Here is a 71,485-nt window from a genome sequence, read left to right on the forward strand (position 1 = left end):
CCGATGGTCAGCAACGACGACGGCTATTATTCCGGTAAGCAACAGTAGTGGCGGAGATGATGATATGGAGAAGAAAAGATGAAAGGTAGGCTAAATCAAACTAAATTAATAATATAGGATCTATTTGTAAGGAGGGTTATTTTGTCAAAATAGTTGAATTCCATTGGAATTCAAACATTCCATCAATATATTGAAGGAATCTCAAATTCTGTGTTCTAAGGAATTTGGTGGAAAATTTTGAATTCCAATTCCATCATTTATCTCAACCAAACGTGATTAGAAATGGAATTCAGATTCCAATTCCTACGAATTCCAGGGAATTCTGTGAACCAAACACCCCTTAAGGGTGTGTTTAGTTCAAGAAAACTTTCCTGTTTTTCATTTTCATTTTCCAAGAAAACATGAAAAACAAGAAACACGTTCAAATTATATTTTTGTAGAATAGAAAATGAAAATTCCCTTTTCCAACTTTTGCACTAAAATTAGAAAACTGTTTTTTTCAGTTTTTGTTTTCACTTTTCTATTTTCCAAACCTTTTATAAACCTAAAATTAAAAAACAGGTTAATTTGAACATGTTTTCTAGTTTTCTAAAAAAGAAAAATGAAAACTCCATCTTTTATTTTGAACGCGTTTTTAAAATTTTCAAGGATTTTTTAGAAATGAAAAACCTTTTCATTTTCTAGAAAACTAGAAATGAAAAACTTGAAAACATTTTCTCAAGCTAACGTGCTATAAATAAATTCCAATATTTGTAAACGTAAATTCAATTACTCCTTTTAATTTGCCACTTCAATTGAGTAGTTTCCCCCTTTGAACCTAATTCATTGATGCTTGTTGTGAAGTGAAAAGGCATTAGAAGTTTACGATCGTCAGATCATTTGATACAGGGGAGTGATATTTATATAACAAAATTTAGCCATCTACAATAAAAACACAAACTGTATTACGCAGTGTATAATTGTATATTTGTTATAGATAGCTAAAATTTATAGTAGCAATATCACTTCCCTGAATGTAACTTACGTCTAGCTGACTTGGAATACACTAATGAATACCATACGATGGTTATGCTTTCTCCAAGTGTTTTTTCTTTTTTTCCCCTTGTTTATAACATTGAAAGATATCCATCTTTGTTTGTTTATATGATGTTTGTCCATATTTAAAGACGTATTTCTAAACATTGTTTAAGACTTTCAGTAATGATGAGTCAGAATGTAGAAAATGTAAGGATATGTAAATATGTTTATATGATTTGAGACTAAAAATTAAAGGATTTTTAATTATATGATGTGAAAACCGACTAGTAACGTCTAAGAGTCGTCTTATGGTTCCAACATTAAACATGTTGAGTAATGTATTCATTGGAACGTAGCACAAAATAACTTCATACCAGTTCAATGATCTTGCGTTCTTAAATGTTTGCTCAATTTTGGTTTTAAAACACTTTCACTTTATCGCCACTAACAAAATGTCGATAACAAACACTACGTTCTACCAACGTTGTCAACATCCACTAATTAATTTACTGTTATCATTTTCAAAACTATTCAACCGATCCGTTCCGTTTTTCAGATCCATGATACAGTATTATTATATTTTTCGATAAAACTAAATTCTCATTAGACAAAACAAATTGGTTTTCTTTTATTCATTCACTTTGATGGGCCATTCATTCCAACCGTCCAAGCGCTATTTTGGTCTTTCATTTTAGAGCCCATCTTTTATGGATCAAGTATGAATGTTCAACTTTTATTTGTGGTCCACTATTTAACTTGGTTCACGTACTACCCATAGAGGTTCAAGAAACGGTTAACCAATTTCGTTTATTAATTTTAATAACCGATTTTGATTATTTTTTAAAACAGTTGTAACCGGTTACGATTAACTTGTACCGGTTAATAACCGATTTCTAGGTTTTAAAACTGAAACCTATCTAACCGATTTCGATTTATAATAACCGGTTAACCGATACCGGTTAACCTATTCGGTTTTCTTTAACCGCCCATTATAATATTGAGAAAGTGGTGAACAATGGGGAAAACAATCATTTTCGACAAGTCTAAGCGAAGAAGCTATATTCCAAAAAAAACTCATTCCAAATAATCATCATTTTCTAAACACAAAACAAAATTCATCATCCCAAATCTCAAAAATAACTAAAATTAATGTTGGATCTGATGAAAGAAACATTAATCTAAACATAGTATATATATATATATTGAAAGCTTACGAAACCATCTGATGGTGCGATTTTTCCGGTTATATATCATTGTATGTATATAATATGATTGATATATATATATATATATATAATATGTGATTAACCGGTTAAAAATCGATTTTGGTTTTGAAAATAGTAATTGGTTAGTAACCGACGGTTTCTGATAATCTATAATCGGTTTTAACTATTCCGGTTACTAACTGGTTTCGATTACCGGTTACAAATCGGATCTGTTCGATTAATCGACTTTTTCTTGCACCTAATATCTATCCAAAACTTTTAACATATTCCCAAATGTACACAAATTATCTCTCTCCTTATTCACTAAGTTAAATATTTGGTTACCGCCATAGCCGCCACCACCAACACTATCTGTTACCACCGCGCCCCACCACCACCACTGCATTGCGTGTGTACTTCTCTAGTCGTAGTGAAAAATATTTCAGACCATGTCGCATTCTAAACAATTGTGTCTAACGAGCCTGGAACTAATAATATGTTGATTCTCAAACACTGACTTGTAGTTAACCCAGTAGAAAAATCGAACCAGGTCATTCAATTAATTATAGATATATGGTTCAATTTCATTTAGATGCAATGATGATTGTTCAGTTACATGAATAATAAAAATTCGATTAAATCAATGACAACTCGATAATTAGAAAATATATGAATAAAGACATTTTGAGGCATCATCACACATATTACATGATAGCTTAATGGTGAAAACAGTTTGGAAAGAGAGACCACGAAATACATACCTCATAAAGTTCTAAAAGATATTTATCTATCTTACAAGCAAAAATGCAGTATTTTTTCCTCTCCCTTGATTCCATGTTAGGAACAAATTCAAATTTTTTACAACTATATGTTTATAAGAAGTTGTTCACATGAGGAACTAACTGAAAAATGGTTGTCACAAGGAAAAAATTTCAGTCGCAAATATCACGTCTATTTGACATGTCATCAAGTATTAGACATGACATCACATAATAAATTCGACTTACATTGTAACTTTTACATCTTATCATAGAAAATGAAAATCAATAAATTGGGATCGAAGGAGTACACTCGTTCATGAAAGGTTCAATAACAATTCATTCCTTAAAGTAAACAAATAGCTCCAATTTTCATCCAAACTAACAATACGTTGATTCTAAAAAACCGGTTTGTATACTTGTAGTTACGACGATAAAAAATTCAAACCGGGTCGTTCAAAATAGATGCTTCATTTTCGATTATGGATAACAAAAATTCGAATAAATAATATGACAACTCGATTGATAATGAGATAATAATACGAATAAAATTAAACCGCTGGTGATTGTTTATCAGTTTTTTGTTCCTCGACAGCTTGGACCTCAACGACTTCGCATTCCTTTTCGCTTTCCTTAGATGCAACGGCTTTTGCCTCTTCACCCTTTGGTCCGGTCTCCTCCTCGACTGTCTTTTTCTGTAAAACCCATTGTTTTAAAACAGTTTAATTAATTGTACTCTATAAATATATATCTAACAAATGTTTTCATTTAAAAAATAAATGAATTGTACGTACAATCATTTTAACTAATGAATAGAGACATTATAATAAACCAATGAACAACGTTAATTTTGAGACCCAATTGGACAGAGTGGGACAGAGCCTAAAGTTGACCAGGATAGTTGAAATTTGATATCTTTTTAACAAGATTTCTCATTGATTAATTATATGTGTTGAAAAAAATAAACCCACATATATATATAGAAGGTTAGGGATGGAGTCAGAATTTTTTTTATGAGGGGGCAAATTTAAAAGTCTCTTATTATATTTATTAGAGTTATCTTTGAGGGGAAAAAAACTTTTAAACAAAAATTAACTCTCAACGGAGAATTTAAAAAAAATGGACCCTTAAAATAATTTCGTCTGGATGCCAGTTATGAGAACATATATTTTTAACTTGAACATTGTTCTTTGCAATTTTAGAGCATATGATAAATTTTGATACAATTACCAAACAAATAAAACACTTTCTTCAACTTCTATTTTTCAATTTTATTAAAAATCAAAATAACTGAAGATTTTTACTTTACCAATAGAAGATTTTATCTCAAAACTAATGCTCCCAACATAAGTAACATACTTCCAAAGAAGAAGCTTTTGACTACGATGGTGACATTTGTATGTATAATGTATTTTCTGTTTATTATTACGAGTATTATTTAGGAATAAAACTATAAATATACCTCTAAAAAATTACATTGTACCAGAATTGGAATGAGGGCAGTTGCCCACACTGCCCCATTGTGGAGCCGTCCGTATATTAATCCAGTGATATATATTGTCTAATTGTAATTTACCTCAACATATGACTTGTGTTTACATAAATAAGAAAATATCTTTCAAAAAAATAATATGACATCTTATAATTCAATAAAATGTACTAAAAATGGAAGGTGTAATATTTTGTACACAGCATGAATAGAGTGATAAATGGGAACAAAATTACTTACAAAAATAGACATTGAACATATTATTGTTTTCTTCGCCCCAAATGTAAATTGGTATTCAGATTTGAATTTGGGACTCTCATTTCCACATTGGACGACCAATACAAGAGCTTATTGGCGAACTTAATAAGTAATGTTTAATTAGTGTTGAATGTCATGTATATTGCAATGATATATTAAGATAAGCGACAAATAATTGCCGGCAACTTATTAAAAATGTATAAAATTATAGAAGATTGTATATATTATAAAAATAAGATTTTGATTGTAAACTGTTGTTTATGAAAAAAAGTGTATTATATATATTGCATAATAAAACGTATAAAAATATTTCTTCCTATTTTCTGAAATGCAACAAGAATAACGATTACTAAATATTGATAAATTGTAATAAAATAAGCCAACAAATTAAAAAAATCATTTTCATACCTCAATAGTAACCTTAGATTCATCCTTAATCTCCTCTTCATCCTTTTCCTCCTTTGTTTCTTTCACATCACAACTTTCATCATTCTTCATGGGTGCTTCCACTTTCACATTGGTCATTGTCACCTTGGAAACATTCTCATCCTCATCCTCAGGCACCACAATCTCATTAGTGATCACCTCCTCCTTCGTAACATCCTCTTTTTTAGGCAATGGCACAACCTCATCAGAGGTAGTCGTCTCCTCGTTAGGAAGCAATGTGACCTCCTCTGGGGTGGTCTCCTCTTTAGACGAGGCGACCACCTCATCCGAGGCGGTTTCTTCTTTAGGAGAAGACGACACCTCACAAGTGACGTCTTCTTCCTTGAGCAACGTCTCAAAGTTAGACATTTTTGTCACTTCGGGAGTCGTTGTTTCCTCCTTGACCATTTCTGGTTCGGGGACCAGACCGCTCTCCTTTTTCGTACCCTTGGTAGCACTATAGCAACCACCCATGTTTTCTCTTGTCGCGAGTTTGAACAAAAATGAAGATGAATTTAAGTGAAAAGTTATTGATTTATGATGTATAGATCAAAACTTGCACTCTTCCTATATAATTGCAAAATATGTGAATATATATATCATGAAGTATGAACCAAAAGAACAAAGAAAATGGGCATGAAAGAAAAGATTGCCGGCTTGTATATTGAAAATGAAGGTCCTAATGATGTGTTTTATAGTAAGTTTTTAGTCTTGGGTGGGAGGGAATATCTAGGGCACATAGATATCTAAGGAAAATGAATGTGTTAAATATACATGGTGATTGTCATTTTAAAACATTAACAACGTAGTATATTGATTACTATTATTATAAATAAATATTATAATTATAACTATTATTTCTTAAATAAAGAAAATATTTCTATTCTTCATGAAAACTGACAGTGGATAGTCCCTTTTTTTTGTAAGATCATATGTAGATTATGACATATTCTAAAAACTTTTTTGGGGTACAATGATCTATGTGCTAATTATAATTAATTGTTATCATTACAATTAAATGCTAAGTATATGTTGTTAAATTTGTGTTGTATAGAAATATGTTACATGTGTTTTAAGAAATGCTGATGCCAAATGTGAATTTTTATACATTAGTTTTGATTGATAATTGTTAATATTACAAAAAAAATTTAATTAAGTTATCTTCATAATTTAAATATATTTATTGTCTAAAAAAGTTAATAGAAAAATATATATATATAAAAAAAAAACATTTGTGAATCCTAGAATATACAATAGCTGCTTTATTTTTTTTAATTACGAGTTAACTTATTTGATACAGGCTTTTAATTATTTGAAATAAAATCCAAACTAAAAGCATGTGTGTCCATTACGTGGTTTCCTCGTAAAGGATCTTAGGTTCGAATCTCGACACATGCAAATGTGGTGAAAGACTCTTCAACAACGTTATATCTATTTAACACGTGGAGAGCAACCTCTTTTGGCCGTTGTCAGAATTCGAATCAGCATGGACGTACCCACGTGGGAAATGTTAGTCATTTATTCGTTGATACATTTAATAAAAGAGGACTGATATCCCCATAATATCCTTTATCTATACACAATAATACATGCTTCATACACTTAAATATGTATAATTATTGTATATGGCTAAAAATTGTTGGTGGAGATATCAAAAGTTTAAGAAAACCGTTTACAATGATTACAATGAAAATGTTCTCCTATTTTATCAAAAGACAACCATCCTTGTTTCCATAACTTATGAAGATTTTCTTGACAGCTATAATAAATCCTAATTAACTTCGGAAAGTAGACTTTTTCAATATATATATAGTTTTTATTTTTCTATCTTCAAATTGATTTTCCAAAACCAAATTATATGGCTGGTAACAGGCTGTTAAAGAGTATTTAGTATTATTTCTATTCCTAATATCTTTTTATTATGAGTTTATCTTTATCTATATTATGTCTGTACATGGTATTATTATTAATCACTAGCTTATTTTTAGTATCACAGGCTGTATATTATAACGTGTATACAACCAAATCATCATTACAAACATGATGGATGTGCTCACCATGAATGCATGTTACGATGCTAATACTAAGAGGAGTGGGAGTTTTGGGAGGGAGGGACGTCTTGTGTCATGTGGCATGTCAGGTAAGAAAAGTTGCTCCTTAAAAAAGATGAAAATGGGTGAGTTGAACGACTTGCACCATGTGATCCTTCCAATGATTAATTTTAATTTTTTTTTCCCTTTTTCTTTTCCTTTTTTATATTTAAAACAAAATCATACTATCAAACAAAAAAAAAAATAACTGCTCAGTGTCGCCTTCTGCGGGTTTTAAGCCCCAATACCTCGACGGTGTATAGGGGAGGTTAAGATGCAGGCAGACCTTATCTCTACCTAAGTAGAGAGACTGCTTCCAGTTTCTATCTAAATGATAAAAAAGGTCCTCCAATCTTTACATGAGAAATAAACTAAAAAGCACATTTCATCAATAAAAATCATTTTGTAAAATACGTGAGGGGTGTAAAATGAAAAAGTTATACAATAATAAATTTAAAACTCACCAAAAACCAAAACACTTCTTCTTCAATTGACCAACTGCCGAAATGTTTTTCCTTCACCTGTACATACACACTGACACACACTTATACGGGGCACATACTGACACTGTTTTAGTTTGAGTGGAAAAAAAATGATTTTTAATTATGAAAACTATCACTGGTTTTGAATTTATAAAATGTTGGTACAAATAAATACCTCAAACTAAACATACAATTACGAGCAGAGAACCCGGTCAAGAGTAGTATAGTAAGTGATAAGTACAGGATCGTTCGCAAGGACGCTTGCACTACCTAGTCTAATATAATGTGTAATTCTAGTGGTTCTGGGTTGTCACGATTTCATATTTAAACTACTACAAATAATTGAAAGCAAAAAAGAAGCCGCAACCGCTTAGTCTAGCGAGAAGCTTCTTTTAGCCTAGTACTAAAATTGTAAAGCAGAAAACAATAATTAGAAAACAAATTCTTGTTTGGCAACTCTGATCACATGCATCCCATTTACTGCTAGTCTGTACGAAAACTTATTCACGGTTCATGTTCTCTTTATATTCACTTTACCTATGTAAGTAGTGTTGTCGTTAGACGCACAATACTCTTTAAACAAATTCTCGTTAGATTCATTATTTAAGCTTTATTATCTAAGTTTGTGATACTGATTCATCTATAACTATACTCAGCTCTTAAGCCATGACCAGATATTAATTCCCTCCGATGACCATAATGCACGTTTCCGTGTCACTAGATCGCGTCTCACATTGTTAAGCTTCATGTTCAACTTGTTCTAGTTACTATGGTTCTTGATCTGTTTGTTAAAACTAAATCACCTTTTACATCTAATTATAAACCGATAAGTGTTTTCCATCTTAGCATATTAGTCCTGGTGTATGATCATAGACAACCATAAGAATTAAACTAATATATTCAAATATAGAGCCTATAATAATATAAAGAACTTATTAACCATGGATCTATGACTAACAGGAATCACAATCCTAACAAATCTAACTAATAAAATAAAAAATCTACATGATCACATCAATCCAATAAGTAATCAGCCTACTCGCCTGATATTATTAAAGGAATAACAAAGTCTGAAAAGATGAAAGACATTGTTTACCAACTAGAAAGTAAAAAGAGTAATAGATCTAGGTTGAAAATGAAGATCAAAAGGTGTTAGAAGCTCCAAATCCTCCTGGAAATATGCAATTTTCGACCTAGGGTTTATGTGTGTCGACTTGGTGGCTGAAGTTTGCTCTCTCTTCGGGTTTAAGTGTTGCTTGTTCTATTTATAAGCAATAAGTCGAATCTGCGCCTGGGCCGCCCAGTGGCGCTGGGGTCTTTAGTAGAGGTGCCAACGGTGCTGGCTAGCTTGCCAACGACGCTGGCATCTCCTGCGTCTTCTCAATTTGCTTCGTTCGACTCCTGTTTTGCCTCCTTGTGCCTCGTAACCCTTCATCAGGCTTCATGTTGAGTTGATAGATGTCATTCATCCTTTCCCGCATCATCCGTGAAATTGCATTTATATTGAATCCATTAAGTACCAACAGTTCACGAATATTAACTCATTTAAACATTAAAACTTGGCCTAATGATAAGGGAATTTATCACAAAATAAATGCTCATCACATACACATACACTCACACACACACACACATATGGGAGAGGGTTATATAAGGTTATTAAGTATCTAAGCTTAAGTGTTAAATACTCACATATTTGTTTCTTAAATTATAAAATTCACGGGGGGCATCCATTTATTCATTAAACAAAAAAACATATTAAAAAATTAGCATGTGAGGAGTTTCACATCTAAACTTAAGTGTCGGATAACCTTATATTCACTTTTCTCTACATATATATACACACAATGCATATAACAGATCTTAAAAAAAGCTCGTTTTCTCCCCTTACCAATGTCACTTTTGCCTGGAAGAGGGGCGAACCGGTGCCACCTCATCCGGGTCGCCCTCTCTTTTACACCACTTTGTTTAGTCTAAATATTATTTCTATACTCCTATATAAAAGAGGAACTCACTCCCCAAATCTCAAGTTACAACTCCAAACTACCAAAAATATCTTTCTTCTTTATTCATTAATTTGAACATCCTCACTTATTATATCTATCATACCTTTAATGAAATAGCTTACAACATAAACCCCCCAATCTTTAAAATAATTACACTACCTCTTTAACATCAATTACTTTTACATTTTACCATAATTGTCGCCGCCCCACTTATCACTGCCACAACCATTCGCCACTGTCGCCGCCACCATCACCTCGCGTCACTACCACCATCATCGCCGTATTGCATTTGCATATGACTCATATAATAAAAGGGGAACAGGTGATCAATTGTGAAATGTAATACTTATATCTATATAAATATATACATATACAAATTGGAAAATGTGGAAACCATAACCAAAAAAAAATTCAAAAGCTTTGTTGCATGCATAAAAGTATGAAATATGATAATAATTACCCTAAGTGTTATCAATAACAACTTATTACGTATATAAAATATATTTATACAATAAAGACAACCCTTCCAATTTTCGTATAACTATATACAAATTATAATCCACTCAGTTAGTTTATATTGACACAGACCCAAAACCCTTTGAATTTTCGTATAACCAGATACAAATTATAATTCACTCAATTAGTTTATATTGACACAGACTCAAAGAGTATGAGTTATCATTAACGATATGTATAAATAGTTGGTTTATTAATCCAATCACTATTGTCCAAATAGCTAAGTTCTTTTAAATGAAATTAGTCTTAATATTTATGAATGATATGCAATTTTATTTATCTATACTATCTTATAAAAAGCACAACACGACATGAAAATTACATAGAGCAACAACAATATGAATCAATGGTTTCAAGTGAACCAAAAAACAAACGTTAAAACAACCAACAAATTGTCATACAAAGTGTACCACACGCAACTAATACAATCGTTAAACAACAATTGTTCATCCCAAATGGGAGTATTCGGATCAGTGACCAATCTAGAATAAGTCCAACAAGAAAGTGTTACAAAATGTGCATATTTCTTATATATCTAACGAAAGATTTGTAACTTCCTTGATCCAATCCATAGCTAGCCTCCAATCAACCATAGTTCCTTGCATGTTCTAGCATTCACTTGGTTACCTCAAAAGTGTACTAAATCAAGTCAAAACATAGTTTATGAGTTTAAGCATCAAGAATCAAGAGTCAAGTATCAACATGTGCCGATAACAAAGTCGTACAATAACAATTGAGCTATTAGAATCACTTACAGTAAGCTCATAATGTATGGCACATAGAATCGCAAGTATAGCTTCACCAAGATCACAAAACACGTAAACACGTTAAGTCATCAAGTTCACAACCAATAACCAAAGTTAACCAAATGCTTACCAGGCTTACAAATCCCCAAGGGACACACGATTGGCGAAATGTATACATAATCAAGCTCACAAGTCCCGAAGAGACACTAATCTTGTGGAAGAATCAAGCAACACAACGGGAACCCGTCCCTAACCATCAAGCATCTCAATAGTTTCCAATAGTAAGACTTTTACCTAAGCATATCAACTAGATCAAGTAATATTGCACTACACAAATCTATCGACACTAGTTTTTATGAAAACGAGAACATTTTCCACTCCAAAGTTCAACGAAAGTATGGTCTACAAAACTCACATGCGGCGAACTTATATAACCTTATTCACAGGTAACTCAGCGCAATACCAAAGCTCAACGATCACAAACTACTACAACGTACATCAGTTCATTACTAAATATTTCAAACGATAAGGTCTAACTTGAAAATAAAGACTTGGTTGAGCTCGAGTCAAGTTTTGAGCTTCGCGTTTTAAAATCGAGTTGAGCTTGAGGCTGACAGTGTACAGCTCGATTCGACTCGATTATATCCCCAACTTGCATTTTTGTTTAAAAAAAGGGTTGTGTTAAGTTATATGTTTATGGGTGTGTAAATGTGTGTTGCATACTTCTAGATCTATAGTGAGGAAGAAGACAACATTTCAAGTATACATATTTACTCTGAGTTTAGCCATTCGCGTTTTGATTCATCTTTAATTATATATAATCAAATTTACATTTTAGCCACCGAAGATTTAAGGTTTATATAAATAAGTTATAAAGTATTTATGATTTTATTAATTCTATTGTAATGTGCTTTTTATTTAATATATTATCTATATACTATATTATAAAGCAGATCTCCTCTGTCTACATTTTAAGTTTCAATATTTACTTTCCTAAAATACTTATATATCAATTTTATATTTAAATAACACTTTTTTTCTCTCCTCAAATCTCAACCAATCATTTTTTTTTCTCTCTTCTCTATAAATCATTTATTCCTCCAATTCATTCAAAATCTTTTATCTCAAAAACCGTACATCGATAAATTATAAAATTATATGGGTGTTCTTAAAATTTCAAACTCTTTCATTAGAGATGTCATTTGATATACTTTCGACGAATTTTTAAATCCGAAGGCAAAACCCGTATGGTTAAGGCATTTGACTATCACACTCTATGACCTATCACTTTAGGACATATCACCCCATCATCTCACCGGCGCAACGCGCGAATACTTACTCTCATAGTTTTTAATATATTAATATAATCGCATTGGGGTTTCAGTGTGGGATTCAATAGTAAAAATGTTTCTATACAAAAAGTTAGCGTGATATTGTACTGAGTAAAAGATGGCTTAAAGCATGTCCTAAAAATGGAAAAAAAAAAACACCACTCATTAATGAAAATGATTTTTTTTAATAACTTATGATTGAAATCTTTTAAAGTTTTTTCAAACTTTACTAGTAAAATTAAGAATCTTTATCATGGAATTAAAAATAAAAGATTAAGATTTAAAAATAATTTGAATCTTAATTTTAATTGTCTAAAACTTTATTAATAAAGTTGAAAACAATCCCATCTTAAAATTCGGCCTAATTAATCTCTTGTTTTTTTTTTTTTACACTAAACTTTTTGATACTATAAAATTTTCAAATGTTTTTTTTTTTCACAGCAATTTATTATCATTATCTATATCTATATTATATTATAAAATAAATTCCCTCTGTCTAAATTTTAAGTTTTAACATTTACTTTCCCAAAATGTCTCCCTATCAATTCTATATTTACCTAAAATAACTATAATACCCTTTCTCTCGCCTTAAATCTCAACCAATCATTTTTTTTCTTTTTTTCATATATCATTTATTTCTTCAATTCAATCAAAATATTTTATCTCAAAAACCGCGCGTAAATCGATAAATTATAAAAATTATATGGGTGTTCTTAAAATTTCATGCTCTTTCATTAGAGATGTCATTCGATATACTTTTGACGAATTAATCCGAGAGCGGAACCCGTACGATTAAGGCATTTTGCTATTGCACTCTGTGACCCGTCACACTTTATGACCTATAACCCCAAACATCTCACCTCCGTAACGTGCGGGTACTTACTCTCGTACTCATTATAATATATATATTAAAAACAAAATATCGAAAAACGTGTAAAAAATAGTATATTTTTAATTTTTTTTATTTTCACCACATAAGTTTCAATATTTACATTTTTAGCACTAAACTATAACACTTTTTAGTAAACTTTTTATTCTATTTATTTTCACCACATAAGTTTCAATCTTTACACTTTTAGCACTAAACTATAATACTTTTAAGTAATAGTATACTTTTTATTATATTTACTTTCACCACAGAAGTTTCAATCTTTACACTTTTAGCACTAAACTATAATACTTTTTAGTAAACTTTTTAGCGCGTAAAGAATAGTATATTTTTTTTATTTTTTTTCTTTTCACCACATAAGTTTCAATCTTTACATTTTTAGCACTAAACTATAATACTTTTTAGTAAACTTTTTGTTCTATTTATTTTCACCACAAAACTTTCAATTTTTACACTTTTAGCACTAAACTATAATATTTTTTAGTAATAGTATACTTTTTATTATTTTTACTTTCACCACAGAAGTTTCAATCTTTACACTTTTAACACTAAACTATAATAGTACTTTTTAGTAAACTTTTTATTCTTTTTATTTTCAACACAAAACTTTCAATCTTTACACTTTTAGCACTAAATTACATATTTTTTAGTAAACTTTGTATTCTTTTTATTTTCACCACAATAATTTAACTCTTTACACTTTTAGCACTAAACTTTCATAGTTTTTAATTTTCTTTTATTTTAAGGTACGGGAAAACGTGTATAGAATAATATACTTTTTTCTTTTTTTTTTTCACCACAATAGTTTCACTCTTTACACTTTTAGAACAAAACTTTTATAATTCTTAGTAAACTTTTTAATCTTTTTATTTTCACCATAATATCTTAACTACTTACACTTTTAACACTAAATTTTTCTACTTTTTGATAATCTTTTATTTTAACTACAACATTTTAACCTTTTATACTTTAGCAACAAACTTTATAACACATATATTAGAAAGAAATGTACGGAAAGACTTGTAAAGAATAATAAACTTTCTATTCATTTTATTTTCACCACAACATTTTAACCCCTTATACTTTTAGCACTAAATTTTTATACTTTTTATGCGAACGACTTTCACTTTCACACAAAACTTTTACAGTTCATTTTTTAACCGACAAATGTCAATTTTTAATAATTTGAATAATACATATTTTCTTCAAAAAGTTTATGACACCTTATCTCTTGAATAGATATTTTTTATTAAACCGTTAACAAATGTAATGTCTTCTAGGACAACGCCCGAGTGATATATCTCATTAAAGTTTAAAAGGGCCACTAAATTATAAGTACCCGATTCAACGTCCGGTCGTCCATTAATAAAAGATTTTGTTTCATAGAAAACTCTAGACGTGAATCCAGGGGCTTGCAATATAATCAGGCCCAACAACTCAAAGAATAAAAAGTAACCACCCTTCTCCCCCTAGTCTTTCGGTTGACGGCTGCTCTTTTCAGACCCTCTCTAATTTTGAAGGTAAAAACTTTCACTCATTTTTCTTAATTAATTCCAATATTATTATTATTATTAAATAAATGAATCCATCTCATTACAAGATCTACACTCTTATTGATTCGATCTGTTAACATAGTAATAGACAACGTGTTTCCTATTCAGCAGGTTTTTCAGATTGTACAAGGTTGTTTTCCTGTATCACTATGTAAGTAATTTTTTTTTATAAGTATTATGTGTGTATCTATATATTAAATTATGTTGTAAATCTATATTATTATAATTCGTAAGTCAAGATTTTGTGCTATTTGAAATTATGTGTGTGATTGAATGAATTTATAATGTTTGATAAATTACTTATAAGGTCGGACGAAGAACCCGTTGATCAGAAGAAGTATTTTGAAGATTTATGCAAACCTAAATGTGTTAGAGCTTGGCTTGACTATCAGGTATTTTCACTATTGATGAACACCCATATATATATATATACATATACATACACATCTGTGCTGTTTTAGTTGATTAATACAAACCTAAATATGTTATAGGGAAGTTAGTACTTAGTAGTACTCCGATTTATATATCATCACTTGTTTGGGATGTTGCGTGGTCTCAACAATGGAATATGTGATAGTTGTGTGAAAATTGAAAAAAGGATAATTATAGATCAATTGAAGTCCTCCTGCTTTTTTTGAGTTTGGGTAGAAAGGAAGTTATATCTGTTGTAAGTTTGACGGTGTGAATAGGGGGTTTAGATGTATTGTAGAAGTGACTATATGAGGCTTACCGAGATGTGTTCTTTGTTGCTTAAGGAAAGAGGGGAGTTGAAAACACAAGGGATTCTTCATATTTTGAAATAGAATTATCTGAAAGTATAAAAGTGAGATTTTCAAAGTGTAGTTTTTAAGTTAGAAATATGAGTTTTTTGTTTCCTCTTGAATTTTTTGTATGGGAAAGTCTTATTTGAATCACTTTACGTGCTTTGTGAAAGTTTTCAGGAAAACACTCACACTTTCTATGACCAAATGGGGCTTATTAGGTAAACAACTTAATAGTGAAATTGATATGGAACTGTAACGTGAATAGTTTAGTCATTGAAGTTGTAGTTTATTACTCTAAGTTTATTGACTATAGTCAAGAATGAACAAATTAAGATAATTGGAAGATCATAACAGGTAATGGTGGTTGTTTGATGATATAATGAGCAAAGACAGAATAAGAAAATGTGTGATGAAGCAATGAGATGAACAAACGGTTATGTAGATGCAAGTATTATTGAGGATGGTAGTTTGGCAGAGGGAGGCAGATGTATTTTCATTGATACAATGGTGGCCCACTGTTTGTGTTAACTTGGTGTTGCATGTAATTGAGCCTTTTTGCCATGCTTTTTATTCTTTGAGACAGTTGTTTTCTTTACCGCATTCGTATTTTGAGCTACATTTGGGCTCCCATAAAGTGTATACTGTTGTGGCGGGACTCTATGAGTTTCACAAGTCTTCTGCACAATGTCTCCATCAAAGTGAGATACATCTTTGCTTATTAGCCATTACGGTGGCTTAGTAGTGTCTTTGTTAAATCATTTAACAGAGAATACTAATTGGTGATGTGGGTCTTTGCTAATTTGCCATCATGATTTAGTATTGTGTTTGTTAAATGTGACTGTCATGGAAATTCCTGACTTTTAACTAGTCTTTCATGACAATGACTCTATCAAAGTATACGATAGATTTGCTATTGTATCGCCATGGTAATTGAGTGTTGTACTCTGTACACTGACCTAAGAAACGAGGATGCTAAAATTAATTCTATTTAATAATTATTAAAATGAGATTACTGGATACATGGTCAATATGGTTAAGTTTATATGTCGTTCACATGCCCATTTGAAAGTAGGGAATAGCTTGTTTAATATATAAAGGAAAGTGCTTGAGTACCATCCAGAGAGGAAGTTTACAACTCTGAATCTTGGAAAAGTCAAGTTGGAGTGATGGAGAGGAGAGGGAGAGTCAAATGCTTGCTGTCTTATACAAAGAGTTGGCATGGTACACTAACACTTTAAATCTAAGTAGATGGAGCTTAATTATAACATAGGCTTAAGCTCTAGGGGGATTGAGCGTAAATATTATATTATATGTGTCTGTAAACTGCATCATTTGAAAATGTTATAACTACTGTAACACGAAGGCATGATCTTCTACAAGTTTATTAGTTATATGCCGCTTCCATTCTATGAAAGGGTTGTTGGTTTCTGTTTCGGGTTGCTTACCAAGAAGTATAGCTTTCCAAAAATATTCCAATGTTAAGAGTGGGCATGTTTTGAATTTCAGTTGATATCTGGCCTTTAGAGGGTGTTGATATGTTTGATATTACTTATTTAGCATCACTCAAACTTTGTAACGTACGTGCGTGTTCGTCTCTTCATGTTCATGCAAAATCTTTTTACTTTTTTAGTTACTAAAATTAAAGTTTGTTGTGCGGATTACATTGTGCTGTTTCAGTTCACGTGAAATAGATGCTAGCTGTTTGCAATGTTGAATGGTCTCTTGCTTTTCATATGATTTTTACATGGTTAGGGGAGTTCGCTTCCTACTCTTCAAATTTGATGCTGGGTTTGGTAGGATGTTATGACTTGCTGACCAATATATGATAGGGTAGTAGGAATATCTACGTTTTGCCTAACCGTTTGAGGACCATTTTCACTTTTTACTTGGGACATAGATATGCTAAGAGCATCATAACAGGCAAAAAAAAGAAAGGAAATTATGCTTCCTTACGCATAGAAGCAGATTTGTTATAACTTTCAGCCATTTTGGCCCTGATATAATGATTTTGTGTTGTTACAATATATCAAGGACCAGTATCATTCTATGATTATACTTGTAGTCTTATATTATAATCATCCATAAAACAAACTTTTGTGCTGATTACATCAAATATTTGCTCTATAACTTCGACATATGTTTTCACTTTCCTAATAAATAGAGTAATACTGGAACATGGGTCCAAACGTTGCAACATATTATATATACTTTGTTTGGCAAGTCACCTGGATCTAATATAGTCTGTTTGAACTTTTTAACACTACAATCAGTTGATGCTGATGAATGTCTACAAGATTTCCCCTATTGTGTATTTATATACAAATGTTAGTTCATGACATCTATGTATATGTGCTCTCTCTATGTATTACATAGTAACCTAAGTCTTTCTAATTTAAACGTGCAGGGATGTGTGAAAAGGGTTCAGGCTGACGAAACTGGCCACAAACATTGCACTGGACAATACTTTGATTATTGGCAATGTGTTGACAAATGTGTAAGTTTAAATTCTTGTACATATTTCTTTCTATTTAATAAAATCAATTAGTGTGATTTCATTCCAGCTCATCTTATACTGCGGTTACCTGGATGCAGGTTGCACCTAGGCTATTTGCTAAGCTAAAGTAATGAGATATATGTCAGGATATGACACATTTACTCTTCTCTTTTTGTTCGCATTAAAACTCCGTTTTTTTTGGTACAACCAATACCTTGAGTTGAAAATGAATAAGGAGTGACTTAGTTGCCATGAATTTAATCAGTTATGGTGGCCACACCTCGTTGTAATTTGATGTGAATTATTGGAGGAGGTCTTAAGTTTGCAGCATATATGCTCTTTTATGAATCGATTTTGAATGCATGTTTCATATGAATAGCGGCCCAAGTCTGTAGTCCCGAATACAAACTTGACCTACAGTGAGTACATTTACGAGTCATATCCTTGTATGATTTCACTTTTGATACTGTGACAATGGTTTATATTCCAGAATTGGCCATCCCCAATAAAACCAACCCCCCAGCCAAAGCTTCGAAAATAAATCCTCAATTTATTTATATTCTTTTGAGTGTTTGTTCTGAAATTGATCTCACCAACTGAAAAGACTCGTACCTTTTCTGCCCACTCAATCCTCTGCCGATTTACAACTCCTATCGTGTTTCATTAGAGACTATTGATTTCATTTGTTTCATATGGATATCATCAAGCTCAAAAAACTTCATCCAAGATAAGATCCTCAAATTCGAGTATCCTTACCTAAAGTCTGAACTACTTGTTGCTTAAACCTTTACATCAACCACTTCTATATTTTCTGAGTAATGATGATGTCTCAGTCTATAGCTACTTTTTCTGGGTTCTATTGAACATTTCATTGTTCGTAAAAACTCATAACGACTTACACATGTAATCGATGTAGCTAGGTAGACTACCCTCAAAGATACTAGACCCTTGATACATGATAGCTATTTGACGTGTATTGTAGTCTTTAAAAACTCATAATGACTTACACATGTAATCGACGTAGCTAGGTAGACTGCCTTCAAAGATATTAGATCCTTGATATATACAGTTGAGGTGTTGACAAGTTGCTTCAGATTTCTTTTCTTGGATTTTGAACTACGAGACGCTATTTATGCTACCACCCGGGAGGTCCTCTTTGCCTGAGATGCCTTGAAGACCATCAGTGAGTACTATAAGAGAACAAATTAACCAACGGAAAAATACGGTTAGACTTGGGCTAAAACAAAGCCAGACAAGATATATGACCAAATTTACAATAAATTGGTCATTTACAACTCTATGATACAACATTGTAAAGTTATCGGTCTGGCAAATTTTATAAATATATGAACGGTCGGATATGCTAAATGGTCCTTACACTATAATTTTTAGCCATATACAAAATTGTATGCATTATATAGTTGTACAAAACATTCATATAATGCATATATTGTTGTGTATGGCAAAAACATGTTGTGTGAGGATCACCTCCCATCCCATAACTATATGTATACATTCTGAGCTTTTAATCAAGTGATAGGTATATAAGATTAAAATGACAGTCTTAACAATAAATATTTGACACTGACATATGAAATGTGTAACAATAAATATTTGACATATGAAATGTGTAATAACTCAATCTAGCCAATCACTCTAAATTACATGATATTTATTCTATTTCCTAAACATGAACACTAGCATTTTACAACCAACACTACCAACTTATCAAAACCGGCCTCCACACCCATCAACATTCTTCCCAGAATTCAAACACTGCAAAACAAAGAAACACATACTTCAAATCCACACTAAACTCATCAAAACCGGCCGCATTCAAGACCCACTTGCGTCCGCCGAGCTTCTACGCTTCTACGCCCTCTCCGACCCACCACACCGTGATTTACGACACGCACGCCAACTGTTTGATGAAATGCCTCAACCAAACTGTTTTTCTTGGAACACAATTATCCGGGCTTATTGTGATACCAATGATGCATTGGAATCATGGGTTTTGTTTAGAAAAATGGTTGAGTTTGAAATACCGAATAAATTTACGTTCCCTTCTGTGCTTAAAGCATGCGCGAAAATGGGCCGGGTTGATGAAGGGAAGCAGGTACATTGTGTTGTCGTGAAATATGGGATAGTGAATGATGGATTTGTGTTAAGTAATTTGGTTAGAATGTATGTCATGTGTGGAGCTATGGATGAGGCTTGTGTCGTTTTTGGTTTAGGTGTGTTGAGTTCGGGTTTGAGTGAAGTTGTGTTGTGGAATGTGATGGTTGATGGGTATTTAAGGGTTGGGGATGTTGAAAAGGCGCGGAATTTGTTCAATCAAATGCCGCGGAAAAGTGTTGTTTCTTGGAATTCTATGATTTCTGGGTACGCGCAAAATGGGTTTTTTGTGGAAGCGTTGGAGTTGTTTAGGGAAATGCAAATGGAAGGGGCCGCTGATGTGATGCCGAATTATGTTACTTTGGTTAGTGTATTACCGGCGGTTTCAAGACTTGGTGCACTTGAGATAGGGAAATGGGTGCATTTTTATGCGGTTAAAAATGGGATAAAGATTGATCCGGTTCTTGGTTCTGCGTTGATTGATATGTATTGCAAATGTGGAAGCTTCGAGGAGGGACTTCGGCTCTTTAACGCTCTAGCACAGAAGAATGTGATCACTTGGAATTCAATAATAACTGGGCTCGCGATCCATGGTCGAGCTATGGATGCTCTTGATCATTTCACAAAGATGCAACAAAGTCGTATTACACCAAATGATGTAACTTATATTAGTGTTTTGACTGCATGTAGCCATGCCGGTTTAGTAGACAAAGGGTTGTCGATTTTTAGCCAAATGGTTCACACCGATGGACTGATACCGAGGATTGAACATTACGGATGTATGGTTGACCTACTTGGCCGGGCAGGCCGGCTACAAGAGGCTGAAGAGCTAATACTCAAAATGCCTGGTGGACCGGATGACGTGGTACTAAAGGCCTTACTTGGTGCTTGTAAAAAACATGGAAACATTGAGATTGGTGAACGTATTGGGAAACGTCTTCTAGAGATAGCTCCAGAAGACGGGGCCCCATACGTAGCCCTGTCTAACATGTACGCCTCTATGGAAAACTGGGACAGGGTTACGGAAACAAGGCTAAAAATGAAACAAAATGACATTAAAAAAGATCCTGGATGTAGTTGGATTGAGGTTAATGGCGTGATTCATGAATTTATAGTTGCTGATAGATCACATAGTAAAGCACAAGATATTTACATGATGCTAGAAGAAATGATGCAAAAGTTGAGTCTGGCCGGCTACAAACCGGACACCACTCAAGTTCTTCTTAGAATGGATGATGCTGAGAAAAAATCCATTTTACGTTATCATAGCGAGAAGATTGCAGTTGCTTTCGGGCTGATTAGTACGAGCCGTGCAACAACAGTTAAGGTTGTTAACAATCTTCGAATATGTGATGACTGTCACTCGACGTTTAAACTCGTTTCAACAATATATGGAAGGAGGATTGTTGTAAGAGATCGAAAACGTTTTCATCATTTTGAAAATGGATCATGTTCTTGTATGGACTATTGGTAAATCTGTGATAAATTGTACTCCGTGTAATACAACTCAGTTGTATAAATTAATGTTTATTGAGCAATTGATATTACTGATTACTACAGTATTACATATCCTGATAGTAATCCAAACGAAAAAAAAGGAGCCTAATATCATCGCCAGAAAAGAAAGTTCAAAAATGGCAATGGAATATCCCGTTTAAGCCAAGCAGCCGAGTACATCTTAGTCAAAGACTAGTTTGTTTTTCCGAAACAATTTGAACATGAAATACTCATGAGTTCACCAAACACCAATCCATTCAATCCAGACTCGAAGTCAGAAACCGGGTTGACAAATAACAATAAGTGGAACTTGATTTCTCGCGATTGCGGCATAAGACAAAATATTCATTTCATATTTAAAGGTTCTTTTCAAATTAATTTTAGTTTTATAAAGTCACAAGTGTTAACAAAAACAAGTATTGCAGCCACAAATATTTTCCGGTTTTATTAATAAATTGTTTCAGCTCCATCTCTACAACAATCCTAGGAATAAATGTATTTTAACATTAATTATATCTATATATTACTTTTAACTATAATTAAAAACTAACACGGTACCCGTACAATGCGGCGGTGATGGTTACGGTGGTTTGGTGGTGTCGGCAACAGGTGGTGATGGCGCGACTTGGTGGTGGTGGTGGTGGTGACGGTGTCGAGTGGTGTAGGTTGATGTAAATGTAATTGATGTAGAGGTAATTGATCTAAAGGGGTAATGGGATATTTTAAAAGATAAGGAACCAATGGTGTAAGTTAATTCATTAAAGGTATAATGGTCATTTTGTATCTCTTATTTTTCTAATTTTTCAACAAAAATGTATAATGTAGTATAGAAGTATAGATAAGATTTTAATAATATATAAAAGTCTTTGAAAACTTCAATTTTTGTAAAGATATAAAGCGAAATGCAAGTCTGGAACGAAAGGACACGCATAATCCATAAAAGAACAAAACGACAACGACCGACCGAACCGAACCCATACAAACGTATGGCAAAAAGAATCTCATTCTTTTTCAGACTTGTCTTTCCATTCAGGCATTCACAACGTCTCATAGTGCGTGATAATTATAAGGAAAATATATATTTCAAAGTACCTTTCAAAGAAGATCTAAGTCTATGTGTCATGATCAAATATAGAAATGATAAAAATAAATTAATGAAAAACGAAGAATAATTAATCCTTTAATTTATTAGCCTAAAATCATCTTAATTCATAAGATAATAATATATGAAAATTCAAGGGTAGAGATTAAAAAAGAGTTTAAATGGGATCCACTTGTCATATTTATATGGTTTTAAGAGAATTTTTATTTTAATGTTTAGGATGGTTGATCATTTTCCTATATAACAAACTTTTTTTTTTGTTGAGTACAGCCCTTTTAAAATAAAATACAATAATATATGTAGACAATGTATAACTTGTTAAAAGAAAATGAAATTGAATATAGATACCTACTTATTATATTTGTAACTGATTCGCAATATGGGTTTATCTAATGACAAAAGACGAACATATAAGTCCTGAATGCCCGAGTCCTTAACGAAGCCACGGTTTCGAGAAAAAACCTCATCCTAAAGCATAAATTGCAACAAAACCCGACATTGATTGTATTTAAATTTGAGACCTCTCGTACCAAAAAGTTTGTTTGACATGATGTGTCATAATTAATATCTACAACTCACGAGGTTGTCGTTAGCATGTCTAATATGCGTCATAATTAATATCTACAACTCATGGGGTTGAGTATCTTGATAACTCTAAAAGAATATAGCGTGAAAACCATTTTGTATTACGCATTTCCTTTCTTTAATAAAATATGAAAATTCATTCAAATCTTTCAAGTCATACAACATGTTTTATCTTACAAATTATACATCGTTAGACGGGAATAAAAGTATGGGGTGAGAGGTCATACATGGTGATTGGTGATGGGTGATCTACCTAATGGGTCCCGTCCTTATCCGCTATGACTCCACCTTTGACCACCATGGCTCTACCATAAATTGACGGGCTTCGCTCTTAACCATTTTTATTGTGTACAGATGATAATCTACTAATTTATATGTGAAAACAAAGAGACACAAGTACAAGAGAAAAAATAAATTAAAACGTCGTCAAAAATATATCGAGACACATTTTTAATGTAAGAGAAGACTACCCATAATTTTCTCTTGTTTAGCGATGTACAATTTATGATATACTGGATTGGTGTTCGCGCTATGCAGCGGCGGTGAAACGGTGACTGTGTGGATATTAACATAAAAATAATTTCATTATGTTCGGCTATGTGATATTTTTTGTGGTGGAGGAATGGACGAATTGTGAATTAGGGCTTTTTTTAAATTTTTTTACATGAGAAAGAAACAGAGGTTGAATTTTGTTTTAATAGCATTTTCGTCACAATCTATAAAATATAAATAAAGAGGTATTAAAATGAAGAGTAAATTAGATCTATCATATTTTTAAATTTAAAGGATGGGGATGAGTTTGTTTTATAAAACAATATAGATATACGAGCATGGTACCCGCGCAATGCGGCGGTGGTGGGGAAGACAATTTGGTGGTGGCGTTGATAGGGTTTTACTTTGCTAGAGACGAAATGGTTGAAGAGCATAGTTGGTATATCACGTGAGAGGGTGCTTAGCATGAAAGATTATTTAAGGGCATTTTTGTCTTATCAGGTTCTTAATTAAGTTAAGGGATAAGGTATTATAGATAAAATATAGAGTTTTTATTATTTTATTACATGGTCCAGTTGACGCATTCGTGTTAAAGGGTTCTTATATATGTCGGAATCGAATACCAGGGCCCCGTCAAAATCAACTTCCAACTGCTGCCACCTTTCAACATAAAATTTATTCTTTATAAATATAGTCAAACTTCAATATCATCATTCGGACGAATTCTACAAATAAACTCATTCATTCTTTCACATTATTATTTAAGACAAATTACATCTGAAACTGGTCAATTCAGTAAGAAAAGAAGAATAAACAAATTAACAATATTAATTAATGGGGCATGGAAATTCAAAATCAAACTCATCATCTGATGACTCTTCTTCAAGAAACGGAAACTGTTCGAATTCGAAACCCCGAGTGGTGGGATCACGCCGTGAAAGAATTAAGAAAAAGTTGCATCTTCACAGGCGTCATCAGCGTGGTTCGCAACACCCGAAACTTGCTAGCTTACATGATTTTGCCGGCATCGCTTTGCTCACTCTTATTTCTGTATGTAACACACATCTTGTTATTCTTGCATGTATCAAAATTTTGAATATTGCTATTAATTTGTATATATATATGTGTGTGTGTGTGTGTGTGTGCGCGCGCGGCTTCTTATAACTTGTAAACTTGCTAACGTGACATTGGTTTTGCTGACATATTAATTAGATAATGTGGTAACTTATATTGTTGTCGATTAGCAGTATATAGGGGTTGGTTATTGTAAAACAAATATTATGGTAAAACAAAAAGGATACGTTTTTGAACATTAGATCTTGATAATAAAGATGTATGAAGATTCATAGAGCATAAGCGCGCATATACACGGCTGCACGAAAATTTTCATGATGGACAATGATTTTCTAATTAAGAAAAAAGAAAAATTTTCATGATGGACAAAGATTTTCTAGTTAAGAAAAAAGGATTGTTTTATTTTGTTTATTTTAATGCTTGTTACATACACTATGTATAAAGGAATTGAACATTTGTTACATAAGTTTAACACATTTTCCATAAAGTATGTTGTGTGTTTATCACATTAGAACCTTTTATCATGTTTTTCTATTCAACGGCAACTGTGAAATAGAACCTGCCCCCACCATAAAAAACCATATATGGTTAAAGATCGTGAATCCCACCTGATTGTTTCTTTGCCAATGAGGTAAATCACACTAAATGCGGACAAAAGAGATGGGTTTAGGGTATGTGGAAAGTAGTATGTAGCATTTTGGTGCAACTATCTCTTATACAATTGGATTTACGTGTAAAAAAATGTGAAAGTTTGTTGCATATCTGCAAAATGAGTCGTTCGTTTGATATATATATATATATATATATGAAATTTTGATTGACTCTATGTTTTGAATGTTTTGCAGGCAGAAATGAAGTTTAAGGATAGGTGGCTTGCTTGTATTTCTATAGGTGAACAGACTTTTCGTACCGAGATTTCTGACCAGTTAAGTGCCAATAATGATAATGTTACTTTCTTGTTGTATCACCTATGACATTCAGTAATTCAAAATGGGTTAGAGTAAGTGAGTAACAATAGTCTATAATTTGTGTCTTTTACCAATTAACCATAGAGAGTCTAAATGGGCCAAATTTCCTCATTTTGACTGAGCCAAAGACAATTTTTCATCCAGGGGCATGAGTCCTCGGACTCTTACATATGTGCAGCAGGCCTTCTGGCTTCACAAACTTCAACCAAACATGCAACATCAGAGTTCACAACTCAACTATATGCTTCTGCAGAGAGTTCCTAGATCCTTTAAGTTCGATAGTCTGTGTAGTGTAGATATAACTTTCTATATAAAGCTTTAAAGTAGTTGCACACATTGGAGTATATTTTCAGCTCATGTTTTCCAAGTTGATTCTCCTTATGCTGACTACTTTATTTTTTTTGTGAACAATGTGCAGGACCAACAAGCCTATATGGAACTCTGTGAGTGATTTTCTTACATATAGCTTGATTATTAACATTTTATGACTGTGGGCCTGTGTCAAATATGGTATTTTAAGCCTTTTTTGAACAATTAAAGAGGTTAAATAGTCTTATGAACTCTTTCTCAAACAACTTGACTAGATTCATGTTGAATCTATGAGTTTCTCTCCGTCACTACCGAAAATCCTAAGCTTAAGTGAAGAACATAATAAGATCCTAAAAATTTGTGCTTGGGTAATACGAGTATACGGCATCCTGTGATTACGCTATTTTGCATTCCCTGATTGTATATGTTATTATACAGGAGAAAAAGTTTCTTTTGGAAAGGAATGGGCCTCATGTTGCAAAACTAACTGTTTTTGAGGTTTGTAGTACCTTATTTTTAGACTCTATACATGTAGAACTGTCAATATTATGATATTCAACCATAAATACTTGTATTCTGTTTTCTGTAATCACTCTTTTTTGTGTTGCAGACAAATAGACTTTCAAAGAACAATCTTATTGGGTTTTGTGAGGTTGACCTTTTTGAATTTCTTAGTCGGGTAAGCTCTTTTTAGAAGTGAACATATTCTGTTCGTGTTTCCCTACAACGTTTCGTTGTTGTAAATATTAAGGAATATAAAGAATAAAGGTTTTATATTTTCCAGGATTCAGATTCTGACACTGAAGTGTTTGACTTGATGGATCCATCATCCTCTAATATAGTAGTTGGAAACATAGCTCTGTCATGTACTATCGAGGTCTGTTAAAGTGATGTATTTTCATCGTGTGTATAGTTGGTAAATGTACTGTAATATTTGTGTAACATTTGATCTTTGGATTTTGCAGGATCCAATTGAAACAGAGAAAAGTTTTGCAAGACGTATCTTATCCATAGTTGTGCGTCTGATAACATTTTGCTAACTATTTTTTCATTTTCGTACATATACACAGCAAAGCCCTGTAGTAATTAAATAATCTTTATATATATTAGTTGTAACCTTTTTGTTATACAGGATTATAATGGTGATGGACAATTATCGTTCTCTGAATTCTCAGAATTAATAAATGCATTTGGCAATCAACAGGCAGCTAAAAAGGTTTGAATTCTAATCTGTACATCTGCTGATTTTTTCTGTGAGTTTTGTTAAAAAAGAGCAAACCTGCCCATCCCACATTCCCACGGCCAGCATGGGAGAGGTATATCAGGTAACTGATACAAACCCATCCCATGCTAGGCTGCATCTAGCTATAAGCCACCAACCAATCTCATACTTGGCCGACGTGGGATCGTAACAATACCCCACATTTTGAAGACCCAACGTCGTTGTTGGTCACGGCTATGTCGTTCACGGTTGGCACCCTTCTCTTTTCGGATCCAAGCCACCATTCCATAGGCCACCATCCCATAGGCCACCATCCCATACTAGGCCTGCATCAAAAGGAGCTCTTTAAGGCCGGTGTGTGAATTATTATTATTTTATTTTTTTTCTGAACAGTGTGATATTTTTTTTAATAAACGTTTTATCTATTTTCACCAGAAAGAGGAGCTCTTTAAGGCAGCTGACGAAAATGGAGACGGTGTTGTCAGCATGGAGGAACTTGCTACACTTTTGACCATGCAGCAAGAAAAGTATGTCACTCGATATTATCTATGCTGTATTTTAATATTAGGTATCTACTTTTTTTCTTATTGTGTTTCAATTCTGATGCAGTGTAACATAACTTATAATTCATTAAAGTTCGCGCCTGATACTTCAAATTGTAATTTATTTCTTTTTTTCAATTATATGCAGGGAGCCGCTCATTAACTGTTGTCCTGTTTGTGGGGAGTTTTTAGAAGTTTCCGATAGGCTGAACTCGATGATTCATATGTCACTATGCTTTGATGAAGGCACTGGAAACCAGGTTATGACTGGAGGCTTTTTAACTGAAAAACAGGCTTCCTATGGGTAAGATATCTTGTTACGTACCATCAGTAACTTTTGTATTTGTGTCGTAATAGAGTATCTATGTTTAAGTTTTTCAAGTCTTGGTCTCACATCGATATGCTGCTTTCAAGGTGGATGTTTAAACTCTCTGAATGGGCTCATGTGTCATCCTATGATGCAGGCTTGAACTCCGGTTCAAAATCATCACATATTCTGGTACTTTCTATCTTCATGCGTGCGTGTCAGCGTGTGTGTGTGTGTGTGTGTGAGTGAGTATGAGTCAGTGCATTTGTGTGTGTGTGTTCTATAAGACTACGGCATCTCAGCACCTGCATTGGCACTTAGGTTTTTGATCGGAAGAAAAAGAGGCTTGTGGAGGAAATAATCGATGGAAAGATTGTGTTATCAATGAGAGCCATATATCAATCTAAAGTTGGGCTTGGCATCATGGACAGAGGTAATCTTTGTTGCCTATAAATATTAGTAGTTTATGTTTGGTCAGTGTACAATGTTGGAAGTGGCATTTTGTCCCATGTAAAAACAACCACTCAGCCGGATCAAACATATTAATTGTCACCCAAGGTGCTCCTTTGTAAATGTATAAACCATTTACAACTATAATGTGTTCAAAAGTTAAACATTATTGTAATGATACAGTTGGCCCCGCCCCGCCCGACCCAACACATTTTTGACGCTTTTATAACCATTATGAATTGTTACTCAACCTCACTGACCACACATGTTGCCACCTCCATTGTAGATATTTTATAGATATAGTTCATATCCCATGTACCTGATCCCCTTACTGGTTTGTTATCCAATGGGTGCAGGTGCAAAAGAATTGTTGCAGAGCATATCCGAAAAGCAGGGCAAGAAAATGAACTCACCTGAATCTGCCAAAGATATACCAACATTTCTTAAGTTCTTCAAGGCAAGATATGATATCTTATTAGACATATCATCCTGTCAACTAATTATATTTTCTGCTTATTTTGTCAAGTTCATTATGTTATGGTAACTTTCTATTCTGATTGCATAGCCTTGTTTGTATTCTAGGATCAAATCAATATAGCAGAAGTTAAATATCCCATTGATCATTTCAAGGTAAGTTTGAATGTCTGATGCCAATGAATAAGTTGCTATGTTGTTACTAGCCATCGTTTGTATAGCATAGGAACTATCATCATTAGATTTCTGTAAAGTTAATCACAATTTTTTATGCAGACATTTAATGAATTTTTTATAAGAGAGTTGAAACCTGGATCAAGACCGATTGCCCATGCTGGACGTGATGATATTGCTGTTTGTGCTGCTGATTGTAGGTTAATGGCCTTCAACACAGCCGAAGAAAGTCTCAGATTTTGGATCAAGGTATATTTTGGCCACTTGTCCACTATACTCTCACACTTTTGATTAAAATGTAACTAATGGTATTGTTTTGCTACTTTTAGGGTAAAAAGTTTTCTATCCGAGGACTTTTGGGTAATATACCATGCTCTAATACTTTCATTGGTGGAACCCTGGTGATATTTCGCTTGGCACCACAGGTACATAGTTGCTGAATTTTCATTAAGGTCGACTACAAGTAGAGGTAGGAAGTCCGACCCATTAGTTTTTTATCCCTAGTATCTCAGAATCTCAGATCAAAAAAATTTAGTTGAATTGAAAACGGGTAAAATGGCATGTCAAATGGGTTGAAATTTAGACCAAAGTTTACCTAATGCTTAGGGTGGGCGGAGTGCCTTAGGCACCCAACCGGTACCGGTCCGGTATCTAAGGGAACACCACCCCGTGGTACCGGTACCGGTCGGGCGGTGAGTGGAATGGAGACGGTCCTCCCCAGCTCCCTCCAGGTAAAAACTCTCGAATCATTTCATATTTTTCTATAAAATTACATTATCTTTGCAATAACATAACTTTGGACCTTTGGTGGTCATGTCTGACACATTAGTTATATAATATAGACAAACTTGAAAAGAAAATTTTTGCCGTTTAACATAATTTGACCAACCTGTTTCGAGTTTCGATTGGTCCTGAAAAACCTGGTTCGACCCAATCGTGTTTTGATGCATGACCAAGTTCGCCCATTTTGCCACCGCTAATTACAGGGTTCATTTCTCAGTATTTCTCTTTCCTATTGTGACCAAGTATGTTAGTTGTTAGTTTTTCTATCAATCGCATAAAAACTAAAGGCTTACAAAATTTGGCAGGATTATCATCGTTTCCATTTCCCAGTTTCTGGGAGGATTGAGCAGATCGTTGATATTCCTGGATGCTTATATACGGTATGTTCAGGGTTGATACTATATCAGCACCTCTATTTGTTATATGTTATCTAATTTTTTATCATATATTCATCCTTGTTTGTTTCTAACTGTTACTTTATTTTATGTCTTAGGTCAACCCTATTGCTGTAAATAGCAAGTACTGCAATGTGTTTACTGAGAATAAACGTGCTGTATCCATTATATCAACTGCAGATTTTGGCAAGGTTTGTAATGTTCACTACTTGGTGCCAATTGCAGCTTTTTTTATTATCTTCTAGTTTTGAATATTTTCAAGTTTAAAACTAACTCCCATTCATATTGCTATATAAATTAGGTAGCATTTGTGGCAATTGGAGCAACAATGGTTGGCAGCATCACATTCACCAAGAAGACGGGAGACTATGTCCAAAAAGGAGACGAGGTACAAACAAATATCATTTATGCTTATTACTCTTGTTAATATCCTCATTCTATCTCTAATTACCATTCTCCTATATTTCACAGTTTGGGTATTTCTCATTTGGTGGAAGTACAGTCATTTGTGTCTTTGAAAAGGTTAGTTACTGTGCATATTTATATTTATCTCAAAGTAGTTTTGAAGTATGCTTGGATGCATTGTAAGCATAATGTACTATAAAACTATTTTTGCAGGACTCGATCGCATTAGACGAGGACCTTTTGGCTTACAGTGCAAGATCAATCGAGACCCTAGTTTCCGTTGGAATGCAGTTAGGCGTCTCTGTAAAGAAAAGGGCAGAACTTCCATTGCCTGACATTAGAAACATCAGTATCTTTTAGGTACTGTAAAATGCAAACCCTGAAAGTCAAGTAAGGGGTATAAAGTAACTTTAGTCTTCAGCTAGATATATATTTGACATATACTCCTATCTTAACCACTTGGTTCATTTTTCCAATCCCATCTAACTGTTTAGATAACATTAATGTCAGCTATGAATCCCAAATCACTGTTTTATCTTTTTGTTATCTTGCAATCACTTGCTTTACTATCATTATTGCTCGTTAATATGCATGAAATACACACGTTACACACGTGATACATCAAGATTGCTTTATGTTTCGTTAAGTTTCTTGTTTTGATTCATCTGACTTCCCTTTGATATGTTCATCCATGGCGTTTAACTTATTTTGTGAAATCTTTTCCACTTCTGGATACTCGGATGTCCTTGCAACACCAACGGATTTGCACCAATCATAAAACAAATCAAGTTCGTCAAACTGTTTTGCTACTCGCTGGAAATTACCATAGACCTTCATGGAATATGAGACGTTGAGACCATCAAACCGTTTAAGCAAGACGCCCATGATCTCTGTTATGTCATGATAAAGCTGGAAACTTTGTATTAGAGTTGGGTATAGAGCCACCATCACCATCCTGTGACGCCTTGCTCCACCTGTTCTAATATTGGCAACGAAAAAGAAATACAAAGTTATTGGCATTGCAATGAATAGCTTATTAATGGTTCGATTGAGATTGTGTTCTATTTTAAACAGGTCAATAAGTAAATTAGCGAAAACGGGTATGAAGTAATTGAGTTAAAAGCCAAAACCCAGATTGTTTCAATAAATTACCCAACCCGTCCACCCCACCCATCTTGCTTCCTCTAGCAATGAAAAATGGAGAAGAAGAAATTCCATGATATGTGAGAAAAAGATATAACCTGTTGGCCTGCAAGCAATAAACCTTTCAAGAAGTTGCATCAGATGGTTATTTCGAGCAAATATTTGCTCATTTGTCATTTCATTAACGGGTACAACTATAGCTACAGGTTCTGTATCATCTTCCTCATCTTTTTCAAGTGCAAATGAACTGTGTTTTCTTCTCTTCCCCTGCATTTTGTACTCAAGTTGCTCATCAAGAAACAATGCATATGTTCTAACAAAAGCCGCATAATCCCATGTGTTAGATCTAAGTGCATCCCTAAAATCCGACATGTTCAATAGACGGGTTCCACGTCGAGTCGCAAAGAAGATCTCTTCCTGATACTTAGGATTACCTTCATAAAGCAACTTTTGGACCAACATGAGTATTTTCAAGGCCACAGCCCAATTCCGGGTCTTGTTGAGACGACGAGAAATGGTATTAACACAGGAGGCTACATACAGAGGCGATTCGGATGTAAGGTTCAAGATTTCTTGAATGTAACACTCTTCGGAAGGGTACTCGTCATGGCATGTGGCCTTCACGATCGCCACATCAAGGTCTGATATCGTTGCCCGTTTGGCTAAGTGTATACTGGTTTGATCCTTGACTACTGCAATTGCCTTGCTGAACCTGCCCATTGATATACTTGAAATAAATATATAAACTGTTTCGACTTACGAGATAATATGACCCAAGATATAAACGGTAGTCGAGTTTTTTCGCATTCGCATTATCAAATAACTGGAGTATATCTTCATGGGAGGATAATACTATACCCCAGAAAAGCAATGGGAAATATAGATCAAACTGATTGTCTTTTTTTTCATTTCATTTCTTTCTTTTTTTCCATCACTAACTTTTTTAACAGTATTTTCCCCTTCATATTTTTTGAGGTTTGCTAATTATTAGATACCATACATATCTCCACAAAACTATATGCCATCCATATATCTCTATATTTCAGCATTTGAATTTGGAGATAGAGCAAAAATTAAGGACACAAGTGCCATATCCCTTTCTTTCTATATACTTTCTTTCTACATATAGACAAAAATGTATAGTATGAATATGAACAAGAAATAGTATCCAGGGTATCATGTATTATGTATGAACTTATCAGATTCTGCTATGGGTAAGTTCTTATCAGGGGCAAGGGTGTAGTGCCACAACTTGGCAAATTGGCTAGTTTTTGGCTAGTTTTCGGCCAATCAAACTGTAACATTCGTGATTTTTGACTTAGTTGACTTGTAATTTGATGAAATTGGAAGATGAATGAAATTGTTGACTTATATGGATTTTTGAACGTTTTGTTGTATAGTAACGTAACGTGAAGTCTAATTGTGTTTACGGAGTCGTTTTAGCGTTTAAATGGTTAACGTTTAGCTATTTGTCGAATTTAGCAGAGCGGGAGCCCAAAAATGGACTCCCTAGGCCGGCCCCCCTCCCATCCTCCCCTCACACACACACACCACATTCATTTTTCCTTATCCTCCCTTTGTCTCCCTCAATTACTTCTTCTTCTTCTCTTTCAACCACCACCACAAATCATCATAAATCCTCCATTAATACACCAATAAGTTGTGTTTTATTATCCAACTTAACTAAATTAAGTAACCCTAATAATAATAATAATCATTCTCCAAGAATTTAGGTTTGAAAGGTGTTCATCCAAGGTTTTTGCTTTAAACCCGAAATTTGAAATCTTGAATCATTTTAGTAAGTTAAACTCATCTTAAATCTTCCCTTTTATGCTTAAAACTTCTTTACTAGTCATATCTAAGAAACCCTTGGACAAAAATTGGGTCAAGACTTGAAATGGGTCAAATTAGGGTTTCATTAGGGTTAGTTTGGGTCAATAACGATTTGGACATGTAATTGTGTTAAAGGATTGGATTTGATGGATGAAATATGTTTAGTTATACTTAATGATGTTTGTTTAAGCCTAAAAGCGAGTCTTGAAGCAACCACTAGTCGATTTGGATGTCAAAAGTTGGATTTTTGTTTGTTCTTGTTGCTGAACTGCTGCTGTTTGGCTTCAGTATCTGGCCACTGCAGCGCAGTAGGAAGACCAGAATCCACTACGGCGCAGTGGTATATCACGGCCCTGACTGCTTCGAGTCTCACTGCAGCGCAATGGGACTGCTTGGTCCTGACTGTGACGCAGTGAGAACCTGCGGCCCTTTTGTCCTATTTTGTTAACTTCAAACGCTCATAACTTTTGATTTGTAAGTCCGTTTTAGGTGTATGACCTATCGTTAGAATCATATGAGAGTCTAGTTTCTCGTAGTAACATCCTTTTTATGAGAATCCATCACCATTTTTCCCGAGTCCCTCGTTTCTCCAACCGTGAATTCAACGTCCGACCTTAGGGTGTCTTGTAAAGGCCTAGGGTGACTTATATTGTAACGTAGACCCTAATGTGATGATTTAATATTGCTATAATAGGTTTCTGACAGTCGTGCTCCCCGCTTACCCGCTTAGTCACCTCCTACGACGCGTAAGGCAAAGGTGAGTTTCGTAGCCCCATTTTCTCTTATATTTCGGGGTGAAAAGTGTACTCTTTACTTAACAGTTATTGGTTGATCCGATTGTTGTGCCATGAAATGTGAAATGACGCATTTGAAATATATGTAAGTCGTAACGTGTTATCGCGCAATGTTTATCATGTAAGTCGTGTCTATTATCGCGCAATGTTTATCATGTAAGTCGTGCCTATTATCGCGCAATGTTTATCATGTAAGTCGTGCCTGTTATCGCGCATTGTTCATCATGTAAGTCGTGCCGGTTATCGCACATTATTTATTATGTAAGTCGTGCCTTGTTTAACTATCACTAAACGTAAACGTTGATTGTGTTGATTGGTACGAATGTGACTAGGTATTCAAATCCACGTGAATTGTTAACGGTTGTTATCTAGACACTTACTCTTATTACTCAAACCTACGAACTCACCAACTTTATGTTGACCCATTTTAGTACACTTTTCAGGTGAACAGGTAAATTAAAGACGTTGTAACACCCCAAGTTTTTCTAAAGATAAATAAATTAACCCTTTTTGTAGTTTTGACATTAAAATAAGTTCCTAATATTATATTTTTGAATCGGGGGTTAATTTAGTTGGAACTTTAACGGATAGCGGGTAAAATACCCACAAAAGTTAGTCAAGGGCGTGGCACTCATAGGAGGTGTCAGCCATTTCCTTTTTCCACTTCTCACATTTTCACTCTTGTTCATCATCATTCCTCCATGCAACTTCATCTCAATTCTTCCAGAATCAAAGACTAATTCTTTCAATCCAAGAATAAAAATCATAATAATAATCATCACCATCAAATAATCTCCATTCAAGAATTGAAAAGCTAGGGCTTGCGGGTTTCGTGGTGGTGGCTGAAATTGCTAGAGAAAAGAAAGAAAGAAGAATTTTCCAACTTAAGTCTAAGCATTAACCTATTGTTTGTTGAGGTATTGAATTCCCCTAATTTAGTTTTTATCTTTCTTTTTGAATTTAGGGTTAATGGATGAACCAAATTGGGGGTTTTTGCTAGAAAATGAATTATGGTTAATTTCTCCCAATTCCTTAGTTAACCTAGTTGTCATTGAGTTATATGATGTGTTTGATTATGAAATTGATAAGTTCGAAGTAATAATTTGAGTTTGTAAGAAAAGATAAAATTTTGCTAGTTATTGTAATGTGGTTGAAAAAGGTAAGATGAACTACCTAATATAGTTGTTAAAGGTGAAAGAAACTCAATGACAAATAGGTTGGGTTTTGGGTTTGGAAAAGGCTAGTGAATGAGAATTTGGTAATTTTGAGCAACTAGATGAAATGGCCACATGTTGGTGGTAAAATGAGATTTTTAGCAAAATGATAGATAATTGAGATTGATGAGTTAGAAAGATTGAGCTTTGTTAAGTGAAACTTGATTTTAAGCCAACTCAAGGAAATTGAGTTTGGGTGAATAGGAATGCTAGTGAATCGTTAGTTTGGCTAAGTGAGTTAGCCAAGATTGTGAATAAAGTCTTATGTGCATATTGTATTGAATTGATAGGTTGAAAGCTTTGCACTTGTTGTTGCATTGTTGATTGTTGATAGTCGCGGAGGAGGTGAGTACTCTTGCATACCTTTATGTATACTTTGGGTCAATCGACCACATCATGTTGAAGCCTTTTGTCCATGTATGGTGTTGACCACATCATGTTGTAGTTTATTTATCCATGTATGGTGATTGATTCGGCGTAGGCCCATATGGGGCATAGTGTTTATGAGGCCTAAGAACCTCCGGGGCATAAGAATCCCGATAGTTAATCATGTTGATGATTGTTTAGCGTATGTGGATCCATGTATGTTTTGCTAGCCCAAAAGTGAGTATGCAAGTGATGATATGACGGTATCATTGGCTACATGCATAGTCTTTTGTGTTTTTGCCCTCCTTCGTATGTATATTTGTATGCAAGTTTATTCACTAAGCATTCGCTTACTTTTTAGTTGTTTACCATTTTTATAGGTAGTTAAGAAGGAGCTAGTTGTTGATTAAAGCTTAAAGTTTTAGAAGTAAAAATCTTGCAAGACTTGGAGGTATTTAGGTCATTCATGGATGAATGACAATCTTGTGGTTTAGAGGCTTAGACATCCCTCTCCTCATGGCTCTTGGTATATTTAGTTTTGATGGTCTTGTTATTGTCAAATTTCTGTAAATGGTCAAGTGTGGTTTCTTGAATTTGCAAAACTTGTATTTTGACTTAAAAAGCGTCAAAATGGGTAAGATGACCTATTTACTTGTATAAACTTGGTTTGTATAAATGGATGGTATGGAGACTTTTGGAAATGTTGTGTTAGTTGATTTAAGTCAAAACTAAGTTGCTAATCAGTTGTCGGAAGCTCGGTTTTTAGAAAAAGGGTCGAAAGTTGTTCAAAGTGTCAAAAGTACAAAACCTGAAGAGGACGGCCTTTGTGCAGAGGACGGCCTCTGCAGGACACAAGAGTCGTCCACCTGCTGTGGTTTTTACACTTTTTTACCGAGGCTTCGTTTGACCTTTCCGGGACCTGAAACTCATACAATAGACTTATATTAACATTCTACGAAGGTTCAATTTGTCATTTTTCAAATTTGAGAACTTTGATTTTTGGCGAAAATTGGCTTAAATTTTCTAAGTATAAAATTGTCTAGCTTGTTTAACATGAGTTTCAAATGATTGTATGCCTTTCGAGTTAATATGGTTTGGGGCGTTTCAGACGTGTTGGATGATAATTGATTGTTTGCATGCTAGGATTGGACTTGGGCTTTGTCTTGGATCCGTGATTCATAGTTCCCGCTCATGGGTTATGCTTAGGATCATTTGCCATCTTTTGTACTCTCTTTTGTAAACGTTTGATGGCCGTGCTCCTTATGCATTTTTGTATGGTCTCGGATTTGTAATTGGTTAAATTTGTATGGATTCCCAATCCTATTAATGCATCTAGAACTGTCTCTACTTAATTTCCATGTCGTGTTGTGTTTTTCTTGTGATATCCCATTATTCCGCCTTTTTGGGGTGTTACACAAACATCGCAACCTGTCTTTGCCAAAAAGAACCAAAATTTGGCCAAATTACATGGTGTAGTAGACAAAAACTAACCAAAACTTGTCAAAATGCTAATGCCGGAAAAATTAAAGGTTGCCGGAAAAAATAAAAAAAGTGACCGTTTTTTAATAAAAAAGATACTTGGGCTCAGAATTTTGGGGTCGGAAATTTCGGAAGTCGAAGACGCCATGGCTGCCAATCCGAAGATTTACCCCGCCAAGATACGCCCCGGATCATCCGAGTCTCATTTTTACGAACATTTTGTATCATCATCGCCCATCTAATGTAACCCGGCAACCTAATTGGTGAACGATATCATCATCGGCATAAAAACTACTTTTCCGGCTACCTATTGTTTTAATGGAACAAAAGACGACACCACTACCAAGGAAAACTTCGGCAACGCTACCGCTAAGTTAACTCTACCAAACTAATCACAAACATGCAATTAACGGCAATGTAAATAAAATAAATATACATACAATCAACAAAAGTAGCGGAAATCGTATAAACCGAAAACCCCAAGGAGTCACTGGAAAACCGAAGCAACACAACCAGAAACCCCCAAAAGGAGTCACCGGATCACATGCAGCAACGATAAAACCAGAAACCCCAAAAAGGAGGTCACCGGAAAACCGATTAAACCAGAAACCCCAAAAATGGGTCATCGAAAAACCGTTTAAACCAAAAACCCCAAAAAAGGGGTCGTCGGAAAACCGATTAAAAGTAGACAAAGAGTCAATGAATGTGTCAACTACACCCTTGCCAAAATCAAACAACTATTTGGCTGTAAAAAGTGAACGTTTCTAGTCGTCGACCACCGGAAACCCCAAAAAGGGGTTTCCGATCTCGCCGGAATAAGGGTATTGTACGTAGGAACATCGGCAAGTTTTTCCGGCATGGATTGCAGCATTAAAAGCCAAGAAAACCATAGGATTAGCCTCAAAATCGAAAACCCCCCAAAAATAAAATTAGGTTTCCACTGATAGAAAAGTTTTGGCACAAGAACAACAAAAAAAAAAACGGTCACATAGCACGCTCCCAACGTTCACGAGGATCGGCCAAATGTAGCCAATATATATAGTCGATCCAACTTGTCAATGCTTGCTAATATCATGCTACAAGGTAGCCAAAGAGTCGATACTAACCGACCCAACTTACTGATAAAATAAGCCGACTACACCTTTGTCCCTTAGAACCTAAATTTGGCTAAAAAATTGATGTCAATCCAATTGTTAGAGTTAAACATGTTTAAAGAATTGACCATGTGTTGATTTAGCTAGGACCCGCCGACCCGCCCTTGAACATCATTTGCTTATCGGTCAGGGCCCGCTTTGAACAGCAAAAAGAACTACATTTGCTGTTAGGAGAAGGTGATTCTACTCGCAGAGCCATGACAAGATCTCTTGAATCACATTACCACATTAAGAGAAACAGGTAACAAAAGTTTACAATACATATTTGAACGATTCTCGACACATTTTCAACCCATATGACATGTTACTTTAATAGTTGTATCTTTTAACCCAACAAATATGACCTCTACGAGATGCAAGCATAACACAAGTCAACCAATTTGTAAATAAATGAACCAAAATTGGCAACTAGACCAGCTGGACATAATACGGGCAAGAGAAAAAAGGCGAGTCTAAATTTCTAAAACAATAACTCCCAGTAAACATATAAGACGTACATGGCACAACCTTTCAAATGGTCAGTTTTCGTGCAACTAAAGGCCTAACCGATATAAAGTTATACTCCCCATCTAAAAGAAGATACATGAAAGCAACACTACCAGGTCACCATTAATGTGATAAATTGAGCAATTCATGGATGCAATAGCCCAAATCTAAACATATTTTCCCCTATATTTTTTCTTAGAATCTTTGGTGCCACTTTTGGTATCTTGATCATCATTCAAAGGAAATTCAGGACTAAAAACAGCAGCATGAAGATTACCCTCTTCTAACCACTTGACATGATTCTCCTTAAATTCCAAATGTTGTAACCTTGCTGCTTCTGCTATTTCGTCAGTATAAGGTGAGATTTTTACCATTGTCAATAATACCCTACTATAACGATAGCTTAGTATCTGTTCACAGCTAGCAATTAATTTGAAACAGGGGTGTTCTGGGAAATTGACATCGAGTGTGTCAGTGTCTCTTAACACCGGAAAAAAATAAACTAGACGGCCACCCATAACGAGCATTTTGGCTGCCATGTCCAGTAGATCATGAACACATTCTGCTAAGCTGTAAGCACCTGTTGATGGTATATGGCCAGTCCTCTTGTCATCAGGTACTGTGTAGGGGTCCACGACCCCTTTTAACAATTTCCGGCCACCAGATTTACGACCTCCGGCACGAACCCCATATGGAGGGTCACAAATTATCGCGTCAAACACCTAAGGAAAAGGGTGAATAATCAAAATACAAGCAAATGTAACTAAATCTTGGACTTTGTAAACCTTTGTAACTTCCAAGGAAAACCAAAACTCACCTCTTTCAACCCGGGCCGCCAAGGAGGAAGGTTATTATCTGCTCTTAGCAAAGAAACTGGCATTTGCAATCCATACTGTTAAGATAAATTACCAATAAATTTAACCTTGTTACTTTTTAATTTCATTCATTCATATCCACTGATATGAGACCAGATTTTCAAAAGATGTAAAAAAATCCAAATCTACCTGTTTAAAGTTACTCCAGACATTGCAATCTGGTCCACGGCCATCACGCACCACCCGGATATCAATATCTGCTCCCTGAGAATCTAAAATTAGATAAAACTAAAAAAGAGAATGGCCAAACTAGAGGCAGCAAAACGGGTAAGTCAGGCGGGTTGAGTAAACAGCTTTAAGTTACATCGTTATAGCAGTAACTCTTTGATAGGGATCCATACATTTCACATCGCAAAAACTATACCCATCAGCACATTCTTTTCTGAATTGATAACCATATTCTCGAAGTAATATACTTCTTTATGTGATTTAGGAGGTCTTACGCAATTGAAAACACTCTAGGCTACTTTTCGCTGTTTGGCCCCAGTCAATCAATTTGGCGCATTCAAATTTAGAAAGTACTTAAATACCGTGCTTGACCCATTAAAAACTTTGAAAAAAAACACACTTTTAAGTAAACGGGGAAAAATTGCCGCCTCTAGTCAACACGAATGGTAACATGTTTATGCCTAAGAGAAAAGTGATCACAATTCACAAACCATTGTCATAGCTCCAAAATGTGATGCAGCAACTAGAATGCTCCCTGTGCCAACAAAAGGATCATAAACAAGTTTCCCAGGCATGGCATGTGCTTGGTTGGCCATCAAAAAAGCCACTTCGGCATCCATGGCAGTTGGTCCAAGATAAGTACGACTTTTCAACTGATATGTAGGAATAAGCTTCCTATCAGCAGCTCCGATTTCACGTCCAAAAAAGATTCTCTTGTCAACAACCGGTGGAAGCCCATTGTTCGTTCCGTAGTCATCCGTTTCAATAAGCCAAAACTTATGCTCTGGATTCCGCAAGTCAACTCTGCCCTGAAATAAATTATAATTATCTATGTCAATCTATCAACTTCTATATACATAAATAGTCGAATTGTAAATATAAAGTACGTGAAATATGGAAACTTATATATCTGAGGTAAAGCAGCTGCTAAGCCATTTACAAACTCTCAAAATGGGCTGAGGTGGGATGTAAGTAATTGTTTATTTTCTTCAGTCAAAAGAATATTAATATGTTCAGAATTAAAACCAACATAATAAATTCCAAAATGTTGAATAGGATTAGAGCCATATTATCACATTGATGATCTATTGTTTAAAATAAAATAATTGAGTATTTTTTTTAACCAATTAATCCACGCTTTTGAGGACTTCCAACCAGTATAACCAGTTTCATTAGAGCCAAATAAATAAATTTTACCCAATTTGACACATTAAAGAGTAAACTCATGCCATGAAACACTAGACCACGTCATAGTGCCACACCATGCCCAGCGTGGTGATCATCACATTGCTGCGTGCATGTGTGTTTTGTTTAATTATTAAATAGCAGTGTGGTCCACACCATGAAGAAAGTGGCTCAATGTGGTTTACTCTGTGGTGCTAATGTAGCACATTGTTTCCGTGTGGCACGTGTGACCACAAAAAGTGCGCTCCGAGAGAGGTCTATTTAGAATGAAGTCATAATTGACCACTCCGATATAGTGTTCCAATATAACAAATAGTATCAATGCCAGTATGAATTATTGGAAAGCATGATAATGCATTCTAGTTGACCACTGTGTTGTAGTAGCATGGTTTCTTTTAGTGCACAAGTTAGCCAAAATCTGAAGCAAAATACCAATAGAAAACAAAAAAATTACAAAAAGCAATCACCTCGAAGGGGATGTATGCCATCCCCTGAATGCGAGCTGTTTGGTCCTTGAAGCTTATGGCCTTTCCAAAGCTATCTATAATAATCCTGAAAGTGCTATCTGAAGTTAGGTAAGGCAACTTTCGGTCATCTGGATAATTGTTTATGGCTTCTTTCAGTTCCTCGTATGAACTTCCCTCCCCCCAAATTTCATAAAGCCCCTTCACAAGAATACCTGCATATGAAAGAAGGCTTCAACAATAAGTTTGGAGAATATTGTTTTTTCAACACAAGGCAGTTTTTTACTTCAACAATGTGTTATGTTACAAAGGATTTTTTCTTTTGTACAATAACGGACTGCAAATTACTGGTGTGCACGTCTTCATGAAGATCCATTCATGGTTAGATACACTATATTGAGAACGTAAATTTTATAATATATAAAGTTGAGATCATTAAAAGAAAAAAAAAAGTTGAGATCAGAACGACATAATAACCCATAATAAGTGTGAGTTTGTAGTTAAACTATCTGGTCCAACCTATAACGATGCTGAAGGATAATACAGTATAAAGAAACTAAGATTTTTTTTTTTTTTTTGGGGGGGGGGGGGGGGGGGGGGGGGGGGGTTAACCTAGATATTCGACCCACTTTGCAAGCCAACTAATCACAGGGTTGCAAACAGCCCGAGTCATCGTAGGCGAACCCAGTGTTGTTAAAGGCGTGCACCTAGGCCGCCTAGGCGATGTAACACTTTGCCACCTGAAAACCTAGGCCCAGGCCCACCAACAATTTTGGCGGCTAACTACTATTTTCCATAAAACCCTTTGGTTATCAAGAAGCGGTTTAATAGCATTAGCATTAAACTACTATTGTTTAATTTAATCACGTCTATATATTATTTTCCATAAAACCCTTCATCATCATGTGTATATATTATTTTCCATAAACCCTTCATCATCAAGACCTACATCTTATGTAAGCTTAATTGATGATTCTGAGGAAGAAGAGCTCGACACATTTGACGATGATGGCAAGGCATAGTCCGTGGTTCTAATTAAGTTTTGTCAATGGTTTTGAACTTTCTGTGTTAACAATTTGTCTTGAACTTTTTTGGCTTAACGCATTATGTGTTATTTAGATGGAATTTGCTAATTTGTATGGCATTTGGTTTGGTTTTTACTTTAGTGCGCTTTTTTTTCCCCGGGCGTGCGCTTTTATTGCGCCTCTCGCCTTCGCCCCATTAGGGCCTTTGCACTTTGAGTTCGCCGTCGCTTTTGACAACTATGGGCGAACCTCCGTGTCCATATAGGGGTTTATTTTTTTTGCTAATAAGGTATGAACTTGGAACCTCCAGGTATTTTCACCTTTAGACTTTAGACACAAAGCTTTTACCACAAGGCCACCACCCTTGTGGTTACTGGTCAGATACTAAATCTTATGAAAGGAAGCTGTAGTCCAGAATGTTTCAACTAATAAGTAGATAGACATGGACTTTGGGACCTTGTGTAGCAAACCAACAGAAGCTGTATCAGACCTCACCAATATATATGTTCACTCGATTGGACTCAGACATAGTAATAGCAAAAAAAGTAGCAACATAATCCCTGCAGCATATTGTATACCTATTTACTCACCTCAATGCCATTGGACAACATTACAAAGTGCAACTATAGGCAGCCCGCATAAAGTTGTGGGTTTAAGTCCCACAAAAGACATGTGACATGTATGTATGAGTAAATTACCATTACAATACAAAGATATAACTAAGTTCCCTGTTAAGCTTGTAATGGCAAATTACACCTTCCTGTGACACAACTAGAGTGCATTCTATAATTTCAAAAGTTAAAACTGTAGTCTTCTTTTAAAAGGTAACATGAATTATTCCCAAGGCTGTAAAACACGTTAACCAGTTTTCGACCAAGAAATCCGAGTTCTGTCCAGCCATACTGATTTTTGAGGCCGGGTGAGCTTAACATACATTGGTCACTCACCGAGTAACAAGTAATTATCAAGCCTGTGTTTTCCAACACTAATAATTCAGGTCATTTATGGCACACCAAGAGCATCCACAATTATTAAGTCATTCAAAGCTTAAATCTTTCTGTTTCCGCCACACCAAATTTTCATTAACCAAAAGTATCTTAAGACCAACTTTAGATTTCTCTCCTAAATTAAACCAAAACATAGAAAACTTCACTAAAACGTGTAATCCGTCAATGTATAGAAAAGTCTAATTAGCTAAGCTCAAAGCCATAGTCCAATCCAATAACTAACAAGTTCAACTTATAACCATGTTGCCACTTATCGATATCCTACGAGCATAAACGCCTTACGATTCTCACTTTCTACCAATAAGAAACCGATAATTGTACCCACAGTAACATACATTACAATAACATATTCCTAGCCATGTATGTCTATAGGGTCTTAATATAAAACATATTAAGTTTTTTTTTTTTTGACAAGTGAATTTTACCTAAGACACGTATGATGTGTGCTAGTCGCACCGCACATATGGCATAAAGATTTCATACATAAGAACCAAGACTAAAAAAGATTGCTGATATAAAGATATGTAAAGATATATATACATACTTCGATTGGCGATATTGCGGGCGATATCTTCGGAAGGAAGATTAACAAAATGGAAAGGAGAATCAGGGTGATGATGTTCTGGAAGCCTCCATTCAAGTGAATGAGTTGCTGTTGGGTTGCTGATGTCATCAGGAGGGAATGCACCAAAGAGTTGAGCTAATGATTCGAATTCTGGTTTTCTGTAATCTAATAATCGGTGATAAAATACACATAGATACCACATTCTCTTTTTCTTTTCTTTTTTTGCTTTTTTTTTTTCAGGGTGTGTGTGTGTGTGTGGAGGGGGAATGTAAAACCCTAGAAGCAGAGGAAAGATTGAGAAGGAGGCGGAAACAAAACCCCCCACCAAATACTAGAAGGGTTTATCAGTTTATGTGTCAAGTGTGGTGTTACCCCTAATACTCTTTGTACCGGATTGTAAAACCAAAAGACTCGGGTCGATATGTTTGATTGGAAACAGAAAAAAATCCAAAACGAATACAATAGAAAAAGAGAAATCCAAAGCCTAAGGGGCAGTTTGGTTCACAGAATATTTTTGAAGGAATTGAAATCTGTCAATGGAATTAGAATTTGAAGGAATTAAAATCTGAAAGTTTTAAAATATGTTTTGTGTTTAGTTGACAGAATTCTATGGAATTCAGATTCCATTCCAGTGTTTGGTTTGTAAATTTGTTAAAGGAATTGAAATGTAATTTCCGTCTAATGACAAAATTACCCTTTTGATCAATTTTTATATTTATTTTTTTAGCATGGTTTATAAGATTTACTTTTATAAATAAAGTCTATAACTTATATTATCTTTTAGCGTCTAACTTATATTATCTTTTAGCAATATACGTTAACTAGCTATTTTACGAGTAATATACCATTCATATATAACCAAACCACATATTACAACTTACCAAGTCTTTTTAAACCATTCATAGAAATTGTTCAAAACAAACGACATATTACAACTTACCAAGTCATGTCATTAACGATTTAACTTACAACAAAAGCTTCAAAATACATACACATGACTTCAACATAAACTACAACTATCTTTTTCATTTTAATTTTCCGACATCATAAACAACACCCAGTTCTCCCTTTCTTCTTCTTTCAAATCCCAAAAAGTAAACACGCTATCAAAATCACTTCTTATTTTTCGAATTGCCTTGAACCTTTCAATTTGAGACAAAGAGGTCATTTTTTTCAAGTGCCGAAGGTAGCATAGCGGTTTTCTTGTTTAGATCAACTTCAAGTTTTATACCTTGACTTAGTTCGGCTGATGATTCCTTGAGACGTTCACCAAAAAATATTACCGCATCGTTGAAACTTTCAAGCAAAGAACTTGTTTGACTTGTGCTCTTTCTTTTCTTACTAGAAACACTTGAAACTTCTTCAACTTGAACACTTGTAGTGGTACGTGCAAACATGAATGCAATCTGATAACCGCATTGCAAACTCGAGAAAAAGTTCTACTAATTATTTCTCCCGAACGATGAAAGTTGGTTATTATGGTACGATTCTTAATATTATGAGCTATCATATGAAGAAAAATGGTAACCTGCTCTTCTATATCCATATTTCTACTCTCTTTTAAACCACCAAACGTTACAAGCATGACACACAACTTGTCAAAACACCTTCGGGTCATCCTAATATTTGTTATTGCCAAAGTATCACTCTCATAAACATATATATTCAATATTGAACGTCGACTTATTTTTGACAAAGTATATCGAATACGTAGTTTATCAATTTGGTATGAGTTAACCAACATGTAAAGACATGCAATAAACCAACAAATAATAATATTCACTTTGTTCCACCAAGCTAAAATCAATGTTTGTCTTCTCTGCTTACGTTTTCGGACTGTTAAACTAAGCCGAGCCATATCCTGTCCATAAAAATTTCATATATTACACTTGAAAATCAAGTACTTATTTTATATACCACTTTATTAGTTATATATATATGTTACATATATACTTATATCTATATATATATATATATTTGATGGTACTAACATAAAACATAATAAAAATAAACCCTAATTTAAAAATTCCTATTATAATAAAATATGTCCAAAAAAAAAGCAAAACAAGTACATAGATTGAATTTTTGCACGAGAAGAAAAAAGTAAAAATTAGAATTGAATGAAGAATTTTGAAGATAAAAGAAAAAGCGGAGATACCTATTTGAAAGAAATCGAAAATCTGTGGAAGTGTTTTTAGATGAAGATCTTGAAGAAGAATTACGGGGAAGAATGATTTTTGAGATGAAGATCTGGAAGAGGAACAGCAGCAGTCATGGAGAAGAAAGGCACGTCAAGTAAGAAAAGAAAAGGGTAGGTTTTATTTATGGGTGGGTTTTTTGTGAATTTCATTGGAAAGTTGGAGATTCCATCCTAATATGGAAGGAATTTAACATTCGGTGTTTCGGAGAATTTGGAGGAATTTTTTTAATTCCAACCTTATTGCCAACCAAACATAGGAAAAGAATGGAATGTAAATTCCACTTCCAAGGAAATCCTGAAAAATCCATGAACCAAACACCCCTAAATAGCTAAATCTCAAAAGACCAGTATGATATGGTTAGTTTTTTATTTATTTTTTCGTATACATGTAATTACTGAAACCATACTAATGTAATGTATTTGATGTCGCATATCTAAATCACAAATATCAATATCAATATTATTAAATATTTTTGGAAGATAATTTTAACGAAATGAAAAAAAATGTTAATTAAATGTTTTGTGAATAAAGAAAATCTCCAAAGATAAAAGATAAAGATTACAAAAATATCATGCAAAATCAATTATTAAAAAGGTCTTATCTTACAACAATAGTCATCAATATGGTGTAGGAAACTAGGAATCATAAAGTATAAATGTCTACTTCAATTAAAATTTTAATATGGAGACATAAATAAACACATCTAAAATCAGGTATATGCTTGCATAAAACAAGCATGTATAGATGAATGATGTGTTATTTATTAAACTAGCCAAATGATGGGCTAAATATTAAGATCTTAGATGAATGATGTGTTAGGCATGAATTTATAAGGATCTTATGTATAGATATCGTGGTAGGCATTATCTTAAAAATGAATCAACTATGAACCGTTTAAGTGGTCTAGATTTTGTAACCAAGTCAAGTTGAAAGTATAATATTTTTAAAAGATTCATAACTTATATCTGATCTATAACTTTGAGGAACAAGCAACTTGCCTTCCAATCGTTTACTTATACATATCAGGTTTACTCATAAACTAGATTTTAGATCTGTGTCAAATACACGGGTTTTACAACATTATAAATATAAGAATTATTATATGAAACAAAACATACTTATATTTTAAATGTAAAAATATACTTAAAAAAATTGAGATATTCAAATGTAAATACTGAATGCTAAATCATATCAAGGTTGGACGGTGTAGCAAGTTTCTTTTATGCAAACTCTTCTAGAGAAACAATATCTTAACTTTGATTACATAATTGACTGATTTCATATTGATGTCTTGCAAAAAAGTAATTTTATTTTCGTTACACATGGTTGTTAAAAACAATAAAAGTGCAGCTGTGGGGTTTTTAATGATTTCGCATGTTGTGATTTTATTTGTAAGGTTCAGTTTATATAAGAATAATCCGTATATGTATCTTAAATGTAATTTAATTACAATTACTAATAACAAATTTGATTATTTGAATTATATTCTAAATACAATTATTAATAGCAACAATATTACAATTAGTTTTATTACCATTAACAATATAAAATAAAAATTAATTCGTATTAATAATATTGTACCTCTTTAACATTTAGATATATTTTATTATTATATAAACATTATGCAATAAAATATTAATTATTTTTAAATTGAGAAAAAATATAAGTTGATGATGGAAAACCAAAAATGTAAATTAATTTAGACATGTATTGATTTAATTAATCAATAAAATATTAATTATTTTTAAATTGAGCAAAAATATAAATTGATGATGGAAAACTAAAAACATAAATTAACTTAGACATGTATTTATTTAACTAATCTTGATAAACTGGGAGCTGTGATTGGTGAACTGAGGTTTATTAATTAATAAGTTTTTAAGAAAGTTATATATTATTTTAATGGGTTTTGCTAAATGCAGTCTTTAGGGCTTTAGTTAAGGTGCATTAAATAGTTGTTCACTTACCATAAAATTCTAGAGTGGACTTTTGATATGAAAAAAGTACAAATTTTTTATGCACTTTAAATGCAGCCCTTTGGAATGCGTTTAGCATTTTCCTATTTTAATATATGTTAACGTGATAAGTAATAGTTTATCTTGACATCTAACTCATAAATGTAATTAGAACATCATAAGGATTCTATTTCTATAAATAATAAACATAATATAAAAGAAACGTAAGTATTTTTTTCCCCTATTGATATTACAAGTACATTAAATTTAATACTTAATATTAGCTATACTAATTTTAATACTCGTATATATCTAGTCGACTTTATTTTAATTAACTATTCTATTATATATGAATTAAATATTAATTAAATTTTGTAAAAATTTAAATTATGACATTATCAAAAGTTAATTTAATAAAATCGGAAGCTATGATTGGTTAATAAGCTATTAGGTCAGTTATTTTTTAATATATATAAAGTTAAAGATGTTACATAAAATTGCATGCCATGGCCCGGATTTGATACCGAGACTTGTGTCGTTGAGGGAATGAGAGTTAATGTCACATCAATCTATAGTGCACTAAATTGTTACACCTATCATAAGTATAACCATACTCGATTTAGTTTTACGTTTATATTATATCTTTTACAAAAAGGGCCAGATTTGCAGCTCGATTCAACCAATTAGACTGGTTAAACCATGAAACAGCTATTGGCTTAGTTATGAAGAGTTAAATGCAAGAATAGTCCCTATGGTTTCTCACTTTTCAAACGACAATCCTTTTCTTGATTTTTTAATAACGGTGATCCATGAAGACATGTTTGAGTTGCAACAACACTCCCCTTCTAACGGTTTGGGTCCTTTGCAATTAAAACATATCTTCACTAATCACCGTTGGCAATTATCAACTAGAACAATACCCGTGCATAGCTTAGGTTTTACTTGAATTATCAAGTATTTCATTTTTGTTATTGGTCTTTTCATCCTTTTTGGTTAAACCTTTTCTTTCTTAGTTTTTATGAAAAATGGTTCTTTTGCACCTAGTGTCTTCTTTTTATTGACTTCGATCACAATTTTATTCATCTTAACTTTAACTACTACTTAAATCACAGTTTTTATCTCTAAGTTATGTTTGATACATATATAATCATGGTTGCGTCTATTGTACGGGGTTTGATGCGGTTTTTATTTCTCAAAGAGGTTTATGAAGTTGTTTTTATTGACCCAAAACAAACTTAGAGATAATTTACGTATAGTCAAAAGTATGTTGCTTTAATATAGACCTTTAAGTTGTGAGTAGATAATTTTCGTATGCATTAGTCAAAATTATATCCCTTTAGTATACAGTCGTTAGTTGGTTTGTATTTGAACTTCTCTATCTACATTTATAATTATTAGCTAAATAATTCACCGCATTAATTGATGAGTTTTTACGGCTTTGATTAAAAGTCAATTTGATCTAATGGATAACAGCTATACTCCTCTATAAAGCATATTTGATTTTATATTTTTGGAAATTAAGCACTTTTTTCAGTATTCCCATAATACCCCTTATATCCATACTTAAACATAAAATCCTTATATACCCTTCTTTCCTTCATTTTCTCTTATCATTACACGCTTTCATCGACCTTCTATCACCCTCCGTCGCCGCCCTCCTTCTCCACTGCCTACCTTTTATATTATCCTTATCTTCTAGCCGCCACAACACACGGGCACTCTGCTTGTTTAAAAAAAATAGACTAACCACCAACCATAAATATACATTATATTTTTTGATGAAGCATATAATATTAGTTATAAAATGATATAACCAATAAAATAAGTTTTTTTTCCTTGTAGATTCATAAAATGAGTCGTTGCTAAAATAAAGGCTTAATATAGAAGTTTACTTCTTATAAAAAGTTCATGCAATTTGAAGTTTTAGAATCATATTTCAAGGAATATTATTTAATTTATAGACTTGTAATACGATGATGGCAATTAATTGTATCAATCTATGCATTCTCCTATTAATTTGTTGATCAATTTGTACAACAGGTTAAATTATCGAATATTCATTGAAAGTTATTAGTTAGATAAATTGAATAAAACATGGGTAAATGTAAGTCTTTATATAATAATAACAAACACTTGTTAGTTGTTATAATTCACTATTATGAGCCTACAATATACAAAGACAAATAAAAGCTAATCTGCAACATGCATGACCATTATGACAATACATAGACCCTCCAATTTCTCATAACTTCGCCAAAATTAATTTACATAATGCAATGATCTTGAACTACAACTCTACAAACAACAATAGGTAGCTAGCTTGAGCATAAAATAAGAAATGACATCAGTTGTGCAAACATCCAAAAATCACCAATTCACCATGAGTCGCACTATGAGTCGTACAGGCTATTAACACAAAAACAAAGTGGCATATCAATTGTGCTTCATGGAATCATATAAATATACAAACTTGTTCTATAACACCACAAGAATCATATTTTATCAAAGAACATAAAACTGATCATACGAAAACCATTAACTGCGAAACAAAATCAAAAACGACTTTGTGCTCCAAACTTTGTATAACTATTTTAGCAGATACAAGTGTTCGCCAGAATTAGCCTTGGTGCAATCTCTTCTTTCATTTTTTGAACGATTTCCGTCACATTATATTGCATTGCTAAATTATCTATCCATACACTACAGTTTCATAAAAGCGACCTGCGTACTTATTCACTATGCCTTGGATGGTGACATATAGCATTTGATACGTTAGTTGACGAAATATACAACATAAAAAAAGTTTATTAAATCTATAAAGATAGACAAGATATCAAACCAAGACCCACTTAAATTACTAAATCACAGAATCACAGAATATAGATAGTAGAATAACTGAACCCAAATACGCATATTGAAGAATAATGAAATAAATGGCGTCACAACATTTGATACATTCGGTCTCTACTTTTGATCCTGATTTTATTTTTCTTATGCTGTTTAATCTCCTCAATTAGAATTTTATCATCAATATTCACCTACATAGCATATAAAAGTAAACAGAATAGTTAAAACACTTCGAACAAAAGTACGAGTAAATATTGTAAATACAAATTACTTGATTAAGATTATCTTCATGATGATGTCATCATTCAAGGGAACAATGTCATCCAAGTGTTTTGATGAAGCAAAAGGTAAAAGAAACATAAATCTGCACAATTTTGAGAAGACACTAATCATTAAATCAAAACGTAAAAAAAGGTAAATATACCACAATTTTGAAGGAGCTTGTGAGTTATTGAAGCATAAATCTGCACACAATAAATTAGATATATGCATAAAAAGAAACACAATAACCGATATAAATCATCAGATTAGAGTTTGAAATTTGCAAACAAAATAAAAAATTTACACACATTCAAAAAATAGTCACATCGGCCTTATAAAGGCAAATTTATATAGATTTGCAGAAAATGGAAAAGTAGAAAAGCTTGACTTATTAAACCAATTAAAAAGGCCTTATATAGGTAATATATCCTACTAACAAAAGCATTATATGATATTAACGGATTCCAAAAGTTACGCCATAATAACCAGCCACCTCGCTTGAGACTCGGTCAACACCCATGGACTTTTTCCAGTAATACTTACGAGTATTATGTCTTCACGTTTTACGTCCTTTTTAGTTTATTTGGATAAGTTTAATTGGTTTATCACCACATGGGATAATGAAGAGAAACAACTTTTCAAAATGTTTACGCATTAAAAAAAAGAATTAAGACGGTGAGGATCAATTTTGATGAGGATCTTATGGCTGAAATTCAAAATCAATAAATTTTTTACCACTCACTGGTGACAATATATATATATATATATATAATAGAGACTACCGTTGTAAAAAAATGACCATGATGTAACTCAAAAAGGTAAAAGCATTAGGCTAATAGGTTACGAGTGGGCCGCAAAATAGTTTTAATAACAACACAAAAACCCAGTTAGGCCCAATAGTGGAGAAAATAGGGTTGTGGATCTGGAAGTTAGGGTTCGGGTCTCACCCATTTGGACCTCTATAGTCATAGCACAAATATATATATATTCCTTCCAATCATACATCTTTTCTTCTGATCTATCTCATCTTCTTTCTTCTGGTAAACGGCTTTCAAAAGCTTATTAATTAACTCCATTATTAATTAATTCCTTTGATGAAAGTTTACATCTTTTTTATTTATTTATTGTTGTTATTATTGTTTACCTGATCTGATATGTAGGATATTATCTGTTCTTTACATATATGATTAATTTGAATTGAATTGAATTGAATTAAATTAATGTATATAATAACTATTTCCATAGATTAAAGATTAATATATGATCACCTGATTTGATAATCAAAAGCTTAAGAGGGGCTTATATATCTGTTTGTTTTTATATATATAGATATATGTGTATTATGTATATTTGGCTTGGTTCATGTGATTTAATATTTATGTGTGTGTATGTATGTATATATATATATTATATATATATATGTAGGAGTGGTTGTATTCATGATCATGAAACTTCAGAAACAGTTAATTTTGTGTGTGTATGTAGATATTTATAAGTATGTATATTTATATATTGCAATCTGTGATCTATAGCAAACAAAAGGTGATTTGAAAGTTGTTTTGGTACATAAAAGAATAAAAGCTATAAACTTTGTCATCTGTGAAGTTTTTCACAGTCATGGTTTACCTTAAAACTTCAAAATAAAGGTTTTGGGGACTGAATAAAATATCTATTTCGAAATAAAGATTCTAATATCGCAATTTTTTTGTTGTCGAAAAACGAAAGTGGTTTTAATTTTTGCTTACCTTATTAGGCTATGCACGTGGGTCAGAGTTTGTGAATAGATAGAGATGGAATGGTATTACATATTTTGTGTGTTTGAGCAATCACCTCAAAGACCAGACTAGTTGATCAGATATAAACGGTTAAGATATTTGGTATATAGCTTTTGGTTTTGATGTGTCATTGATGTATTTTAGTGGTCAGATGTCCATTTGATTATTGTTGTTGTAGTTCTTTCTATGTCTGATATTTAGAATGGCTATTCCTGTCTAATTGTCTTAGCTCATAAGCTCAAAAAGATGTATGTATTATATAGTTTCTTTATCTGTTAATACACTGTTTATTTGTTGGGTGTTGCAGTCCTAAACATGTCTGATGAAGTGGAATATCGCTGTTTTGTTGGTGGTTTGTCATGGTCGACATCTGATAGAGCTCTTAAAGAGGCTTTCTCCAAGTTCGGCCATCTTCTTGATGCTAAGGTAATATGAATCACAAGTACTTTATTAGATCCTTATGTGCTGCTAATTTTTTTATGGATATATTTAATATCTGGTTGCTTGTAAAGCAAAATCTTGGCTCAAGCATTTGAGTTTATGTAATATAGAATGGTTTTTTGAAAACTTTACTTTAAACATTTTATATGATTGGAGATTTGTTAGGGCCTGTTTCTTTCTCTAGTCATTAAGTGCTGAGTGTATTAAGTGGCTGAATGCATTAAGAATGTCTGTATGTATTAAGTAAAATATAAGTAATTGACGGTTATTTTTGTTTATTAAGTCAAAAAAGAAACATAAAATTTGACTGAATGATTAAGTTCTTAATTATTAAGTTTATTAAGTGAAAAAGAAACGAGGCCTTAGTGTTATTTGTTTTGTTGGATAGATTTTATGTGTCTAGGACCTGATTTACAAAAAAAAGCATATAGCATTCACTCTTTCCAGTTTGCTCATCTGTTCCAATGGAAATATAAGCTTTGATGTCAAGAGCTCTCCTTTTATTAGTTACGATTTTTTGTTTTGGATATAATCCAGGTTGTTTTAGACAAAGAATCCGGGCGTTCACGTGGATTTGGTTTCATTACTTTTGATGATAAGCATGCAATGGATGATGCTATAGAAGCAATGAATGGAATTGATTTGGATGGGAGGAACATCACTGTAGACAAGGCTCAGCCTCAAGGAGGTTCAGGTAGAGATTATGATGGTGATCGCGGCCGTGATCGTGGACGTGATCGTGGTCGTGATCGCGATTATGGAAGTGGTGGTCGTGGCCGTAGTGGCGGTGGTGGTGGCGGCGGTGGTGGTGGGGACTGCTTTAAGTGTGGTAAGCCTGGACATTTTGCTAGGGAATGCCCAAGTGAAGGGGATAGAGGAGGTAGGTACGGTGGCAGAGATGATCGCTATGGTGGGGGACGTGGTAGTGGTGGTGGCCGATTTGGTCCTGATAGGAATGGAGATCGTAACAGTGGACGCAGTAGGGATGGGGGTGGTGGTGGGAATGGAGGTGACCGATACAGCCGTGACCGCTCTGGACCGTATGAACGCCATTCAGGTGGATTTCGATGATTATTACCAGTTGAGCTGAGGTACAATATTTAGCATAATATTACTATTTAATAGAAAATACATTTACTTGTACGAATGATTTTTGTATTATGCTTTATTTTGAATGGTCAAATGGGTTGAAAGTCGTCCAGAAGTACATTAATAGTCCCCATTATTCCAAGTCATATGTTGAAACATTAGATTATTGTTGAAAAGTACAGTTTTTGTAATCATATTTAACACAAATTGTTTTAGGAAAGTTTTATTTTATCTGGGCAACCAAGAAGTGTTTCAGTCCAACAAAATGCACAAATTACTACTTGACCTACACTTGTGTTTGATCTGTTTCCCTACTGATTTCTAGCTCTACTACATTAAGGCGGTGCTAATGGAGGTGTGATTTTTAAATGTGCAGAGGTTGACTTGATGGCTTGCTGCTGGATCTAGATGCAAATGCTGGGGTTTTTCTTTCTGCAATATATCGCTTTACTTCGTACGTGCTTATTTGGCTCTGAATGTAGTACACAAATCAAACTTTGAAAGTTTCGCAACTTGGCACCTGCTACCTAGTGTGTTGGATACTTGGATTGGTTCGTGGGGTATTGTGCTTGTTATGATTGTCCTTTATGCTGCTGCTTCTCGTTCCCTACTTTCTTGCTTAAGTGATTACTACTTGCACGATGATTGAATTTCTGCACTTGCACTTACACATCTCAAGCTTTATGTGGTCATTGACAAATATTTACTTTTGGGTCCTTGGGTTTGGTTCGATCCTTTGATGGATGTTCTTGAGTTAATTGGAGCTAAGCGTGAAGCGGGTAACCTCTTATGATTTCATTATTGAAATTACTCGTATCGGTTACTCAAAGTCACATTATTAACATATTTAACATTTTGGCAGGCTGTCTGGCTATAAATAAGGGTACATGATTTGTTAGTGTTTAAACATGATAAATTTCGGAAAGCTTTATGAGCATCAAGTAGCTTATCTGCTAGTGAATAAATGATAAACCACAGTGATGGAAGGTTTTTGTTAATGACATATGGCTTGGGTTTTGGGAAGATGGTTCTTGTTTCAATACTAGTGATGTCCTTATGTCCCTCCCTACATGGTCTGGTTTAATATCTTTTCCAAGTGGATAGTTCATTTCCCCCCTGAGGACGAGTCTGCTCTTGATTTAAACTTTGGACGATGGCTCCTTTTTGAGTCTTCATTGAAGAATATATGCTACTTTGAGCGAAACTGAATTTTCTGTTTATTGGCATATGATCGTCCGTTTTCTGCTGGCCCATGTGGCTAAAGTGGCCAATCATGATCCCCTTCACCCACATATTCCACTCAAGTTGTGACGGTTTGCTTTATTCTGCATATAGCCTGCAGTCGCCATAATCTTGCTTCTTTGTGTCTCTTAGTTCCTTCTCTGATAGTCGATCTCTACCTGCATGATTTGTTCCGTATTCTGCCTTGCATTTGAGGTGTGCACGATTTACGTTAGGCTGAGCACATATCAATATTGGTAGGATTGTCAAAAAAGAGTTGTACTTATTCCTGGAAGTTTTGCACTGCTATTTATGATGCCAACTGATGTTTTATTGCATGCACTGACACAGCACTGTTCATTTATTGGCATCATTTTTTAACATTGTCTATTCTAATATAGGAGGGCTAGAATCATTCTTGCACACGCAATCTCGGGAGCTTTATTTATTAATTGATTCATTAGACTTATCTTTGCAATCACTAGTTATTTCTTTCTTTTTCCCCCCTCAATTATCTGCTATGGTTTATGACTGTATCTGGCTAGTTATCTTGGCATATAGTTCTAAAATATAGTTGTTGGGTACAGACATTGTTGTGAGCTTTTGAAATAAAATACAATAATACCCTAGCTCGAATATTTCTGATGCGTAAGTTTAAACATATGAAAATAACATCTGGATACAAGTTATGTGACTATAAGAGCTGAAGCCCGAAAATTATGCATTATCCGTGACTATATTGTATTCATGTATTTGATAATCAGCCCCAGTAGACCATTTACTGTGCAAACCGACATGCCTATGAAATGCTGATTTTTAGAATACAGTGAAATGACCATTAAATACTTTCACTTATTCTAGTGTCTAATCTGGTGTGTGATTTCTTTGTCAATGAGAGCTACTACCACCAATATAGTCTAGTACTTCCACATGGTTAAAATTTCTCATACCAAAAGAAATATACAGTAGCAAGAATAATGTGAACTTGATGTAGCCAATATTCCATGTCCAAACAGTCACGAAGCGGTGTTTGGATCTATGCATTTTGATGGTTGTAGCTTTGCTACAGAGGTTGGTGTGGTGCGGCGTACATAACTAAAAAGTTCTTTGAACTCTTTTGATACTCGGCGTGTTATCCAAGTTTTGTAGATTGGGCAAACGTATATGATATATGTGTACGTATTATCCATATTGTGCATGTTTGATATCAGCCGAAAACCTATCTCACATAAGTTACTTTAAACGGCATGTTATTGTTTAAAACGTTTGAACTCCCTGCTAAGAAATATACTAAGCTCATTAATTGAAGTATAATACAAATAGATAATTTATGTGGCAATGGCAATCTGACTTGTTTTACCTATAAATAGCTAAAAAGGTTGTTCTATATTGTAGGATATCTCATTTAAGTCAAGAACAAGAATAAGTTAAATCAATCTAGATTTTCGCAAATAAGTATTGATTTCAATACATATAGCGAAACTCAAATTAAAAAGTTAAGAAATGTATAGCACCACTATGTTTTTGCAATATTATTTACAAATTGAGATCAAATTTACAACTTTCTATACAAATTGAGTCAAATCTTGTCCTTTTCTTGTTACTTGTACTACATGTTCCTGTTGCTTGTTAAGTGAAGATGATGTGGATTATATTTGGGCATTGTTAGACCTTTTATGTTTGATTTTTAATTAGAAAACGGATAATAGTTTTCGTGACATCTATAGAATAATATGAAAAAAAATATATATATCAAACCGGTCTGGACTTATATCGAGACCAGCATACCATGCCAAAAAAAAGCCAGAAAAAAGTGTCAAGAAACCGAGCCAAACCTTTTAAAAGACCGGACCAGGCTGGGTTTTTTCCAATCTTTACAATCATTTATACAAGCTTTGATTTATGTATTCTAATGACCTCTTTAACTTCAACATGTACTAAAATTTCATACGATTTTGAACCGGTAATTAGTCAAGGCCTAAAATCCATATATAGTGGAAATAAACTTGGCATATAAATCTCAAAAATTATTCTCCATCATGCTAAACGGTAAACTCACAACTAGAATCAGAAAATAAAGTGTTATTATTCAAATTTTCCACATTAACTTTGACTATATATGTACATTAGTACAACTAAATTATAAGCATCATAGAAGGATATAAACCACATTTTTGATCAAAAAAGTTCATCAAATCTAGCTCTTTTTTCTCCATTCTTCAAGACCATCAATGACATTTCAAACTAAACCTCTTCTACCTATTCTCTTCATTGGTTTGTCATGGATGATCATGGTTTCGGCTCAAGACTCCCCTCGATATGCTTGTGACACAGAGAAAAACCCGGGATTAAAGAAGTACAAGTTTTGTGATACTTCACTTGTTATCAAAACAAGGGTGAGTGATCTGGTGAAAAGTATGACATTGCAAGAAAAAGTGGGAAGTATAGTGAGTGTAGCCGATAGCATCCCTCGCCTTGGGATACCGTCGTATGGGTGGTGGTCTGAAGCGTTACATGGTGTATCGAACATGGGACCTGCCACTTGGTTTAATAAGAGCGTGATCCCCGGAGCCACAAGTTTTCCTCAAGTTATTCTCACTGCTGCTTCATTCAATGAAACTTTATTCTATACTATTGGAAAGGTACATTGATTCAATAGTCTAGTTTGTTTCTTCATTTTTGCCAGATGAATCTGTAAGAATACGTAATGTATGTAGAATTTCGTGTTCGTATTTGCTTATGTTATATTAAGTCAAAATTATGACTAGATATGGACTTTATATCTATAATAATCATAATTAGTGTGCCTCTATCCAGACAGATAAATTTTTAAACGCAATAATCAAATAAACAATCCTATACGTTCATCATTAAACGAACGGGGGTTATTTATGGTCATATTTTTCATCAAATCTTTTCTAATTGGCAATTATTGAAATATGATCTATTACAATATATTTGAATCTGAGAGGATCCTAACTGAAACTGATGATACTAGGTGGTTTCGACAGAAGCAAGAGCAATGTACAACAGTGGTGTAGCAGGACTAACATTTTGGTCACCAAATGTGAATATTTTTCGAGATCCAAGATGGGGAAGAGGGCAAGAAACGCCAGGCGAAGATCCAGTTCTGACTAGCAGATATGGAGCAACTAATGTTAGAGGTTTACAAGAAACAGATGACGGTGATGATGAACGTCTCAAAGTTGGAGCTTGTTGCAAACATTACACTGCTTATGATCTCGACAACTGGACTAGTGTTGACCGATACCATTTTAACGCTTTCGTATGCCTCTTATTATTATTCAACAAAGTATTACTACAAATTTACTTATATAAGCTAAAAAGGTGACATATTTTTGTGTCTGTTTCTTGAAGGTATCAAAGCAAGATATGGAGGATACATATAATCCTCCTTTTAAAAGCTGTGTTTTGGATGGAAATGTTGCAAGTGTTATGTGTTCATACAATCAAGTTAATGGCATACCGACTTGTGCTGATAAGGTGCTTTTGGAAGATATTATTCGTGGTGAATGGAAATTAAACGGGTATATTTTGGATCCAATTAACGTGTTATGTAGAAGGCGATGTTTACAAATGTGTAACACATGTTTGGTGGTATTTCAGGTACATTGGTTCAGACTGTGATTCATTACAGGTGATGTTCAATAGCCAAAATTGGGCTAAAACACCGGAAGAAGTTGCAGCAGATACATTAAACGCAGGTTATAACACGAGTTTTTTTCATAAACTCCGTGTCAAAATCATACTAATCGTTTCGTAAAAATATTTTAATGCAGGGTTGGATCTCAATTGTGGGGATTCACTAAAGAAATTCACAGAAAGTGCAGTAAAAAGGGGGCTAGTGAAAGAATCAGTGGTGGATCGGGCTGTCACGAACAACTTTTTGACACTTATGAGGCTTGGGTTTTTTGATGGGCACCCGAGTAAGCAATTGTATGGAAATTTAGGAAAAAAAGATGTGTGCACCGAGGCTAACCAGAATCTAGCCCGTGAAGCTGCTAGACAAGGAATTGTGTTACTTAAAAACAGTCTTAACAAGTTGCCACTCGATAAATCATCAATCAAGTCTCTAGCAGTAATCGGGCCTAATGCTAATGCAACAAAAGCCATGATTGGAAACTATGCAGGGGTACCATGTAAATACACATCACCTCTAATAGGGCTTTCGGATTACGTTCATACAGTTTATGAAGAAGGTTGTGATGTAAAGTGTAAATCGACTGCCAAATTTGAAGATGCTAAGAATGCAGCGGGTAAGGCAGATGCTGTTGTTTTAGTCATGGGCACGGATCTTTCTATAGAAGCTGAGGCTCTAGATAGGACTGAAATAGACCTTCCTGGACAACAAGAACTACTTGTCACCCAAGTCGCGTATGCATCTAAAGGACCGGTAATTCTTGTTATAATGTCGGGTGGGGGAATGGATGTTGATTTTGCCAAAGGGGAAACGAAAATTCCTAGTATTTTATGGGTTGGGTTTCCGGGCCAAGAAGGTGGTGGTGCTTTAGCTGATGTCATATTTGGTGCTTATAATCCAAGTAAGTTTTGTTTACATTTTGTTGCCATATATGATCTACATATATTTTTTTTGTGCTCACATATTATCTGCAAAATGTTAAATATTTATTGTTGTGTAATTCGAGTCTCATAGATTTTTTTTTACATATCATGGTTTTTTTGCGCTTGCAGGTGGACGACTACCAATGACATGGTATCCACGAACATACGTTGACTCAGTACCCATGACCAACACCAACATGAGACCAGACCCGGTAATGGGCCAACCGGGCCAAACCTACAGGTTCTATAGAGGTGATGCAGTTTACCCATTTGGGTTTGGGCTAAGCTACGGTTCATTCAATCACAAACTTGTTAAAGCACCTAATAATGTGTCAATCCCATTGAATCAGACTCACTCTTGTCGTTCCTCAACATGCAATGCCATAGATGTAGATGATAATGTCTGCAATGGCTTTTATTTTGATGTCTATATGACGGTAACAAACTCGGGAAATATAGGTGGAAGTCACACGGTGTTGCTATTCTCCTCTCCACCTATGATATACAATGCACCGTGGAAGATGTTGGTGGATTTCAAGAAGGTGTGGTTGGCGCCGTTGCAACGAGCTGTGGTGAGCTTTAGAGTGAATGTATGCAAGCAATTGAGTGTGGTTGATGAGGATGGTATGAGGAAGATAGCATTGGGTGGATATAATTTTCAAGTTGGTGACATCAAACACCACATAGTTCTCAAGGTTTAATATGTGTATGTGTTTTGTTTTACTCATTGTAGTGTTTAGGATTGATTTGCATTTTGCCAGAAGAACCAAATATGATTCACAATTGTAGTAATTTTATTTAGGATATGGTATCATTGGATGAGATTTTTACCCCTGACCTTCGTGTTAATGTTCTATATGTCTCCCACTGGCCACTGCTAGGGCGCTAGGCTACAATCACGAAAACAAATATCTGCAAATTTCCTCAGCAACGACCAAGAAACAAGCCCTATTCTTGGAAACGGCCAACCAAAAGGGGCCTGTTTGGTTGAGGCATGCTTTGAACAGACTTCCTTTAAAACAAACACCGTCTAAACGTTAGTTGTCTCCAAGGGCATAATGGCCAGAGCGCGCACTAGTACTAACTTGCTCAGTTGCTCACAATTAATGTCCGAAATCTTGTTACAATTTCATATGTATATATTCTTATTGGTGATTTTTGGGGATGTTCATGGTGTCAAAAGACCAAATCATGTTACAATTTCGTATGTATAGTATACAAAGTTGGTGAAAATAACATTTTGCACCAAACTTTACAGATCATCGCATTGTATATGCATTATTCTAGTGATTCATAATAATTAGCTTCGCATGATTTCTTAGACAAAATTAATATTTATTTGTTTTCTATTCTATCTCTTTCTATTTTAGTATAACTTATGACTTGTACGTCTAAAAATGACAGTAGCAAAGGTTAGTTTCTTGTAGATTTGCGTATAGAATGATTCCCTTTTTATCTTATGTTTCTTGTGTTCTATTAATATCTTTTCAATATACGTTTGTTTTTATTAATTCTTTAATGGTGTAAGCAATATGCTCATAATTTTTCTAAATTCACATTGACATAATGAATAAATTAAAAATTCAAAACCTCACTATATTGATAATGAAATCTTAAATACTTAAGAAGCTTCATTTTTATATAATTTTCCAACTTCATCCCCAAAATGAATTGAAGTGCATGAGTCATATAAATCTAATTACAAACCCTACCATATATATCACTAGTTATTTATGATTAAGATTAAATTAAATATTAACCAGGCCAATAGAACCTACTGCTTTGGTTAATACACCCATAGCCACCCACCCTCCAATCAATATTCTAACCGTTGGCTTAACCATGGGAGCCCTCCCTAACCATATATATCACTAATTATTTATGATTAAGATTAAATTAAATATTAACCAAACCACTAGAACCTACTGCTTTGGTTAATCCAAAGGTGACACCCATAGCCACCCACCCTCCAATCAATATTCTAAGCGTTGGCTTAACCATGGGAGCCCTCCCTAGCACCGCACTCAGCACACCGAACCCTACTAGCGCCATGCTTACCACCACCACTACCACAGCCAGCCTCACGTGATAGTTACTTATAAATGAGGCTGCAAGTAGTGGCACGGCCGCCCCCAATGCAAATGCAGATGCTGACGCTAGGGCGGCCTTTGTTGGGCTAGGTAGCCCATTTTTCTTGTTTTCAAGTTCGTCGTGATTGATCCAACCATTCTTTATTTCTCTTTTAAATTGTGACATTTCAATGTCATATTGGGAGTAAACCGAGACAAACTCCCCTATGGCCATGCTACAAGCACCACCGACCATCGTGGCGATCCCAGAGAGAATCATGGTCTTAATATCTTTACTTACCGCACCTACGCCCATCATTATGGTTGCGGTGGAGAGTAGGCCATCATTAGCACCTAAAAGAGCGGCTCTCAACCATTGAGCTCTTTTGGCATAATCAAATGTTACTTCAGTGGATATTTGGGTACGTTGGTTTTCGACATCTAGGCTTTGTTTAATGGTTGGGTGGACGCCGGTGTTGTCAATGGTGGTGGTTGCCATCGGTAGAGAAGGTGGTGATGATGGGAGGAGATGAGGTTGTGATGTATGAAAGTTATTACTTGTGGGAAATATACAAATAGAATTGTGGAGGGCACACGCCTTGTGATACCTTTTTATACACCAAATATAAAGTTTGAGAATATAATTAACTTAGTACTAGTAAATTCTCTTTTTGCAAATTAATGTGAACACTTTTAGATCCTTTTTTAGATCCTTTCATGTAAATGATATTTGTGACACAAAATGCAACTTTCACTATATAGTCGGTTATATATCTTTTCTTTTTGCAAGAATAATCCTTCTCCTTTTTTAAACTATTGATCATCTTTAATATTCGTTTCATTACATGAGAACATTAGTATTTGTATCTTAAATCATCACATTCTACTTTAATTTATTGTTTAACATGCTATCAATCAATATGAAGATACAAATAAACACAAAGAACAATAGACTCTATGAAGATTTAAAGGTGGTACCTATGTCATTTTAGATGTTTACAAGAATTATATTGTGGTTGGGTTTGGTTACAATAAGAAAATGAGATTATTGGTTAAAAGTGGTACGAACTTTACTAAAATTAGTACTATTATAATATACTTGTATTTTTAACAAGGATTTAATATCACAGAGTTTAAGTAACATTACAACTTTTTCTATTATGTGTATGTATAAATTTTTTTGAATATTATATGTAAGTATCTCGTTAAATTGAACACTTAGTGTAAAATTTTTACGTTGACCAATCTAACAACTTTTCAGTGGACAACTCATATAGTTGCCACGTATACAATTTTACATTATGCGTTCAATTAAGCGAGATACTTATATAAAATGTTCAAAATTTTTGATGCATACACACAATAGATGAGTATCCAATTGTGGTACCGGGGCTAGGGTTCTCCCATTACCTTTTCTTTTACATACAATAGAAAAAATTGTAAAATTACTTACACTTCGAGATACTTAACCCTTTTAACAAACATCAAACTTACTATCTAAGGAAATTGAGGCCACTTGTCGAAATTGTAAACCACCGTCTGTAGTGGTAAGGTCCTTTTTTGTCAGCAATTCTAGTCCGATCGTAACTGAATTTATCGCGGTGGGCTTTTGGACGTCGGGTTTTCTCTCGAGTTGGAGGGCTTGGGCTACCCAAATTAACCAATACAAGCGGGTGTATATATATATATACTATATTATAATTATAATATATTATAAAGCATATATATATTATCTATACTACTATATAAAAATTATAACCCTATATTGAAAGTTTACATAAATGGGACATGCGAATTGACCAAAATACCCTTAATAAATTAAATCATCATTATCAACCCTTAATATTAAATCACACAATTAATCAATTATATTAGAAAATATCTCTACTAACCCTTTTAAATCAAATACTTTTACTTACACCAATAGATGTCGCCACCACCGTTATCGCCGACTTGCCGCCGCATTGCGCGGGTACCATGCTCGTATTACTATATTATAAAGTAAAAATCATTTAAATTTTCAACATTTAACTTAAATTTTCAATATTGATTGTAAGTATTTCTTACCCCTCCTATCTATTCTATATTTACATAAAATAACTATAATACCCTTTCTCTCTCCACAAATCTCAACCAATCATTTTTTTTCTCTTCTCCATAAATCATTTATTACTCCAATTTGTTCAAAATATTTTATCTCAAAAACCGTACATTGATAAATTATAAAAATTATATGGGTGTTCTTAAAATTTCATGCTCTTTCATTAGATATGTCATTCGATATACTTTCGGCGAATTTTTAAATACGGGGGCGGAGCCCGTATGGCTAAGCCATTTGACTATCATATTCTATGACATATCAACTTCTATGACTTATCACACTCTATGACATATCACACTCTATGACCTAGCTATCACCCCCAGTATCTCACCGCTGCAATGCGTGGGTACTTACTCTCGTAAAGCAAAAAGCCTCTGGATTTTCAACATTTAACATAAATTTTCAATGTTGATTTTAAGTACTTCCCCAAGATGCCCTTTCTATCTATATTATATTTAGTTAAAATAACTATAATACCCTATATTTCTAATCAAATCTCAACCAATCATTTTTTTTTCTCTCTTCCATAAATCATTTATTCCTCCAATTCATTCAAAATCTTTTATCTCAAAAACCGTATATCGATAAATTATAAAAATTATATGAGTGTCCTTAAAATTTCATGCTATTTCATTAGAGATGTTGTAACACCCCAAAAATATAAAAGATAAATAAATCAATATTTTATGTATTTTAGCCCTTAAAATAATTTTCTAGTATTTTATTTTGAGATTAGGGGTTAATTTAGTTGGAACTTTAGTGGCTAGCGGGTATAATACCTATTAAAAATTGAAAGAAAACGTGGCATCATGGAAAGGAGTCCAGCCATATATTGTTGGTAATTCACACTAACACTGGTTCTTCCATCTCAAATCCTTTCTTCCACTAATTCTTCCACAATCTTCCAATCCACAAAAGTTGATATATGAAATTCATCCTTTTAATTTTATTAACTAATTCAAATAATAAAGAAGCAAATTGGGGGCTTATAGTGGCTTGGTGGTGGTTGAAATTTACAAGAAGAGAGGAGGAAATTGGAGATTTCGTATTTGTTTTATTGTTTTTTGAGGTAAGAAATTCTCCCTAATTGTTGAAATGTAAATTAGGGTTTTTGATTATTGAAATTAGGGTTTCGATTAATGAATTTGGAAAATTTGTAATTTGAGGATTCTTTTTAATGAACCCTAATGGAATTAAAAAGGGGAAATTTGGGGTTAATGCAATGAGTTTTCATGATTATGAACCCCATAGTGATGAAACATATATTTTGGGTGTTTGGCTAGAATTGTGTTATTAAAATTATTATGATATTTGTGTTGAATTCTTTTAAGTAGCCAAACACCATAATGATAGAGTTCATGGTGAATTCAATTAGATAATTGTGAAAGAGTTGAGTTCGTATAACTCATAGATATATATTACATAATGTGTAGGTGATGAAGATCATTTTGTTGAGCCTAATAGCCATATAGTGCCAAATAGCCAAGTTTAAGGTGAGTGTATATGCATATGATCATGTTCTTGTTATTAGAGGTCATAGGTGGGTAAATTCTTGTGACCCATATTTTTGTTGAATATGAAGACTAGTAGGTGGGTAAATTCCTACTAGTCAAATTGTTGATTTAATGAATAAAAGCTAGTAGGTGGGTAAATTCCTACTGGCATAATTGATGTTTGATGATAAAAGCTAGTAGGTGGGTAAATTCCTATTAGCATAATTAATGTTTGATGATAAAAGCTAGTAGGTAGGTAAATTTCTACTATCATAATGCGAATTTGAATATGTGAGCTAGTAGGTGGGTAAATTCCTACTAGCCTGAAAGGACTAGACTCGAAAACCAAAAATGCATTTTTTTTCTTTTTATATATATATACCCCCACTCGCAGTGGGGTTGAGCACTCCCACTGCGCCGCAGTGGGAAGTCTCGAACTCAAGTTTGGAAAAGCCCCACTGCGCCGCAGTGGGAGGAATAAAATTTCTGGTCGTAGGATTCCACTGCGCCGCAGTGGGCAAAACCACCCCCACTGTGCCGCAGTGGGCAACCTGATCAGCAAGCCAAAAACTCATTTCAACCTTGATCAAACTTATAACCTTCAAATTGCAAAACAAACATCTTAAAACACATTCCAAAGATTTATAACAAATTCATAGACACATTTTAACATATTTACAACATCAAATTGTTTCGAATCCCATGAACACCATCATATGGGTCATTTACCCACTTTGACACTATTTTCGACCAAAATGCAACTTCACAAACTTTCTAAAATCTTTACACCTGATCATTTACATAGTTGTAACAAAAGTTTGACCATCAAATCAAAATGTACTAAGAGCCATGAGGAGAGGGATTTCTAAGCCTCTAATCCAAAAGTTTGTCATTCATCCAAGAATGACCTAATACCTTCAAGTCTTGCAAAATCAACTTCAAGCTCTAACCAACTCTTTCAATTCAACCACACTAGTTCCTTCTTCCGGAACTACCTATAAAATGGTAAACAACTAAAATATAAGCAAAGGCTTAGTGAATATACTTGCATACATTTACGAATACGAAGGAGGGCAAAGTGCAAGGACTTTCACATGTAACCTATGACACCGTCATGCCACATTTACATGCTCATCTTGCACACTAACAATACATATATGGATCCATATAAGCTAAACAATCATATCATTCACAACTATCGGGATTCTTAGGCCCTGGAGGTTCTTAGGCTTCATATCATTACAACTATCGGGATTCTTAGGTTCCGGGGCCTCATAATCACAATGCCCCACATGGGCTTATGCCGCATCAATTACCACACATGGATAAATAAACTTCAACATGATGTGGTCAAATACCGCCCATGGACAAAAGGCTTCAACATGATGTGGTCAATTGATCCAACATATACATAAGGTATGCAAATATACTCACCTCCTCCGCAACTTGGAAAATAAAGCTAAAACGATAATGCACAACAAGCTTCAACCTATGATCATATCATAAAAATGCATAAGCTTACATTCACAACTTGACTAGCTCAACCTAGCCATTCTCAATCACTAGCCTTTTCTAAACCCAAAACCCAACCCAATTGTCATTGAGTTACTTTCATCTTTAACAATAACATTAGGTAGTTCAACCTACCATTTTCATCCACATTTCAATAACTAGCAAAAACTCATCTTTTCTCATTAACTAAAATTTTCTCATGAACTTAACAATTTCATAATCAAACACATCACTTAACTCAATGACAACTAGGTTATCTAAGGAATTGGGAAAATGTAACCATAAATCATATTCTAGAAAAAATCCCCAAATTGGTTCACTCCATGAACCCTAATTTCAAAAGAAAGATGAAAACTAAATTAGGGGATATCAATACCTCAACAATGAAAGACAATAAATTAGGGTTTTCAGTTCACAATTTCTTTCCCTTTTTCTCTTAAATTTTCGGCCACCACCACAACCCATAAACCCTAACTTTTTAATTCTTGAATGAAGATTATTTGACGGTGATGATTATTATGGATGTTCTTATCCTTGAATTTGAAGGAATTTATCTTTGATTTTGAGAGAATGAGATGGAGTGCATGTAGAAAATGAAGAAGAAGAAGATAATGGGTGGAAGAGTGAGTCATAAGCCAAAATAGATGGCCGGCACTCTTTGGAGATGCCACGCCTCATCTCTCAATTTTTGTGGGTATTTTACTCGTTATCCGCTAAAGTTCCAACTAAATTAACCCAAAATGGGTGGACGCACCTATAAGAACCGACCTTAGTTCAACATGAAAACTTATAGGTAATATAAATTCTAGTGAAATTATAGTAACCCATTTCTAGAAACTATTTTTCATATAATAAGTATCAGACTTTACCTAAGCTTAGGTATTATCACTTTAAAAAAAGTTACAAATTAAACCTTTAAATTTGATAAACATACATAACCCCCCCCCCCCCTCAAATTTTACATAACCTTCCCCTAAATTTTACATAATCCATAGGTACTGCATGTTTTACCTAACATTTTCCCATATATCATAAACGTTTTTACAAGTAAATGTAAATGCCAAATGGTCAATAGGAAGATCTAACTTCGTCTGGCAAAAGATGCAGAACTTTTCTTTATTCTGATTTTGATCTTTTATCTTGTTTACTCTTTGCTACTATACTGGTGAGATACTGATTCAATTGGTCTCCAAAGGTCTTTGTAGAAAATGTTGTGGAAACATGGGAGCGTGCTTTTGAACCCATTGTTTCTGCCAAAGAGGGGTCCTTAAGAAACTTCGCCATGGCCAACGAGAAGTTTTGTGGGGTTGGGTCACACAAAAACCCTGTTTCACCATCTTTCACTGTCTCTACAGGTCCACCACTATTGCATGCTATTACAGGCTTATGTGCAGCCATTGCCTCCAATGGAACAATGCCAAAATGTTCATCCTGAAATCACACAAATCCTAGGTTAAAACAAGAGTCCAATTAGAAACAGGCCTCAGAATGTTTAATAGATCATGTCAGTTATACTACGTAAAGTTAGGAAATTTGATGGGTTATGTAGTAGGTCAAGATAGGTAGCTTTAGATATGGGTCAGGTTGGGTATCAGTGGCGGATCCAGGGTTTTTCACAACAGGGTCCATACTTACATACAAATGAAACAGATACAATACACATGTATTCGATACATATACACAAGGTTTAACACTTTTTCGTTAGTTTCCATGCTAATGAGTTCCATAAGATAATTAACAAGGATCCAACTACAATTGTAAATATCGACTATTTATAATTCTTGAAACTAATAGGGTTTTTTACCACCATCACATATATGTGGGTTCACCCTTCATTATGCTGACCTGGAAAACTTCTGTCATAAAAAAATATCTGCATACAAAATAACTAGTGTTTCAACTTTTAAATATGATTACAAAGTATATATTATCTAAATATGATCTCTATTTTTAAAAAGAATTATCTTAGGAGGTTGAATTCATGGATTAATATACATATGGCAGTTTACAAGCTTTTGACCCAATTAATCTTGGCTATAAAAAAAATCTATTTTACCCTTTTGCTTCATAAATAAATGGGTCAGAATCACCACCGACACTTGCTGAGGGTTTTTGACCAAAAAACTTAAAATGCTATTGGTTTACACCATTAACATTTGTTTCGATTCTACATTTTGTGGGTCTGATGTGTATCAGACCCGGAAATAGCAACACAATAAGAATAAAACAGAATATAAGAGAAAGAACAAGACAATCGATAGATAATCTGGATTAATGCCCAAGTGGCCCCTAATCTGGATTAATGCTTCAGCAGCCCGAGTTTCTAAGAACAATAATAATCTCCACACCTAACCCTAATGGCTGGCAGCCTTATTTGTAGACGGACTTGACCTAATCTTGGAGAACAAGTAACTTCCAAGAATAACAAGACAATTATTATAAACCGACACTTAACACCCTTGGACTTCTGGTTCATGTCAGGGTCTAATATAGATTCTTCTCAACCGGGCCAATATAAGCAAATGAGATAAATTGGTGTTTGATTTACACAAATAGCATCTAAAACTTTCATAGTGCAACTGTGCAAAGGAGAGGAAATAATTCATTTCAGATACTAGAGAAACTTGAAATATAGAGGTTTTTAAGGTACCTTTGGTGTGTATATAACACAGAGGCAATCAGAAAGAAGGGCATTTCTTTCAGCAGTGGGACAAGATGTGATGAATTTCACCTGATTTGAAACCCCTTTAATTTCTGCCAAGAATTTAAGCTGCTCTAAATAGTCAACATTCTCTCTCAACCGCTGATCGAATCCACCTGCAGAGAAATGAAATGAATAGAAAGATCGAAAACATAGTACGTGTATGTGTGTTCAGTGATAAAACTGACATGAATCTTTATTAGTTAGCATGCATGGAATAAGTGTAATCAGGTACTGAACTGGGAGTCTCAGAGTAGACTGTCTGTGCATAATTTTGTATCTACTATTTCAAATTATCATTAAATTAGATGGAATGTGGTGAACTCCAAATGACAAAATATGTAGCATAAGATTACATAGATACATGTTCTAAGGTTTCTTGACCAAAAACCAAACTTGAGAACTTGAAAGTATTGCTTCCCACTAGAGGTGGACAAAATGAGCGAGAGAGGCAGCACATAGTGACAGTAGTGTCGTGCTAGGTTGACCAGAAACATCTTTGTACAACTTTTCATGAAAGATATGGTGTGCTACACATGGTTACAAAAACATAATATTA

General features: G+C 34.0%; 9 protein-coding genes and 1 long non-coding RNA gene across 14 annotated transcripts in view; 6 read left to right on the plus strand and 4 right to left on the minus strand.

The window, feature by feature from the left end:
- The first annotated feature begins 14,604 nt into the window (after positions 1-14,604).
- Positions 14,605-18,372, plus strand: LOC122600293 (cytochrome b-c1 complex subunit 6-1, mitochondrial-like). 3 transcript variants are annotated; one of them, XM_043772999.1, is made up of 5 exons: positions 14,605-14,733; positions 14,855-14,917; positions 15,074-15,158; positions 17,935-18,024; positions 18,123-18,372. In XM_043772999.1, coding segments are annotated over exons 2-5 (210 nt in total). In that variant the 5' UTR covers positions 14,605-14,733; positions 14,855-14,915; the 3' UTR covers positions 18,156-18,372. The 3 variants fall into 3 exon arrangements, with proteins under 3 accessions (XP_043628934.1, XP_043628933.1, XP_043628931.1); XM_043772998.1 differs by having other exon boundaries at positions 14,875-14,917; XM_043772996.1 differs by having other exon boundaries at positions 14,606-14,733; positions 14,878-14,917.
- Positions 18,373-19,651: 1,279 nt separating this feature from the next.
- On the plus strand, positions 19,652-21,669 carry LOC122600745 (pentatricopeptide repeat-containing protein At5g48910). The gene has a single exon (XM_043773502.1). The coding sequence runs from the start codon at positions 19,715-19,717 to the stop codon at positions 21,611-21,613; it is 1,899 nt and encodes a 632-aa protein (XP_043629437.1). The 5' UTR covers positions 19,652-19,714; the 3' UTR covers positions 21,614-21,669.
- A 2,828-nt stretch (positions 21,670-24,497) lies between these two features.
- On the plus strand, positions 24,498-31,490 carry LOC122600624 (phosphatidylserine decarboxylase proenzyme 2-like). 3 transcript variants are annotated; one of them, XM_043773368.1, is made up of 21 exons: positions 24,498-24,865; positions 25,735-25,814; positions 26,276-26,300; positions 26,605-26,664; positions 26,777-26,845; positions 26,951-27,043; positions 27,132-27,182; positions 27,299-27,382; positions 27,824-27,915; positions 28,079-28,234; positions 28,345-28,429; positions 28,559-28,670; positions 29,044-29,144; positions 29,270-29,317; positions 29,438-29,584; positions 29,665-29,760; positions 30,424-30,498; positions 30,612-30,704; positions 30,815-30,901; positions 30,985-31,035; positions 31,132-31,490. In XM_043773368.1, the coding sequence occupies exons 1-21, from the start codon at positions 24,650-24,652 to the stop codon at positions 31,276-31,278; spliced, it is 1,968 nt and encodes a 655-aa protein (XP_043629303.1). In that variant the 5' UTR covers positions 24,498-24,649; the 3' UTR covers positions 31,279-31,490. The 3 variants fall into 3 exon arrangements, with proteins under 3 accessions (XP_043629303.1, XP_043629304.1, XP_043629305.1); XM_043773369.1 differs by having other exon boundaries at positions 24,848-24,865; positions 25,739-25,814; XM_043773370.1 differs by lacking the exon at positions 24,498-24,865 and having other exon boundaries at positions 25,740-25,814; positions 26,002-26,300.
- A 70-nt stretch (positions 31,491-31,560) lies between these two features.
- LOC122601369 (putative clathrin assembly protein At1g03050) lies at positions 31,561-33,026 on the minus strand. The gene is made up of 3 exons (XM_043774133.1): positions 33,001-33,026; positions 32,160-32,788; positions 31,561-31,892 (listed from the first exon to the last, which is right to left on the minus strand). The coding sequence occupies exons 1-3, from the start codon at positions 33,024-33,026 to the stop codon at positions 31,561-31,563; spliced, it is 987 nt and encodes a 328-aa protein (XP_043630068.1).
- Positions 33,027-36,217: 3,191 nt separating this feature from the next.
- On the plus strand, positions 36,218-36,969 carry LOC122598960. The gene is made up of 2 exons (XR_006323801.1): positions 36,218-36,247; positions 36,649-36,969. It is a non-coding gene; the product is annotated as an uncharacterized LOC122598960 (long non-coding RNA).
- A 2,363-nt stretch (positions 36,970-39,332) lies between these two features.
- Positions 39,333-45,024, minus strand: LOC122600225 (tRNA (guanine(10)-N2)-methyltransferase homolog). The gene is made up of 6 exons (XM_043772907.1): positions 44,656-45,024; positions 42,083-42,294; positions 40,922-41,239; positions 40,392-40,466; positions 40,205-40,279; positions 39,333-40,109 (listed from the first exon to the last, which is right to left on the minus strand). Exons 1-6 carry the CDS (start codon positions 44,876-44,878, stop codon positions 39,555-39,557), a joined length of 1,458 nt encoding a protein of 485 aa, XP_043628842.1. The 5' UTR covers positions 44,879-45,024; the 3' UTR covers positions 39,333-39,554.
- Positions 45,025-52,902: 7,878 nt separating this feature from the next.
- On the plus strand, positions 52,903-55,833 carry LOC122599196 (glycine-rich RNA-binding protein RZ1A). The gene is made up of 4 exons (XM_043771658.1): positions 52,903-52,980; positions 54,023-54,141; positions 54,694-55,247; positions 55,622-55,833. The coding sequence occupies exons 2-3, from the start codon at positions 54,031-54,033 to the stop codon at positions 55,225-55,227; spliced, it is 645 nt and encodes a 214-aa protein (XP_043627593.1). The 5' UTR covers positions 52,903-52,980; positions 54,023-54,030; the 3' UTR covers positions 55,228-55,247; positions 55,622-55,833.
- Positions 55,834-58,728: 2,895 nt separating this feature from the next.
- On the plus strand, positions 58,729-61,751 carry LOC122599195 (beta-xylosidase/alpha-L-arabinofuranosidase 2-like). The gene is made up of 6 exons (XM_043771657.1): positions 58,729-59,108; positions 59,465-59,752; positions 59,845-60,014; positions 60,094-60,191; positions 60,267-61,028; positions 61,180-61,751. The coding sequence occupies exons 1-6, from the start codon at positions 58,752-58,754 to the stop codon at positions 61,749-61,751; spliced, it is 2,247 nt and encodes a 748-aa protein (XP_043627592.1). The 5' UTR covers positions 58,729-58,751.
- A 1,011-nt stretch (positions 61,752-62,762) lies between these two features.
- LOC122602257 (vacuolar iron transporter homolog 4-like) lies at positions 62,763-63,698 on the minus strand. Its single transcript, XM_043774964.1, has one exon. It carries the CDS (start codon positions 63,616-63,618, stop codon positions 62,947-62,949), a length of 672 nt encoding a protein of 223 aa, XP_043630899.1. The 5' UTR covers positions 63,619-63,698; the 3' UTR covers positions 62,763-62,946.
- Positions 63,699-69,230: 5,532 nt separating this feature from the next.
- Positions 69,231-71,485, minus strand: part of LOC122600348 (alpha-1,3/1,6-mannosyltransferase ALG2-like) — a 4,375-nt gene continuing 2,120 nt past the window's right edge. The window contains 2 exon segments of the mRNA XM_043773057.1: positions 69,231-69,656; positions 70,876-71,042. Of these exon segments, the coding sequence (XP_043628992.1) occupies positions 69,342-69,656; positions 70,876-71,042 (482 nt within the window). The 3' untranslated portion in view covers positions 69,231-69,341.

This window comes from Erigeron canadensis, chromosome 5, assembly GCF_010389155.1.
Source record: "Erigeron canadensis isolate Cc75 chromosome 5, C_canadensis_v1, whole genome shotgun sequence".
Taxonomy (NCBI): Eukaryota; Viridiplantae; Streptophyta; class Magnoliopsida; order Asterales; family Asteraceae; genus Erigeron; species Erigeron canadensis.

Coding starts and splice junctions, on each gene's coding strand:
- LOC122599195 (XM_043771657.1), top strand. CDS start 58,752: ATGATCATGGTTTCGGCTCAAGACTCCCCTCGATATGCTTGTGACACA. Junction 59,109..59,464: donor TATTCTATACTATTGGAAAG/GTACATTGATTC, acceptor TGATGATACTAG/GTGGTTTCGACAGAAGCAAG. Junction 60,015..60,093: donor GGTGAATGGAAATTAAACGG/GTATATTTTGGA, acceptor GTGGTATTTCAG/GTACATTGGTTCAGACTGTG.
- LOC122600745 (XM_043773502.1), top strand. CDS start 19,715: ATGAACACTAGCATTTTACAACCAACACTACCAACTTATCAAAACCGG.
- LOC122600624 (XM_043773368.1), top strand. CDS start 24,650: ATGGGGCATGGAAATTCAAAATCAAACTCATCATCTGATGACTCTTCT. Junction 26,846..26,950: donor TTTTTGAATTTCTTAGTCGG/GTAAGCTCTTTT, acceptor TATATTTTCCAG/GATTCAGATTCTGACACTGA. Junction 30,902..30,984: donor ATGTCCAAAAAGGAGACGAG/GTACAAACAAAT, acceptor TATATTTCACAG/TTTGGGTATTTCTCATTTGG.
- LOC122601369 (XM_043774133.1), bottom strand. CDS start 33,026: ATGAAGGGGAAAATACTGTTAAAAAA. Junction 32,789..33,000: donor GGGAAAATACTGTTAAAAAA/GTTAGTGATGGA, acceptor ATTTATTTCAAG/TATATCAATGGGCAGGTTCA. Junction 31,893..32,159: donor TATTGCTTGCAGGCCAACAG/GTTATATCTTTT, acceptor ATATTAGAACAG/GTGGAGCAAGGCGTCACAGG.
- LOC122600225 (XM_043772907.1), bottom strand. CDS start 44,878: ATGTGGTATCTATGTGTATTTTATCACCGATTATTAGATTACAGAAAA. Junction 42,295..44,655: donor CCGCAATATCGCCAATCGAA/GTATGTATATAT, acceptor TTTCATATGCAG/GTATTCTTGTGAAGGGGCTT. Junction 41,240..42,082: donor TGGCATACATCCCCTTCGAG/GTGATTGCTTTT, acceptor AATTTATTTCAG/GGCAGAGTTGACTTGCGGAA.
- LOC122600293 (XM_043772999.1), top strand. Junction 15,159..17,934: donor GAGCTTGGCTTGACTATCAG/GTATTTTCACTA, acceptor TTAAACGTGCAG/GGATGTGTGAAAAGGGTTCA. Junction 18,025..18,122: donor GGCAATGTGTTGACAAATGT/GTAAGTTTAAAT, acceptor ACCTGGATGCAG/GTTGCACCTAGGCTATTTGC.
- LOC122599196 (XM_043771658.1), top strand. CDS start 54,031: ATGTCTGATGAAGTGGAATATCGCTGTTTTGTTGGTGGTTTGTCATGG. Junction 54,142..54,693: donor GCCATCTTCTTGATGCTAAG/GTAATATGAATC, acceptor GATATAATCCAG/GTTGTTTTAGACAAAGAATC.
- LOC122602257 (XM_043774964.1), bottom strand. CDS start 63,618: ATGGCAACCACCACCATTGACAACACCGGCGTCCACCCAACCATTAAA.